The sequence below is a fragment of the Papaver somniferum genome, chromosome 8, assembly GCF_003573695.1.
Source record: "Papaver somniferum cultivar HN1 chromosome 8, ASM357369v1, whole genome shotgun sequence".
In the NCBI taxonomy this organism is placed as follows: domain Eukaryota; kingdom Viridiplantae; phylum Streptophyta; class Magnoliopsida; order Ranunculales; family Papaveraceae; genus Papaver; species Papaver somniferum.
The window spans coordinates 165,566,732-165,638,820 of record NC_039365.1 but is presented as its reverse complement, the minus strand read 5'-3'; the positions used below and the strand labels follow the sequence as shown (position 1 = coordinate 165,638,820).

The following is a 72,089-nucleotide window of genomic DNA, read 5'->3' as shown; positions in this document are numbered from 1 at the left end:
TCGTTTAACTACCTCCCGGTTAAAGTAGAACAAAAGGAATATACAGGGATTATCTATAAGACACAGATGTTTAAACACCCGGATCATAGGAGTCGTCCTAACCTGGAAACTAGATGTGCATAAAAGTAATAACCTCTGCTCATTAATCTATTAACATTTAAATAGATGTATATATATCTATCTTAGCTAACATAACAAAAAAAAATTTATGACTCTACAGAAAGCACTCGTACAATTTTTTTAGCATTTTCCTTTTTTGAATTTAATGTCTTATTTTTTTTTATGCAAAGACTATTATGATTAGAATAAATTAAAAAGCACAACAGTTATCAATTTCTTAGTTTGTAAAAGACATAAAGAATACTCTTGATTGACAAAGCATTTATTTTATTTAAATGAAGAAATACATCAATGTACATTCATAATGAAGTTTATTACCCTAATTATGAGGGAACCAATCAATTAAAATTCATAACAAAATAGCTTACAACTTTCATATCCGTCGGATGTCTTTAACTGAGATGAGATTGGGATGGTCGGATGCATTGTTTGTCTCTCAAAATGTTACCCATCCGCCCAAGCTCAAAAACCCCTTATATTTTGTATTATAGGTTACATAAAATATAAGACTTGTGGGCTTGTTGCCGAATATGTTTTCGAATGTGTTGGAGGCTTTAAATTCTCGATGTCTTTGTCATGGGTCCGCTGTTATATTGTGTTTCCTGTTTGCGATCGTGGAAGACCCCAGAATCGATGTGGTCTTGTTGATTGTGAAAACACTGGGGGTACCGAAATACACCACCAACTTTTTCGTTGGCAATCTGTATGGACAAACTCAACACAACCCCAAGAGTTAAAACTTAATCAAGGAAAGTGTCAAGAGTTTTATCTCAATATCTCTTGAAATTAGAATGTTTACAGAATTAAATCCGTGAACCTAACTACAAAGAGAGTTCTTGGACGGTACCAAAGACCAATGTCCAAGGATCAATCAAGTCGTATCAAACAAACTAGGTCAGACGTATCAACATTGATTGATCAATGCACAACCTGTGATATTTCAATTATAAAGATAGACTATATAATGCGGAAAAAGAAATAACACAAAAAAAAAATTTGTTAACGAGGAAATCGCAAATGCAGAAAAATACCGGGACCTAATCCAGATTGAATACCAAACTATATTAAGACGCTACAGACACTAGCCTGCTACCAATTAACTTCGGTCTGGAATGTAGTTGAGCCCAAACTCAGTCTCCCACTGATTCAGGTACAATCGGCGCTCCTTACGCCTCTTGAATCCTAGCAGGACTCCGCGCAATTGATTCCCTTAGATGACATCACACCAAGTAAGAGTTTCTTTAACTCAATTAAATACTTTAAACAAAATCTACCTCCCACGGATTAAGCATATATAATTGATTTACGATCGAAACGGATGATCATATCAAATGTAATATCCAGGTGATGGAAATCGATAGCAACTTGAAAAAAGTCTGGATATCCTCAAAATCCGGACTTATGCAACCCGAAGTGTACCCTAGATTATTATTCACCTCACAAGTATAAAACTTATGGAATCACAAAGTTGAGAGAAATAGAACTTTGTGATTTCTATCTATCTTGTTCAAGTGATAAATCAACAATCGAACAAGATTAGGATACTCAAGTTATCAAGATTAAAGATAACAGGACCTGGCTCACGAATCCCAATGAATCCTTTGATGGTCACCCTAAAAGGGTTTTTGGAGAGGACAACTCTCGATACAACTATGACACACCAAAAAGTAGTGTCAGGATTCAAAAATCCCAGTTTCCAAGTGTTCCTCTTATATAGACTTCAAAGCATAGGTTGCTTTAGGTTTAAGATAAGATAGCTTTGGAACCATTCAAACAATACCCACGTTAGATGAAATCTTTGAATCTTATTCACATAAACAAGATATACACTATGGTTAGGTAAACCGTAACCGAACCAAGTACAAAGACTATGTTCAAAATGGTTAGCTGAAACTAGCCGGTTTGAACTTAAAAGCTTAACACTCATTTTCATGAATACAAAGACATTGATTTTGAGTCACAATCATGTGATCAAATAAGTATAGTGTTAATTAGAGAATTGATCAAATGCAAATCATCTCGTATAAATAATTTAAACACATTTGTACACAAACGACAAATTTGTAAATGCATAAAATACAAATACATAAGTCATTCGTGAATCGGCTGAGTCATGCTACGCAGACCAGTTTGCAAACTTATGAGCAAAACCGAGTTCCGGAGTTGACAGAACTTTTTCACTTCACGTACCGGTTTGAAAACTTAGATGCAAAACTGAGTTCCGGAGTTCACATAATTTTTTCAGTTTACGAGCCGGTTTGGAAACCTTAAGACTTTACCGGTTCCGGATTTCACAAAACCTTTTCAGTTCTCGACTCGAAATTCTTGTCTATGCAAGGTAGTCTAATTGGTTATGCGACAAACGTCTCAAGGATAGGTGAAATAGGTGGTTCAGTCTTCACTTACCTTTTGTTGATGAAGTTCTCCAAAAGCTTCGGTTGATCTTCGCCTTCAAATGGTATAATGCAAATGATGACTGGTTCATTTCTCAACTACCTCAATCCTAAACCGAGACTTAACAAATTATAAACTAGAAATCAAGATACAGTTTTGACAACTAAATTTGAAAACAAGCTTGATATAGCAACACTTGTGAGTTTGACCGAGCAATGCTCTTAAAATATTCCCCTTTGTCAATTTTAATGACAAAACTATTAATACATATGGATAACAAAAATAAAGCTTCGAAAAAATCCTAGATCCATCATGCCTTTATTTTCTTGGTTTCGTTAACTCTCCTTGAACTTTTTGCTATTTCAAGTCGCAATGATTCTGAACGTGTTCAACTCAGCATTGTTGTTGTTGAAGACCCGTAGCTATAACAACTCTCGTGGTTATACAAAACATAGTATTATTATCTTCTCTCCAAAGTTCAATTGTATCTCAACTCTAAAGTAATACTACGGTGATATGTTTCTCCCCCTTAATCAATACTTACATCTTTTGTATAATAGGTGAAACCTGTTGCTTAATGATTCACACCCTCTCACATAATGATCCGTAAACCATATGTATGTAGTATGAAACTACTAAATAATTCTCCCCTTTTTTGTCAATAAAATTAAAAAAAGGTACAAAAATCGAGGATCATAATGAATACAACCAAAAGATATCTCAAGTTTCAAGGAAGATAGAGATACTAGATAATAACATAATTAAAAAGTAACTCCTCATATCAACTTATTTAGATGATATCACATATTAATAAATACTTAGCACTCATACTAGGTGATTAAAAATATACAAGCATCCCCTTTAAAATTCCAAAGCCACACTCCCCACAAAGATATATCAATTAAGCACAAGTTCATTTGAAAACTCTCCCCCATTAAATGTCATTCCCAAGAGAACAACATGAGTGACCTTGCTTTTGTGAAAATGAAGGATTTTGGTGGACATTAATAAATCACAAGGATTGGTATCTAAAGTATCGACATAAATTAATCTCAAGGCCAGTTACGAACAAAGATACAATTTTACTCGATTTTACTCAACATAAGAAAATCTTACAGAGTGTACTCAAGCAGCGCTAGCAAAAACACAAGAGTGTGATCACAAGTAGATCAATACGGCGACAAAATATCAAAGAGTTTGTTCTATTTTCCGTTTATAAAAACATAATAGATTTCACTTCTGAGCATATATATGAAATATTAGCAGATTCACGAGAACGTAAAAGCACAAATATGGCATAAGATTTTTGCAATAATTAAACTAATAATGATTACATACTGCAAGTTCATCTTCCAACAACTCTAGAATTTAAACAAATAAATCTAAAAACATGCAAGATGAAAAACGTTGGAAATAGCTATGTGTAATCACAATCTTTGCTATACCAAACCCTAGTTATCCTTCTCTAGATTAAATTCTCAAAAGAAGTTTCCTAGTATTTAAAATAGAAGGGAAATAGAAGTGAATACTTGAAAACTTAGACTTCATCTATTTTTTCATACCTTTCTGCAAATCCATCGAAGAATGACTCACCAACATCTTTTACCCGTTGAATGGTTGCCATGTTGTTCTCCTGGCTCAGTACGAAGACCTTCCGATTCACAATAAGAATGTGCTTCCTAAGTGTCGTATATTCAGAAATCAGTTTTTTCTAGGTTCCTAATCATGACTTTTTTTTTCCGATAATCTTGAACTGACTATCGAAGGGCTGACTTTTTGCTTTTTAGACTCCAGAACTTTGAATTTGTTCAAAGTTTGCAAACCGGTACATGACTTGAAAAGTTTTATAAGAGTCCATAACTCGGTAATTGCATAAGTGTACAAACCGGTTTATGAACTGAGTAGTTCTGTTGACTCCTGAACTCGGTCATTGCATGTAAGTTTGCAAACCGGTCCACGTACTATGAATCAGCTGATTCACGAACAGTTCAAGTGCTTGTACTTTGTACATTTACAAACTACATCGATTGTGATTCAATTGCGATTAAATTATTTCCTTGAAGTAATTTGCATTTGAATAATTCTCCAATTAACACTAGACTCATTTGATCTCATAACTGTGACTCAATATTAATGTCTTATGAACATGTAAATGAGTGTTAAGCTTTTAAGTTCAAATAGGCTAGTTTCAGCTAACCATATTGAACATAGTCTTTATACACGGTTCGATTACGATTTACCTAACCATAGTGTATATCTTGTATATGTGAATAATATTCAAAGCTTTCATCTAACGGTGAATACTGATTGCTTGGTTCCAAATCTATCTTAGCTTAAACCTAAAGCAACCTAGGCTTTGAAGTCTATATAAGGGGAACTCTTGGAAACTGGGATCTTTGAATCCCGAAACTACTTTTTGGTGTGTCTTAGTTGTATCTAGAGTCTTCCTCTCCAGAAACCCTTTTAGGGTTTAGTGAATACAAAGACTTCATTGGGATTCGTGAAGCCAGGTCCAGTTATCTTTTATCTTAATAACTTGAATATCCCGATATTGATTGTTTGTAGAGCCCAAGGTAGTCAATATCAGTTGTACAGGCCGATATTACAGGTTTTTATCGGGTAACGGAAAATACCTATACGATAATGAAAATATCGGCGATACAAAGATGGAACGATATTATCGGTTGTATAGGCTGGTACAAACCGATATATCAGTTTTACTTATACACCGATAATATCAGTTTTCGTAAATAAATTTTCCATCAACATGCGTCTAGTCTTCACAAACAAGTACAACGTCAATTGGAGAAGGTAAAAAGTCCTAATATATTTATGATATAAAATCAATGACTATATGGTAGCATATAAGATATAAACCATATTTCGATTGCAAGGAAGGGAAATGTAAAACATAAAAGTGAAGGATAATAAGAAAAATTTACTGGCATAATAGGATAACAATCACAATGCTGACTAATAAACCACCTCGTATTTTGGAAATTTGAGATATATGCATGATTCTTATGATTTTTTACTATGGTTTTATAAATATTTAAAATTCTAGTTCTAATAATGTATCACAGATGAAAACCGATATTATCTTTTGTATAGGTGTATCGGACCCGCGCGTTACGAAACCAATACGCGATATTAACTACCTTGGTAGAGCCTTGCTCCATCAATCAAGATAGATAGTAATCAACAAAGTCTTTTAGTCTCATACTTTGTTGATTCTGCAAGTTTTATTCTTGTGAGGTGAATAATAATCTAGGCTGCACTTCGGGTTGCATAAGTCCGAATTTTGAGGATAGCCAGACTTTTGTCTAAGTTGCTATCGATTTACATCACCTGTATCTATCATTTGGTCTGATCATCCGTTTAGATTGTAAATCGGGAAATCAATAAATAGGCTTAATCTGTGGGAGGAAGATTTGGTTCAAAGTCTTCAATTGAGTTGAAGCAACTCTTAGTTGGTGTGAGACCGTCTAAGGGAATCAATTACGCGGAGTCCTGTTGGGATTCAAGAGGCGTAAGGAGCGCGACTATACCTGAACCAGTGGGACAGTGAGCTCGGGGTCAACTACATTCCTGACCGAAGTTAATTGGTAGTAGGCTAGTGTTTGTAGCGTCTTAATACAGTTTGGTGTTCAATCTGGACTAGGTCTCGGGGGTTTTCTGCATTTGCATTTTCCTCCTTAACAATACTTCTGGTGTCTGTGTTATTTATTTTTCGGCATTATATTGTTTATCTTTATAATTGAAATATCACAGGTTGTACGTTGATCAATTACAGTAGCTAGGTCCAACCTTGTTAGTTGGAAAAGACTTGTTTGATCCTTGGACATTGGTGTTTGGTACCGTCCAACAACTCTCTTTAGGTTCACGGATTCAATTCTGCAAACGTTCTAACAACAAGTGAGAGAGAGATAACTCTAGGCACTTTCTTTGATTGAGTTTTTACTCTCGGTGTTTTGTTGAGTTTGTCCATACAAGTTGGTGGTGTATTTTGGTAACCCCGAGGTTTTCAGTTGGTATCAGAGCAGGAAAACACGTTAAGACCTAACAAGTCTATGTTTGAAGCAATCTGATTATATGGACATAGACAAAATCTCTACAGACACACACCATGTTAGAGCACTTCTCGGTCGAACTCGCAAGCATTGCTATCTCAAGCTTGTTTTTCAAGTTTAGTTGTAAAACTATAAGTCTTGATTTCTAGTCTACTTATAGCTAAGTCTCGGATTAAGATAGAAAGTTTAGTTGAGCATTAGAATTCACGGTGTTCATCGATTGAAGACGAAGAACTACTAAAGGGAGCTTGTGGAACTTCATCAAAAAAAGGTATGTGGATACTTGAACTCATCTATCAATCAAAAGTCTATCTCTATCTCCTATTTGAGACAAAAGTTGTATAGCTATATAGACTTCATTTATGCACATTTGATATTTCGAGCTGAGTTTAACTCGCTTACATATTTCTCGAAATATGTGTTGGTAAGCTTTCGCTTTAACCAAGTTCATCTTATATTCTTGATGAAAGTCAAAAGATGATCATGTGAAAATCGCCTGGTAACATCTTACATGATTTGTGTGAGACAGTCATTTGATGTAGACTAGGAATGTTTTGCATTGATCATTCGATCACTTGAAAATTGCTTTGAAGCTAATAGTTTGTGTGAGACAACTATTGTTGTCTTCCAAGAATATTCAATGGTTGAAATGAGAATTTTAAACAATTGGATATAAACATAGTATGCGTACTTGCATGCATGTATTCCAAGTCTGGGAAACATGGTATGCATACCCGTATGCGTACTGGTTGGTTTAGTGAAAGTTCGGGAACCTTATACGCATAACGGTATGCGTACTGGCGTGAGGTTCAGTTCCGGGAATGTCTGCTGAGTTTGGAATGTATCCGTTTGCATACTGGCGTACCCATACTTAGTCCGACCACTAAGGTATGAATACCCGTTTGCATACTTGAGTGGATAATGTTCTAAAATCGGTTTGTTCATGAACTAATACATTTATATAATAAGGAATGCAATCTTTTGCAAACCGCGGCTATAATGTTCATGACTTGATTCGAGTGAATCAAAACCGATTTTTATTCAATTGTGTCTTGTGTACTTCTATGAGAATATAAACAATTGAACAACTCTAGAACTAGTTTCATTTGAACTAGTTATGGTTAAGATGAATATGGTTTATATGAAAGTGTTCATATGGATAACTTCGGTTAACTATTGTTGAGCCAACAAAGGTGTATATGTTTAGGTATGGTTACTCATATCTAAATGAAGTCACTTTTCATTTGTATGTAACAATCTAAGTTCAATCTAATGTTTGAATTATATTAGATTGAGTCTAATCAGGTTTTCATCTAATGGTGAATATTGAATGCTTTGTTACCAAGGTAACATTGATTGCAAACCCTGTTTTGAATACTATATAAGGGAGAACTCTATCAACTGGGAACCCTAATCCCCACACCTCCTGTGTGATACTAGTTGCGACTAGTGTAACACCTGGAGTTCCTGACCAGAGTCGAACTCTTATGGAGATCCGAACTCGAAGCGCTACGGGACGGAAAGAGACTTATGCATATATTTCTCTTAGTTAAATTTTTATATCAAACGTGATTAAAGTTTATGAAACATGAATTGATGCATATGAATTTACTAAACATTTTTAACAACCTTTTAATTCAAATTTACATTTTAAGAAATACAATAAAATAATACAATGATCAATCTGTCTTCTTAGTTTCCACTTCCAACTTCCAAGAAATCTGCAAGGATGTCAATTGGGATAATATGACAGCTCAGTAGAATGCGTTTCCAATTCTCTAAAGATGCGCAAACATAATAATTTTTTCAAGGAAAAACATATACCAAGAAACACAGTACAACTTCAACGAATCAATAATATATTCAACAATCACAATACCAACAATGTTTTCGATAAATTATCCAATCTAGAATTCTGTTTATGGGTTCACAACATTAATTTTATTATCAACAAATCATCCATTTAGTATCCAAATCATCAATTCACAACAACAATATTTTTTTCAACAATTCATCCAATTTGAATTCACACACGTGTTCATAACACCAATTATGTTACCAACAAATCATCTTTCAACACATGATTCACAAATTAATATTGTTACCAACACATACCATGAGTTTGTAATACCGAAATAATTGTCAACAAGTCATTCATCAATGATTCAACACATCTATTTACGTATTAATATAGTCACAGAGAAACCACGAGTTCCTGGTATGAAAACCTTGGTTCGTACACCCACCTATCATTTATCGGCACGGACAACCTCCATTGATGGTCAGGAACAAAAGTTCCTATGGAGATCATACCCATCTGCTCTCGGGGATCATTACCCGTTTCATTCATGGTACGAAAACTTTGGTTCATACATCCACCTATCGTTTACCGGCACGGACAGCCCCCATCGATGGTCAGGAAACGCAAGTTCCGATGGGGATTATTACCCATTTAACTCTCGGGGATCATTACCCGCCGTTAGCATGAAACATGTTCCATATAATAGTAAAACATGAACTCATTTCCTTTTATAAATCATTTTCACAAAAAACATAAGCAACCATAGATTAACAACATGAATTTCATTCAAGCATTTAATCAAACACACTAACTGCAGACATTTTACATCGTGTGTTTCAGGTGATAACTCTGTCCGATCTTAGTGAACATTCCTAACACGTTAAACTAACGGCTCAATATAACATACCCAATAAAGTTTTAGCGAACATTCCTCGGAATTTTAGTGAACATCATGTATAACATACCCAAATTTCACGTTAAACTAACGGCTCAATCAAAAGATAATGATTTTACAAACACATCACAAAATCTAGGTAGATAACATCATTTTACCAAAATATTCACCATAAATTCATATTAGTCTCTAATTAAGCAAACCTAAAGCAAAATGAAAGATAATACTTTTATCTACAACTTTTGTTAAGACCTCAAATCATTTTGACATCATAATACTGCCTAAGAACATCAAAACCACAACAATACGAAACTCTCCAGAATTTCAGAAACTATCACCCAAATCTAAATGAACATTCAATGGTGAATTTATTGTGTATGGTTCTCAAAACGTAACAATAGGTACCTAATCACGTTATCTAACAATTGAAAAATCCTGATCATCATCAGGAGATATATATTTGTGTGATTAAATTACTAAAACCCAACAATAAAAAATCATACAAAATAGTCACCCAAAGAAAACACCACAAGAGAAAAGGGTTTCACATTCTACCTCAATTTCATTGATCCTCCACTGATTTTCCTAATTAAAATTTCTCCTCAAAAACCCTAGCTCCGATTCATCTTCTTTTTCTCCATAGCTTTTGGTTTTTTTTCTTCTCTAATACTGTTTTCTCGATTTATATTTAACTCAATTGTTTTATTTATCTTTTCATTTCCCTTATAATTTTATTTAGTTATTAAAGTTAATTAGGTAACTCTATTTCCACCTAGATTTTCTAGTTCAAGTAACCCACCTAGGTTAAGGAAAAAGAAACGACCTAAACCACATGATTAGCTAATTTGGGTATAACCCGACCCGAAACCGTAACTAAAAATACATGGTATTACAACTATAGTCTATTCTCCTTTAACCTTAGGTTTTTCCAAACCCTGTAGGTTAACAACTTGAAGACTTCATTGGGATTGTGAAGCCAGACCCTATTATTTTCTTTGTAGTTGCGTGTTCTGATCTTGCTGTTTTCTATCGTGATTGAGTACTATCTTCTCTAAGATTTTCTTGAGATTTAATCTCCGATAGGAAAGATAAAAATTAGTCACAAACATCTTCGTCTCATCGTTTGTGATCTTGTTTCGCTACCATAAGATCAAGATTATTGTGAGATGATTGATATTTCTAGGCTGTTCTTCGGGAATATAAGTCTGGTATATCAATTGGTTCATTTTCACCTTGATTTATCAAAAGACGGAAAAAAAACTCATAGGTTTATCTGTGGGAGACAGATTTATCTATTTAATAGACTTTTCTGTGTGGGACAGATTGGTTTATCAAGTCTTCGACTTTGGGTCGTAGCAAATATTAGTTGTGAGTGAGATCAGCTAAGGGAATCAAGTGCGTAGAGTCCTGCTAAGATTCATAGACGTAAGGAGCACAATTGTACCTTGATCAGTGTGAGATTGGTTAGGGCTCAATTACATTCCAGTACAAAGTTAACTTGGAGTAGGCTAGTGTCTGTAGCGGCTTAATACAGTGTGGTGTTCAAATATGTACTAGGTCCCGGTGTTTTTCTGCATTTGCGGTTTCCTTGTTAACAAAACTTCTGGTGTCTGTGTTATTTCTTTTCCACATTATATTTGTTTATATAATTGAAATATCACAGGTTGTGCGTAAGTTCAATCAATTGTGAATTCAACCTTTGGTTGTTGATTAAATTGATTGACGCTTGGATATTGGTTTTTGATACCGTCCAAGTTATTTCTTATATTCAATCGGGCTAGCAAATTCCTATTTGTTTGATTGCAGATTGAATTGAGAAATTGAGATATAACTCTTTGATATACTTTTCTTAAGGTTGAGTCTGACTGTCTAGTTGATTCTCTTGAAAGTATATTGGACTTAGTACATACAGATTTCTGCGAAATATTGGGTGTGGTTGTTAGACCCTCACTTTTTCACACCAGAATTCCTTAACGATTCTTAACCAATGCTCAACTACAGGAACATCAGGAAGTCGTGGCAGAGTCAGGAATACAACAACCCCTCTATGGGATGCCCTTAACCAACGAACAAAACATACCCTTTCCAGCCAAGCAACCGCTTCTAATAGCAGGTCAACCTCACAACAACCGTCGAGGTCCCAAGATGCACAGTTAGACCCACCAGAACCAGTAATACAGATCGTGGATGAGGAACAAACCATAGCCGCTGATGAGCAATTGCGGGCAGGAACACCAAATCAAGGGTCAAATCATTCCGCTCAGATGATGGCCGAGCTGACAGAATTAAGGAAGAACCAGAAGGCATACGCAGATGCTGTGGTGATATTAGCACAAGAGAACCAAACACTAAAGGAAAGAATCATTCATAATGCAGAGGTAGAAAACCAACGCGACGAATCCAACTCCAAAGCTGTAGCACCTAATCAAGATAGAAGAATGGTGATCGCAAACAACCCACCTCTATTGAATCGAAGAGGAGCAAGGAGCAGCCAAAGATCAGACCCTGATTACAATCCTGAGAACTCGGACTACTACGACGGTACCACCTTCCCACGAGAAAAATCTACCATTCATGAGGAACACCAAATCGCAATGGAAAGTCTGCGTGCTGAGATGCTGGCAGAAATCAAGGAGCTAAAGACTAGGTAGGGAGGCGGAAGGCTAGAGCAAGTGATGAAGAAACACACACTACCCCGCTGACACCACACTTGGCCAGGGCTTCCATACCGCAGAAGTGTTCGGTTCCTGCTTTCGATTGCTATGACGGATCAACTGATCCTGCGGCTCATCTTCGATATTATAATCGAATGATGGCCCGTTGGGATAACGAAGACTCCATACTGTGCAGATACTTCCCATCAAGTTTAAAAGGGTCCGCGTTGTCATGGTTTGATAACTTTCCATCAAACTCCATCGACTCCTACGACCAACTCACAGAAAAATTTCTAGCAACATACATGTACAACAAGGTTGTCAATACCGGCATGGACAAACTATTCTCGCTGGAGATGAAATACAAAGAGACCATCAGAGAATATACTAAGATGGCACAAGATTTTCCAAGCTATTGGCAACGTAGATCCCGTGGTTAGTATCAACTGCTACAAATGGGGGATGGACAGGATGAGTCCTTTATTTGTCGAGATCCACGGAACCATCCCTACCACCGAAGGAGATCTCCGGATAATCATAGAAAAGCATGCAAGGTTAGAAGAAATTCAGCGTGAAAATCCCAGAGCTCATACTCAACGTCCCACACGCACAAATTCCGTGGATCAAGCCAGCGGGTCCAAAAGAGGAATCACAGAAGAACGTCCCAACGAAGAAAGGAAAGAACGAAGGGATGATAGACGAAGAGGTGATCGAAAATTTGAAGATCAAATCTATACCAAGCTGAATACCAGTTATTCGCGCATCCTGAGAGAGATCAAAGGGAGGGAGAACTTCGATTGGCCATGGTCCAAGGGAAAGCAGCCTCCTAGATCAGAAAAATCCAAGGAATACTGTGAATACCACTGTTTCAACGGTCATCAAACAGAAAAGTGCAAAAATCTCAAGATAATGATTCAAAAATAATCGACGCAGGAGACCTGAAGCAATATATACAGAAGATTGATAACGAAGATAGAACCAAGAGAGGCAAGCAGGTTCAATTACCAGAAGGCAACCGCACCCTCAACACGATTTCATGTTCAGAGATTCAAGGACCATCCCTAACCGCCCAGATTGGGAAGATTGAGAAAACAATTCGAAGATTATTGTGAGCTTTATAAGATCGATGGGAAAGAGGTAAACGAGCACGAACAATGGATGGACGCCCATGACTTTCGATGCAGACGATGTGGAAGAAGACATGGAAGACCATAATGATCCTCTAGTCCTCACACTCCCAATAGCAGGGTGCAATGTCAAGAAAATTCTCATCGATGGAGGAAGCTCAGTCAACGTCCTGTTCTATGACACGTTCAAACGTATGGAACTCAACGACGAGCAACTGCTGTCATCTTACTACACCATCTACGGATTCAACGGCGCAGCTACAAAGCCCCTAGGGGACATTGTCTTACAAGTAGACGCAGGGCCCATGAAAGTGGACACTCGATTCAGCGTCGTAGATGCACCTTCACCTTACAACGCCATCATCGGAAGAAGATGGGTTCACAAGCTCAAGGGAGTAGCGGCAACCTACCATCAATATCTCAGATTCCCAACACCCCAGGGAGTCATGGAAATTAAAGGAGACCAAGTAACTGCGCGGGAATGTCAGACCTTACAGAATCAGATCAATAATGAGCGGGAAGAAAAGCACCAGTCCCGAAGAGCCAAAAATAAGGAGATAACCATAGATACATATCTGGAAGAAATCTCCGGAAAAAGCCTTCTGAACGTAAGCACCACTGGCAGCGCAGAAGCAAGCACCTCCGCGACAAAAGAACGGAGAGCCCACCAAATAGCAATCAAAGAATGTTCCTCTCTTGGGGGAACCAAAACCCACGTTTACACCTGTCGAAGCAGCTAAAGAAGTCAACATAGGTACTGAGGGAAACCCGAAGATTATCAGAATAGGCACCTTGATGGATGAAGAAAGAAAGCCGCGCTAATCAAACTTCTAAAGGAATACGCGGACATCTTTGCTTGGAAATTGGGGGACATGCCGGGAATTGACCCAAAGTTAGTTCATCACGAACTTCGAATAAAACCAGGTACCCCCCCTTTTAGGCAGAAGGTGCGCAAAGTAGCTCCAGAATACCATCGAGCAGTTGAAGTGGAACTCCGCAAACTACTGGACGCAGGATTCATCAAAGAAGTTAAGTACCCAACATGGATCTCTAACATGGTCATCGTACCGAAGAAAAATGGCGGAGTAAGGATATGCATCGACTTCACCAACCTCAATAAGGCTTTCCCTAAAGATAGCTATCCACTACCAAGCATTGACCAACTTGTCGAGGCAGTTGAAGGATACGAAGAAATGTCATTCATGGATGGATACTCTGGATATAATCAATTATTCCTAGCAGAAGAAGATCAACAACATACAACATTCTATACACCACACGACCTCTATTGCTATGTAAGAATGCCCTTTGGACTGCGAAACGCAGGGGCAAACCTACCAAATAACGGTGGATGCAATTTTCAAACCATGGATTGGAAGTACGCTGGAAGTATATGTGGATAATATGCTCGTTAAAAGCAAGCTGCGCAAAGATCATCACCAAGACCGAAAAGATACTTTCCAAGCGATGAGAGTGCACAACATGAAGGTAAACCCAGAGAAGTGCACTTTTGGTGTCACTTCCGAAAGTTCCTCGGATATTTGGTGACGAAGAGGGGCATTGAAGTCGATCCTGCTAAAATTGAAGCCATCGTAAGAATGCCATCCCCAAAGAATTTAAAAGAGGTTCAGAAACTCAATGGTTCGCTGGCTGCGCTGGGGAGGTTCATATCCAGGTCCTCGGATAGATGTAAGCACTTTTTTAACATTCTCAAAAAAGGAAGCAAATTCGAATGGACGACAGAGTGCGATGAATCTTTTCAAAATATCAAAGAATACCTGGCTGAGATCCCTATATTACAAAAACCAGACCCTGATGAAGTGTTGGCACTATACATAGCAGCAACAGAAGATGCAGTCAGCGCAGTATTGGTTAAAACCAACACGAAGATAGAGCAGCCCATCTATTACATCAGCAAGACTCTGAACGCAGCAGAAAGGAACTACACGAAGATCGAGCAGCTCATCTTGGCATTAGTATGGGCAACCCTGAAACTCAGAACTTACTTTTTGACTCACTACGTCCGCGTCCCATGCAAAGCTCCGCTAGAAGCAGTCCTTAAAAACGCAGGAAAAGTAGGCAGAATTGCAAAATGGAATACTCACCTAGATCAATTCAATATCATCCATGAGCTACAACACTCTCAGAAGTCACAAGTATTAGCAGATTTCCTAGCAGACTTACCATTGGATAACTGCGAAGAAGTCATCATCGAAGGACGAAAGGCAGCAGGACTACCAGAAATGGACGAAGGTAAAGACCCTATAGACATCTTGGAACCAAAAAATCCTAGGCAATGGGAAGTCTTCGTAGATGGGTCGAAAAATAAAGAAGGGGCGGGGATAGGCATCGTAATCACCACCCCAACAGGAGACAGATCATACATGCTTTCAGGTTAGAATTCAAGGGGCATACCAACAACATAGTTGAATATGAAGCAGTGGTGCATGCCCTTCAGTTGATAATAGAAATGGGCATAACTGACGTGCGTCTGACAAGCGATTCACAGCTGGTCATCCGACAAATAGGGTTGCAATATAATGTTTATGACAGAACATTGTCAGCATACATGGAATTGGTGCAAACACTGGCATCACAAATCCCAAACATCAAATTCCGACACCTGGCAAGGAAGGAACTCAGGCACGCGGATGCCCTGGCCTACATATCATCGATGCTCAGAAACGATCAAAGCAATCAAAGTAACCAGGATTTACGAGCCTTCAATTGATATTCAAGAACTCTGCGCTGCACAGCAAGGAACCACGCAGAAGAATATTGCAGATGATGACGTGGGAGAATTCATCGCGGATGATTTCCAAGAAGACGACATCATGGCTAAGGCAGATCAAGATGAAGACTTCAGCAAAGAAGAAGATTGGAGATCTGAGATTCATCTTTTCCTAAAAGAAAGAATACTACCCTCGGATCTAAAGCAAGCCAGAAAAATACAGTCAAAGGCAGGAAGATATGAGAGAAAAAAGATTTTGTACAAAAAATCTTTTCTCGGACCATTATTACGTTGCCTATCCAGATCCGAAGGACATTTGATTTTGAAAGACATACACCGCGGCGACGCAGGCAATCACAGCGGAATGAGATCCCTAGCAGATAAGGCGAAAACTCAAGGATATTACTGGCCAACAATGATACGAGACGCTGCAAGAATGTCACGAAGATGCGAAGAATGCCAGCGTTTCGCCAAAAAAATCCACGCACCCGCAACAATGTTGAACCCAGTAGACAGCCCTTGGCCATTCTCAAAATGGGGCATAGACATCGTGGGTCCCCTAATCGAAGGATCAGGGAAGAGAAGATTTTTGATAGTGGCCACGGACTATTTCAGCAAATGGGTAGAGGCTAAAGCCCTGGCAAGGATCCGAGACGCAGATGTCTTCACATTCATTTTCAAAACATCATTTGCAGGTTTGGCATACCAGCTGAGATTGTATCTGACAATGGCAAGCAATTCCAGGGAAAAAACATCGACTTACTCTTCGATACTTTCAAAATTCGAAAGAACAAGTCAACACCAATTTACCCTCAAAGCAATGGTCAGGCAGAAGCCACAAACAAAACCCTCGCACTCATCCTCAAAAAGCAGTTGGACGAATACAAGAAGCGTTGGTGTGAGCAACTACACAACGTTTTGTGGGCTTATAGGACAACTCGAAGATCAGCCACGGGAGAATCCCCATTCTTACTCACCTATGGAGCCGAAGCTATTATCCCAACAGAAATAATCATGCCAACTACGAAGACTGAAGCATGGGAGAAGAACCTCACAGCGGACATGATGTTGGAAAGGTTGGATGATCTAGAAGAGAGGAGGGAGGCAGCACTACAAAAAATGGAAAACTATCAAAGGAAACTAGCAAGGGAGTATAATAAGAGGGTTAAGCTTAGAAATTTCGTAGAAGGGCAGTATGTGCTGAGGACCATTCCCCAATACCAACGAGAAAAAAGTGGGGCAAATTAGCACCAACATGGGGGGGACCCTTCGTCATACATGATGTTGCAGGAAATGGGTCTTATTATCTGCGCAACCTAAAAGGGGAGATCCTCAAACCCATGGAATGCAAAATATCTCAAGCCATACTACCCGTAGAGGGCAACGCAGACCTGCATCTGCGTGAAGAGCGCCAGAAGAAAAAACGACGCTTGCGATCGACATGTTTCTATCTCTGAGAGAGGAATAGCAAACCTCAACCTATCAATCAAGCAAACTTTTGGCAAAAAATAGTCACAATACATGGAGCAACATAGTAACAAGACGACTGCGTGTAAATATAACACCTCACGAGAACCCTACACCTGTAAATACAGCCTCCGCGTCAATACTTCATCCTCCTGTTTTTTACTATTTACTACCTCAGAGGTTCCATCAATGGAATTCTTCTAAATGTAACTCAACAAACTGAATAGACACTTTAACCCTCTTTCACCCGTGGACGTAGACACTCTGCTGTCGAACCACGTAAACACTGGTGTTAATTGTTGTTCTATTTTACTTGGGGAAAGTAGTCACCTACAATCTCTCGGGACTCCCCTATCAGCGTCTATAAGTGTAGGACCATGGGGAAGGCATCCAGCAGAAAGAGATACCCAACCAATCTTATGGCAGCGGGTTGACGGAATGAACGTACATTCCAAACAACTCATATCCTAGAACGCTGCCCCGACCCCCACCGTCTGGGAATCCTCTGGCCCAGGATTAGCCAGCGGGGTGACAGGTCTCAAGACGTTCACGAAGATACACATATCTTCGGGTTCGCACTCAAACACTTCGCTATCCTGATTACATTCAGTTATATTCCAAATTAACCATAACAATATTAAAAAAATCACAAATAAAAAAATTTAAAAAGTTGATTACAGGCTTGGCAATGATACGCGGAAACAAGAAAATACAAAAGGAATCTCACGAAGCCTCATAATCAACAAAGATCAACTCTCTACAAAAATCTACTTGGATGGTTCAACCCCACCAGCAGGTTTAGCAATCTTCCCCTTCTGCGTTGAAGGTACGCTCCCACCCGAGGAAGGCCCTGAAGAACCAGATGTAGGGGGCGGGGGTTTCTCACGGCGCGGATAGCTCTTGATAAGGCCATGCTCGGTCTTAAGATCATACTCGATGCTATCCAGAATTTGTTAGTCTCTTCCACTAGTTGACACCGAGCCTTGTACGCAATAACAGTATTCATCATCTCAGCCTTTGACAACAACGAGGAAAGGCGACTCACTTCCTTCGAAGCGGCTTGGGCAGCCTCGTCCCTTGCTGTAGCTAAACCTTTGTGATAATTAATCTGGCTTTCCTGATGCACTAATTGAGATTGAGCCTCCGCAAGCTCTTCATTTGCAGTGCGAAGCTGTCCCTGGAGCTCTGCAAGGAAAAGAAAAATGCAGATGGTTAGGTCCAGGAAATTACAGAATCACACTCGATAATATAAGCATATACCTTCGACTCTCGCCGAAGCTATTTCATATTCGTTAACAACAGCATCACGGGCTTCATCAAGAAAATCATACTCATCTGACAACTTCTTATAATCCGCTTGAAGGGTTGAAAGGGCGTACTGACTCGCATCTAATTCTACCTGTTTCATTGAATCCAAGTGACGAAGATGGTTGACCTCATTGTTTAAACCCTCCAGACCCTTGTTGAGCCGATACATATTTACTTCAAGATTTCTCTCAGACTCAGCTTGGCGTACCACATCAGCCCTAGACGCAGCTAAAGCTTTGCTAAGAGCACCAGCCTCAGCCCTAGCGTCATCTCTCTCCCTAGCAAGACGCTGAATGTAATCTTTAACATCAGAAGACTGAGAAGAACGAGCTTGACGCAATTCTTCTTCCAAGAGATTGATTTTAGCTTCCAATGATGAGACCTGTTCTCGGGATTCACGAAGATTATCACGCGTCCACAACAACGTTCCATTAAACAAACGACGATCATTGTTATATTTGTTCTGCATATCAATCATTTGGACTCGTCTGACGCCACTCCTCTGCCAGAGCATTATGTTCATCGGCACGAGCATTCCACTTATCAGCCTCGCTCTTTATCTTCTCTACCAACTCTGCGATGCGAGATTTCTGACGCTGCCGCTCTTTCCGAAGCCATACTAACTCAGGAACTCCACCCACTGAAGATAGGGTGGGGGGAGACTCAGACAGAACACTAATTAAGACAGTAACAAGGACAACAGCAAGGAAGAAACAGATAATCAAACCTGTAACAGCCGAAGAATTCTTCTTGGCCTCCTCCAACTCACTACGAGCCATAGCAAGATCCAAGCGAAGCTTCTCCTCCTCCTTGCCTTGTTGCTCCTTAGCCTTGAGGAGACTCTTCAACTCACATATCTCCCTATCCCTATCAGCAATGACAGTCTCAGCCGCAGTAAGCTCCTCTTCCCGAAGACGAAGCTTAGCCTCCAACTTAAGGGATTTGGCCTTAAAAAACTGGTACAACATGTGATTGCAATGCTCACTCCTCATCATCTGCGAATCAGAAGATTAGAACACCCTGACTCTAAAATTGCTAAAAATTGATACAAGGCAAAATGATAAGAACTCACCTCTAACATCCGCTGTTGGGGAAATCCATACTGATACCCATCAGCCAACCCATCATATCAGCAACAGTCGAGGGAGCGTCGACTACTAGAGCAGCCTCCAAGGCCCGAAGATTCTTATCCCACGCTTCTGCAACCTGGTCCTCGGGAGACAATTGCATCATCTTACGGGTATAGGCATCAGATTTCTTCTCACCCTCCACCACAGGAGCTGGATTGGGTACGAACATCAAGTTCTTCTTTTTAAACCAAGCTAAGATGGCATCATCACCCTCAAGGATCAGTGACTGAGGAAAATCATCTCCAGAAGACCCAACCGAGGCCTTACCCATGTCCGTGAATTTAGCACCCGAAGAGTTCGAGGCTACTCCCGCATCCAAATCTGGAAGGTCTCTAGCACCGCTCCCCTCTGGAACATCACTAGCATCCACGACTCCCTTTCCCTTTCCATCCCTTGCTAGAGTTACCAAGCACATCCCAATCATCGTTTGGGGAAAGCAGGTTGAACTCAGAAGCCAGGCCCAGGGCAGCGTTTATGTCAAAACTATCCTCCGCAGAATAAATCCGACCAAAGGAAAACTCCTGAGACATAGCAGGAATTTCACCACCAACACCCTCATCACCAAGGCCAGTGTTATCATCACCAGCATCACTGCAACCCGCAGGATTAGCTTCGGCACCAGCATCATGACAACCTGCGGGATTAATTTCACCACCAATACCGCTGCCACCAGCGGTAGTATTCCCTTCAACAAATTCTTCATCATCATGACCTGGAGGGGATGTATCAGTACGCTCTTCCATATCAGACATATCTTCATCCTCTCCAAGCTCAGTCACAGGACTGTTAACTTCTTCATAAACCTCCGCCTCCTCGATTGTTGCGGTGGTGGACTGCTTGGGATTTATCCTCCTCTTCTTCGTCGCCTAAAAAGACAAGGCACAAGAATAAAAATCCCTGACTTTGAAAAGAATTAAAACTGCCTCAACTAAAGGACAAGGCATATGGAAATCTTACCTTGACAACCGCACATTCTTCGCCTGAAGATCAGCATCGGAACTCTCTTCGTCATCTCCATCAACAACATCGAGGGCATATTGGAAATTCATGCCCTCAAAATTCAAATGCCAAGGACGGAAATTCCCATAACGAGCAGGAGGAGCCGCACGTATCTGGCTATCTGCGGTAGGACGCCATCCTTGCGGACCTGGAACCCACCCCCAAGCCCAGGGACCAACAACCTCAATAACAGTTGCTGCCATTCATAGTCATGATCACGCTTGATCCGCTCACGAGTAGGAAACACCAGTTTGTTAGTAGAATTCTCTGTACCCGGGACGTACTTCACCTTAGCACCACTTACTTCACTCAGAAGGCGGATCTCACCACGAGGAGCGGAATATTCCGAAGACTCACACTCCACGGTTTACGATTCCTACTGTTAACATAGTCACCGAAAGACTTGTTAAAATTCTCAGGCGTATACCACTCCCTTTCCTCAGGATTGGGAACATAAAGAGTCATCATTGTCTCTCCTTTGCTCCGAAGATAACACTCCCTCAGTGCACGAAGATAATTCCCATGAAGTTGGGAAATAGAGCGACAGTGTGTGTTCTTCGAAGAACCCTCTCGACCATCCAGCACATCATAATAAAAAGAATCCCCAGACTTGTACAAAGGCAACATAAGACCTGCTTCAAAGGCCCCCACCGTGGTCAGCAGATGAAATTCATCAAACTTATATGTCGATATCATCTCATAAGTAATATCATAAGCAGTGTAAAAACGAACATCGAATAGCTGAAGACCATGCTTTTCCTTGAAAACCTCCAGATCAATATGTTTGAAGGTCACTTTCTTCTCCCCAACAACGACGCTACGTATTTCCTGAGAAATATCTTCCTCCTCCACGGGATCAAGCGCAGAACCATTCGAAGGGTTTCTCTCGGAAGCTTTCCTCTTAGGATGAACCTTAGATACATCAGTCTTCGAAACCATTTCTTTCAAAGACCTCCCCTTGGGTTGACACACTGGAGGGGGAGGTAGAGGATGTTGATGAGACGCAGAAGGAGGCGCCACTGACCGAAGAGGTAGGACATCCCGCGTTCTCTTAGGATCATCACGCGGATTAACTAAGGGACGAGAAACAACATACCGGGAGCCAGGAGCCTCTTTTGGCCGGTCCCCCTTCTGCGTATTCCCTCTATGCGACTCACCCCTCTTAGAAGATAAGTGCCTATGACCAGAAGAAGACGAAACCCTATGAACACGGGCATCACCTTGGGAAGCTTTAGACGAACCTCCACCAGGCGGAGAAACATCAGGATCCCTACGCGGACTCGGCGGTGGAGTTTGATAAGAAACCCGCGGACGGTCAGCCATGTCTGCGTAGTACACAAACAAGTTTCAGATTTCCGCGAAGACAAAACAGAAATCAAAAAACCCAATTTCATCCAGTTCTTCATAATCATGAACCCGATGGAAAATAAGAACAAACCCTAAATAAAAAGGGGAAATAACAAATAGGGGCAAGCATATATGAAGGAAGAAATCATTACTGTTTGTAATAACGAACAGGGGAAATCATACACACACTTATATATATGTTCTTCATCACAAACACATATAGCAACAGTTCATCAAAAGATAATCAAGACATAGTAAAACCACCTACCTATAAACAAAAAATTAAGCAGAAAACCTCGACGAACAGTAGCAGCAGCAGAAAACCTTGACGAACAACAGTAGCAACAACAGCAGAAAACTTTGAGGAGCAACAACAACAACAACATTAGTTAATAACAAGGATACAAAAGCAGAGAACAAAGAATGAAAATTCCGAGGAAAGAGAAGGAATGAAATTTATGATTAGAGAATTTTCACATTCCTTCTCATATATATATGCAAAGAGAAATAAAAACCGCCCCACTATCCAAGAAGAAGTTATTACAAATAGTGGGGAACGTGCCCTAAAATCTAGGAAAATAGTAAAGAGAAGATGAAGAGAGTAACACGTTTTTTCTTCCCACTTCGACTAACCGCCCAGTAGGAGGAAAAGGGGCAAATTGTAGGTACACATTTCATCTTCCGCCACGTGCCCACAAAGACACACGTGGAGGACATGCGGCTAAGGGCATCAAGATATGATATCACGCGTGGACAACCAAGAGTCACTTTATCCTATCCCTAGAAAGATCTAAGATCTACGGCTGGGGATAATCAGACTGACGCAGACAAGACAGGGGCAGAGTACAGTTGTCTACCGTGGACAGACATCTCAACTACTCGCATTAAATACCCTCAAACAGCATACGTGTCCGTCAGCCTGTATTGGAAGCGCAGATAATACTGCGTATCCAGACAGAACACACAGATGCAGTCGAGAACACGAAGACTTATGCGTGAGCGGCACAAAACACAAGAGGATAAGGTTATAAAGGGCTTCAGAAGTGGACCCCACGTAACCTCTCTATAAATACCCCTCTCTCCCAAGTGAAGAGGGAGGCCGAAAAACATTGAGAGGAGAATAGGAGAGAGACAGAGAGATAGAGAAAGTGTAAGTGAAGTTCCTCATGCTACGCAGGCTTATATTGGTCTCAAAGTCATTCGACTATTTCTGTAACCTTCATACATATAATGAAAAAACCAAACCCGTAGACAGAGATCTGAGTGATGAATCATATAAGTTAATCATTTCATCTATATTCATGCATTTATACTTTATATATTCAATTCGATACTTATGGTATATCATGTTCGTATACTTTATATTTCATCCACTATTTATCTTATTGTATGAGCCAAGAACAATGATTGTAGTTGATGAGACGAGGAAGAGTATTAGAACTCTGAGTCAAGGATTCGATATAACCTATCCATTTCCCTCAGGCGCAGCTTATTTACTGTATTGTCATGAGTCTGCGCGCATTATTTGTGAATACTCAGATGATACCAGATCTTTGTGTTCACAAATCTTCGGATCGAAAACACTCATTGCAAGCGTACATTCCATTGCTTTAAAACTAGAGCCCAACAACCTGGCAAACCGACTTCTGAAATCTTGGTAAAACGGAGAGAGGAAACCCCATTCATCATATCCACTTGCTTCGATATCATCATTAGTTAATGGATTGATGACCATGCATGTGTGTTCGCCCGTCACAGCATTCGCTGTTTGACAGATATGAAAAGGAACAAATTTCTGTTTCCTCCAAAAGCGAAATAGATCTAAGGTAAGCCCAAACGAGACACCAACATGATGGAGTTTTTCAGGTCGACGATCAGTAAGATGCACTAGTAAATGTGGAAGGTTAGATCTCGGCTTTACAGTTTCCTCCAACAACGAAACCTTTTCAGCTGCTTCCATTACACTAACAGGGCGTGTTTCCTCTACTTCCTTCTCCGCATCAATCACATCAATAGAAGTCAGTTGCCCTTCATAATACCTGTCAGAAGTTCAACTGAAATTGAACCATATCCAAGTTTCATGGCACTTGGGTGGACAGCAATGCGGACACTTCGAGCACCTGAAAGACTTGCAAACTTTGAATCCTGAAATTGCTCATAAAACCTCCACGGAATTGTTAAAAACATAATTTGTGAAAACCCAATAAGTAAAGCCCAAATAATCATCTACACTAAGTAAAGCCCAATACTAGAATCTTCTAGGACTTCTTTACATCAAGTATTATCTAGAGAATTCTTTTCTCTAGAATTTTCCTGTAATATCTAAGTTGAGAGTGTAAAGAAGAGTCTAGATAGAACTATCTAGAGAAGTAAGTAGTTGGTCATGAAGCCTATAAATAGGCATAGGATGGATTCATTTGGGATCATCCAACAACCATCAAAAACTCAAGTGAGTAAACAAGAGTTAGAGTGAGAGCTATAGTTTAGAGTAAGAGCCAAAGTGCCTCTTTGTAAACAACTAGTGTAAGACAAAGTTGCTACACAAGTCTCTTGTAATATTTCATTTTCATATTAATATAAGCCTCACCTTTCAATTAACCAGCCTCTCTTCCTAAATTCATTTCCATAAACCCATCACATTTCCGCATTGCGCCAACAAATTTGGTATCAGAGCAAACCTAACCCAGTAATCCTAAAACTCTACCCATGGAAATTAACCAAAGTATTCAAGGTTTCAATTATGCCCAAAGTCTAATTCCAATTTTTGATGGTGAGAGTTATGATTATTGGAGTTTACAAATGAAAACATTATTCATTTCACAAGATTTATGGGATTTTGTAAAAGATGGTTATAAGGTACCCGAGTCGGCAGAAGCTCCATCATCATGGACGGATGCAGAGAAAAAGGAGTACAAGGAAAACAAGAAGAAGGATGCTAAAGCACTACTATTTCTAAAACAAGGGGTAAGCAAAACTATTTTTCCTCGAATTTCGGTGGCGAAAACTTCGAAGGAGGCCTGGAATATTCTCCAAGTAGCATTCCAAGGATCAGAAAAAGTAATCTCCATTTTGATGTCGACCCTTTCTCGTGAGGTGATGTTGATGACGATCCCTCTCTGGAGCTTTCTTTCCTGGCTTCCATATTTTTCTTTTCACTGAAATTTATTTTTGCTTGAAACGCCTGCTCCAACGGTTGCTCCGCGAACCTATTTATCCTTTTCTCGTGCGCCTCGAGTGAACCCATTAATTCGTGTACCGAGAGAGTCGATAAATTTTTGGACTCTTCAATGGCAGCGAGGATGTGATCGAATTTGAACGGTAAGCTCCTTAAAATATTTTCTACAACTCTTTTATTTTCTATGGTATCTTCATAACTACTAATTTGATTTACTATACCAGTAACTCTTGAAGAGAAATTCTGGATAGTTTCATTTTCTTTCATAAGTAGATTATCAAAATCGCACCATAAGTTTTGTAGGGCCCAAAAATTTCTACCGCGGACGTGGAAGAGGAAAAGGAGGTTACAGAAACAACAATCAAAGGTACGGAAAAAATTACTCCTCAAATCTCTGTTGCAATGTTTGCAAAAAGTTTGGCCATGCAACCGAAAATTGTAAATATAAGTGCACCAAATGTGATAAGTTAAATCACATGGAAAAAGATTGTTGGCTTAACGAAGCTAACTATTCCGAGACAAATAATTCTCAAAATCAAGTATTTTATTCCTGCCTCACCTCGCAACAAGAAGCACAAGGTATATGGTACGTCGATAGCGGATGCAGCAGCCATATGACAGGAAACAAAGAATATTTCGTAAAATTGGAGGAACAAGAGATTCCACCGGTCAAGCTCGGAGATGGAAAGTTCCAGAATGTTGAAGGAAGAGGAGTTATATCCCTACGTACAAAGTCAGGAAAAACTCGATACATATCTGATGTTCTTTATGTTCCTGGCCTAGCTCAAAATTTATTAAGTTTTGGACAACTTATAAGAAAGGGGTACTCACTACATTTCGAAGACGGAGAATGATAAAATTAACAAGCAATTGGTGGCAAACGTAAAAATGTCAGGAAAATTTTGTCTTTCCTCTATCTATGCCATCAATTGAAAATTGTGCAATGAGTACCAATCATATTGATGAATGCAAGTTATGGCATTTGAGGTACGGGCATCTCAACTATAGATCCTTGAAGGTTCTAAAATCAAAGAACATGGTAATTGGTCTTCCCAATATCAGCGGTGGAGATAAAATATGTGAAGGTTGTATTCTTGGAAAGTTCCATAGATTTCCATTTACAAATAAATCGTGCAGAGAAAGAAGGCCCCTCGAACTGGTGCACGCCGATATCTGCGGTCCGACAAGAACAACTTCACTCAACAACAGAAGATATTTTCTCTTATTCGTGGATGATTATACCAGGATGATGTGGGTGTATATTCTCGAGCAAAAGTCCGAGGCATTCCCTAAATTCCTAGAGTTCAAGGCGCTGGCAGAGAAGAAAAATGGTCACCAACTAAAGGTTTTCCGTACAGACCGTGGTGGAGAATTTACCTCAAATGAGTTTATCAACTATTGCAAAGAAAACGGTATTAAGAAGGAGCTTACCGTCCGATACACTCCACAACAAAACGGCGTCCCGGAAAGAAAAAATCGTACGATCGTGGAAATAGCTCGCAACATGTTGAAAGCAAGGAAGCTACCCAACAGTTACTGGGCAGATCAGTCAACACGACGGTCTACATCCTTAATCGTTCGCCAACAAAAGCAGTTCTCAACAAAACTCCATATGAAGCTTGGCATAAGAAAAAGCCCGAGGTAACTTCTTTCAGAATTTTTGGTTGCGTAGCATACTCACATATTCCATCCCAACATATAGAAAAGTTCGATGAAAAAGGAGAAAAGCTAATATTCATCGGATACAACGAAGAGTCTAAAGCATATAGACTTCTAAAGCCAGATACAAAGGAACTGGTAATTCAAAAGATGTTATTTTTGATGAATTCAAATCATGGGATTGGAATTACGAAGCAGACAATTACGAGTTGCCACTACTCATCGAAAACGAGCCAGATCATCCACGTCAAGAAGAAAGTACTCCATCAGCAAGCCCGCGATCTCCTAGTCCAACACAACAAAGTCCAAGTTCATCGGAAGCAAGTGCCCCACCTAGAAAGGTGCGTTCCCTAAGAGATATTTATGATACATCTAATTGTGCATTTATAGCACTAGAACCTCAAAAATATGAGGAAGCGGCAAAAGAAGAAAAATGGAGACATGCCATGGACGAAGAAATGCGAGTGATCGAGAAAAATAAGACATGAGAGCTTGTCAATCAGCCAATTGATAAAGAAATAATTGGTCTGAAATGGGTCTACAAGACAAAGTATAATGAAGACGGTTCAATTCAAAAACATAAGGCAAGGCTAGTTGCAAAAGGATATTCCCAGCAACCAGGAATTGACTACTACGAGACATTCGCCCCAGTTGCTCGCATGGAAACAATCCGAATGGTGTTAGCTTTGGCAGCTCAACTAAAAATGAAGGTCTACCAATTGGATATAAAGTCGGCGTTCCTAAACGGAGAACTTGAAGAAGAGGTGTTGATAGACGCATTTATGTGTCTAATATATCTCATTTGTATATATTGTTAGTGCCCATTTTTGTACTTATCATGGTGTTTTATTTATTTGTAGGTGTTTAAACATTTTTGGAAAATTCGGCTCGAAAAGTTGATTTTAGCACACAGAGGACAAGTGTTATTCGGACTCTCGCTTTTGGATAAGGGGTAACCTAATTACTAAGGGGCACCCCCAGGTCACCCTCAAGGCATCTGCTATTCGCACCCCAGTTCAGGATAGGGGTCATATCATCTTCAACATTCAAATTCGTGTTTTGGCGGGAAAACCATTTTCACTCCTGACAGATTTTCAATCAACAAAATGAAGGTGTTCTAGTGCGATTCAATCGCTGAAAATTGGTGAGAAGTTGTGATTTAACATGGAAAAGCTGTTGTGAGTGTTCTCTTAGATCAAATTTGGCTAGAATTGGCTAGCCAATTCACGGGCTCAAAACAGGTAAAACACATGCAGAAGAGTTTCTCTACGACTTCTGGAAGATTTTGTGTGTGTTCTGCTCGTGTTTCATGCATCGAGCAACCTGTTGGAGCATGTGTAATCGAATTGGAGCGTGCTGGACCAGAGAAAACGCGTGAAAAGCTAAAACAGGAAAGAAAATATCCGAAAATATTTTCTTTCACTGCCGAGGATTTGTGGAGTTATGGAGGAGATTCGATGCATGCTTCGGGTTTAAATAGAGTCCTTGGAGGTCAGAGAAAGGGGATCAAGAGTTTGGGGTCTAGCCAGAGCCGAGAGGAGCGAGAAATCGGGATTTGCAGGATTGTTCACCTGCTGCTGCTGAAGAAGAAGGAGGAGCTCAAGAACACGAAGAACGGCCAAAGACCGTCGTTTTTCAACAGTTCCAGCAGTAGTGGAGAAGTGTCGCAGTTTAGCGGCAGTTTTCTGGTATCGTTTCTTTCTGGACGTGTTTTGTGAGTCTCAGAACCACTGTTTTATAACTTTTGACTCTTTTAATCATACTTTGAGTTTCAAATATATATTTTGAGAACATGATTATTATGATTAGCTAAACCCCAACACTGGGATGATGGAGGAAGCCGTTCTTTACGCATATGATAATTATATTAATTCTTTTTTTGACTACTTGCACTTTTTATTAATCGATTTATGATTTTTCTTAATTGGTTGTAATATCGTATGATGATGTATGCTTGGTCGTAGTGCTTTTGATGCGTCATGCTAGTGATATACAATAAATATTCTAAAAATCTACCTTGGCAAGAATGAGAGTCCCTATGATTTGAGCTATAATTGTTTCGAATAAATATATGAATTGTGTGAATGATTAATGGTGGAATCCTGTGTCCTAGTGTCTCTTGATCCTGTGACAAATATTGTGTATATATATTTTTTTTTTTAAATCTTTACAAGTCCGAGCAACGAACTTTTACTTATCACTAGAAAAAAAAACTACAACAGGTGTACGTCGAACAACCTCAAGGATATGTCTGCAAAGGAAAAGAAAAAATGGTATATCGTCTCCGAAAAGCACTATATGGTCTCAAGCAAGCACCGCATGCATTGAATAACAAAATCGACAAGTATTTCCGAGATAATGGATTTGAGAAAAGTCCAAGTGAGCCATCACTCTACATCAAAAAACAATGTACAAATTTTTTAATCGTCTGTCTCTACGTCGATGATTTAATTTATGCCAGTACAAAACAAGAGATGGCAGGAAAATTTAAGAAGGAGATGATGAAAGAATATGAGATGACAAACTTAGGACTTATGCGATATTTTCTTGGGATTCAAGTAAAACAATCTCCCGAAGAAATATTCATTTCCCAAGAAAAATATGCAGAAGACTTACTGAAAAGGTTCAACATGATGGATTGCAAACCAATTGCAACTCCAATGGGTACCAATGAGAAATTGGTAAAAAATGATGGAGCGACAAAAGTTGATCCAACCTTATTCAGAAGTCTAGTCGGCTCACTGATCTACTTAACAAATACAAGGCCAGACATCGTCAATGCTACAAGTATTGTTTCTCGGTTTATGAGCGAGCCAAGCAAGTTACACTATGCAGCCGCAAAAAGAATTCTTCGATATATCAAGGGAACAAAAGATTTTGGCATCAAATATAATAGAGAAAAAGATAATGATTTAATTGGCTTCACAGATAGCGATTGGGAAGGTTCTATTGAAGACCGAAAGAGCACATCAGGCTATGTTTTCTGTATGGGAACAAAAGTTATCTCTTGGAGTTCTAAAAAACAAAGTACGGTGGCACTATCGTCAGCCGAAGCAGAGTACATAGCATCAACAAGTGCAGCATGTGAGGCAGTATGGTTGAGAAGAATAATGACCGACCTACAACAAAGGCAAAAGCAGCCGACGACTATCTACTGTGACAATATGTCTACAATTGCAATGACAAAAAATCCAGTGTTCCACGGATGGACAAAGCATATAGAGCTACGACATCACTTCATCAGAGAGTTGGTAGAGAACAAGGAAATCGAGCTCCAATTCTGTCCGACGCAAGAACAAAATGCGGACATTTTCACAAAAGCAGTCACGGTGGATAAATTCAATCATTTTAGAGAAAAACTTAACATCACAAATTAAGAGGGGGTGTTAAAAACATAATTTGTGAAAACCCAATAAGTAAAGCCCAAATAATCATCTATACTAAGTAAAGCCCAATACTAGAATCTTCTAGGCCTTCTTTACATCAAATATTATCTAGAGAATTCTTTTCTCTACAATTTTCCTGTAATATCTAAGTTGAGAGTGTAAAGAAGAGTCTAGATAGAACTATCTAGAGAAGTAAGTAGTTGGTCATGAAGCCTATAAATAGGCATAGGATGGATTCATTTGGGATCATCCAACAACAATCAAAAACTCAAGTGAGTAAACAAGAGTTAGAGTGAGAGCTAGAGTTTAGAGTAAGAGCCAAAGTGTCTCCTTGTAAACAACTAGTGTAAGCCAAAGTTGCTACACAAGCCTCTTGTAATATTTTCATTTTCATATTAATATAAGCCTCACCTTTCAATTAACCAACCTCTCTTCCTAAATTCATTTCCATAAACCCATCACATTTCCGCATTGCGCCAACATGAATCTCATCTCCATGAGGTTGACTGCCATCCTCCAAACTCTTCAAGATAGACTCATGAGAAATCTGACCTTCTAGGCAGACCTGGATAACACACAAAATATCTGGAAGCTGATTCTTAGACTTTAACAACAGGACCAAGTAAAACAAATAAATGGTGTGATGGAGCATCAGCCAGTAGTTGCAAGTCACCTGGAGAATTTTTGTAGTGAGACGACACATAGACAGCCATCACACGCTGCAGAAATAATTCACTGTCTTTGTGATAAGAGAAAAGAGTATCGCGATTGACATAATAAAGATCGCACTCAGTTGGAAGAGGTAACTTGGTGATATTAGGCATGACACTTGTGGCATCCAAGCAAAGAAAGCCATGTAGCCATGACTCAACTGGATCACCAGGAGCATATCTTATAGCTTCACTTAATTCTACCTTCTTAAAAGTCTTCCTGAAAGAGACCCTTCCACACTTATATTATTCTGGCTGTGCTCTTCCAGCTGTAAGGGCCTAATAAAGACCTTACAATGGGCAATGGTATCGCTGCAGCTTCATCAATAACTAAGAGCTCAGACTGGGAAAGCTTTTCATGCTCATGTGGTTGTATGTACTGAATTGTCTGCCTGTGCTGCTTGTAGACATTTATCCGCACAATAGCTTTGCCAACACCTTCTACCAAATCATAATCTATATGCGGAGCATACTTAAGAGCACCAAAACCCTTAACAACATACTCAAACAGGGTTTTCACGTTTCCAGGTACAGGTGCAGTCACAAAAATATTTGAATACCCTGCAGCTATAGCCCCTGCGATTGCCAGACCAAGCGCAGCTGATTTTCCACGGCCACGAGCAGCAAGCAGAGCTATAGTCATATTTAACGTCTTATCCAGAATCGAATCGAGGAATGAAATTACAGCTTTCCCCTGGTCAAGTGTCTTGCAAGTATTTATTATTGGGCCAACAGGGAAATCACCATTAAGCTGTTCCTTTAGATTCTTCAAATCATGCTGCGATTCTGAAAGTCCCTCAGCATCCTCAGTCACCGCAACCGGTTCGATAGACCTGATGTGCGATGAAATTGGTAAAACATTCAGCTCATCATCCATAACCACACAGGCACTGCACGAAGCTAATGAGAGTAAGAACCGCTCGTTAAAACGCGGCGCAGTTGCTCCGAACTGAGATTCTGCTCGAAATCTTTCGTGAACATCCATAACCATGGAATAGAGACTAGTAAGTGAGGAAAGAGATCTAAGGAGCAGTATAATCAATCCACCACCTTCTACTGTTTCAATTGTTCTTGCAAGAAGATTGGGCGTCAGTGCCTCGAAATCCTGGAGAATGCAAATGCTGAATTCACGACCAAGAATCCTTTCTGAGTCTTTGTATTTGGAATGTTCCAGCTTTGCACTTCCGGCAAAAACTGTAAAAGGATCAGCCTTCTCAGAATCAATTGATCCAGGCTTTTTTAACTTCTTCATCTGCTTTTGCCGTTTTCTCCTGTGACTGTTAATATCAAGTTTATCCTTGTAGCACCATAATACTTCATGTCAGTAAGAGTATTCAATCAGTTACAAAAGACTCTCAACTATCTCCTCAGACTACGGAAGCCGTTTCTCAAGAGTCAAGTCATCAACAGATCACTCCGACTATTCTCTAGGATCTTACTTGTATTTCTGTATATCAGTTTCTCTGAATAATGTACTTGGAAACAATATAAATACAAGAGAATAATCTCCACATCATGTGTGGAAGATTTCCTATCCAAATATCACATTCTAGCTTGGTATCAGCCATTCGATCCAAGTCTAGCTTCCGCAACTATCAACAAAAAAACAAAAAAACCCAATTAAAAAAAAAACCCCTAAAAACATCAACAACAATGGCAGAAGCTACAAATGCTCTTCGCCAAGTACAAATGCATCACCTAGTCACCTTGAAACATATAAAAACTAATCATATATTATGGAAGACTCAATTCAAGCCTATCCTGAAAGGTTATGATTTAACAGGGTTTATCGGTGGAACAAAAGTAAAACCACCAAGAAATCTTCCAGAGAGTGAAGATATCAGTCCTGCATTCACAGCATATGAACACCAAGATTCTCTGATCGTCGATTGACTGAATTCAACCTTGACACCTGAAGTACTCAGTGTAGTTGCAGATCTTGATACTGCAAAGGCGATATGGGACACGTTGGAGTCCGAGTTTGCCCCAAAAACATTTGCTCACCAAATGAATCTCAAGAGACAGCTTCATAACTTGAACAAAGGTAATAAGACTTTGAAGGCTTATTTAAATGATGCTAAGCGTTTATTTGATCAGCTTGCAGCAACTGGATACACCGTACCATCTCACGAGATGTAGCAGTCCATTTGCAATGGATTAAATCATGCTTATGATCCCATTGTTACTGCCTTAAGCATTGCTGACACAATGGATATTGCTACTTTCAATACTCATCTTCTGACATTTGAGATGAGTCTTGAACATCAGATGAATCAGATACAACAACCAGTTGCCAATGTTGTCACTTCATCCTTCTCGTCTGCAAGCAGGAATGCACCAAAAGGGGTTCCAAATTAACCAAGAGGACCATATCAGCCGAACAACAACAATCGCCATCCCCAACAGCCCCAGAGGTCTGCTGCTCAGGGTCCAATATTCTATCAGATTTGCAAGAAGCGCAACCATACTGCAGATCAATGCTGGTTTCGCTACGACAAAGGTACCACACAACAAAACAAGGCACCTGAAGCTTATATTTCCTTACCTGGTGGACAAGATGATGGACAATGGGTTACTGATACTGGTTCTACGCATCATTTAATCGTTGATGTCAACAACTTATGCATTCCACATGAGTATGAAGGAACGGATCAAGTTCGAGTTGGTAATGGAACTGGTCTTGAAATTGCGCATATTGGTAACGCTAGATTCGCTCATAATTCACGCTGATTTGTTTTAAATCATGTGTATCATGTCCCAAAGATTAAAAGAAATCTTCTATCGGTTTCTCAGTACTACAAAGATAATTGTGTTTTCTTTGAGTTTCACACCAACTTTTTTGTTGTGAAGGAAAAATGCACAGGAGCAACGCTGCTAAAAGGGAGGAATGAGAATGGGTTATATATTTTCGATGAAATAGGTGACATCAATCACTCCAAATCTCCACAGACTTATCTCTCATCCAGTTTACCTGTCTGGCATCAGCGCCTTGGTCATCCAATGCTAGGCACTGTTTCAAAAATAATTAGAAAATTTTCACTTCCTGTTTTAAATAAGAAGTTTGAATATTGTCACTCTTGTCATGTTAGCAAGAGTAAGAAGCTTCCTTTTTCTCTCAGTACTACCAGTTTTGATAGACCTTTGAGTCTTGTTGTTTCTGATATTTGGGTGTCTCCACAAATTTCTAGAAATGGTTTCCGTTACTACATGTTGTTAATTGCTGTTTTCTCTCATTATACTTGGGTTTTTTCTATGGTTCAACGATCCGATGCATTCAATATTTTTGTTCATTTTCACTAACAAGTAGAAAACTTAGCTGGTCATAAAATTCAAATCTTTCAATCTGACAATGCTCTTGAATACAAAAAGATCACTTCTTATCTAAATGATTCTAGCATTCAACATAGATTTTCTTGTCCCTATACATCTGCTCAAAATGACCTTACAGAGCGTTGTATTAGGCATGTCACAGAGAGTGGCCTTGCACTATTGTTTCATGCTCACCTTCCAAAGAAATTATGGTATGAGGCGTTTACAACAGCCTGCTATCTTATCAATAGAGTACCAAAGTCGTTTTATGATACAAAAACACCTCTTGAATTGTTTTTTAATAAGCAACCAGATTATCAGTTTTTGTGTGTTTTCGGTTATCTTGCTTATCCTTGCCTCAGATCTTACAATGCACATAAATTATAGCCAAGATCCCTACCCTGTGTGTTTCTAGGTTATAGTGCAGCTCATAAAGGCTATGTTTGCCTTCGTCTGCCAACCAACAGGCAATACATTTCACTTCATGTGAGATTTGAAGAAACCATATTCCCATTCTCTCCTCAACAGCAGCAAGCTCCTAAGATTTTTCAACAAAATCCAACTGCAACAAGTACGGATCTTCTTGGCTCAGCTATTTTCAAGCAAACTCCGCAAGTGCAACTTCAACTTCAGCAGCCGACATCGCCTGAACCAAACTCTTCAGCACCAGCTCAGGATTCACCAATACACTCTCCTGTTGCATCAGCTGAGATCTCTTCTCCTGCAGAGTCTTCATCTGCCAATATTTCTGGTGCACAGTCATCAACAGAACCACAGTTACAAGGTCACACCATGGTGACTCGAGCTAAAGCAGGTATTACAAAACCAATCAAAAATTTATGTCTAACAACTACTAAGTATCCTTTGCTTGATGAAGACTTCATGGAACCCACTTGCTACTCTAAGCCATGCAAGATACCTGAATGGAGAGATGCAATGGACACTCAGATTAATGCACTTATCCGTAATGAAACTTACTCACTGGTGAAGTATGTAGATGGCATGAATGTTGTAGGCTCTAAATGGGTTTATCGTATTAAACGAAACCCAGATGGAACTTTACAGCGTCGCAAAGCACGTTTGGTGGCCAAAGGTTTTACTCAGCAAGAAGGGGTAGATTTTGGTGAAACATTCTCTCCGGTTACAAAACCCTGTACAATCAGGCTTGTGCTCTCCCTGGTTGTGATGAATAAATGGAAGTTGCATCAGCTAGATGTTGAAAACGCTTTTCTGCATGGTGTTTTGGAGGAGGAAGTGTACATGAAACAGCCTGCTGGCTATGTGGATCCGAACTACCCTGATCATGTGTGCAGGTTGCATAAATCATTATATGGACTCAAGCAGGAACCCCGTGCATGGTTCTCTCGTCTCAGCAGTCATCTTCTTCAGCTAGGGTTCACAGCTTCAGTTGCAGACTCCTCTCTTTTCATCCAAAAGTCAAAAGGCTCTACTACTTACGTTTTAATTTATGTCGATGACATCATTGTAACTGGATCTAACCCTAAGTTGATTGATCAATTGGTAACAGATTTGGGTGCTGCTTTTGCTGTCAAAGACATGGGTACTTTGTCTTACTTTTTTGGTGTTGAGGTGCTGACGTAGGGAAATAATCTGGTAGTTTCTCAAAGAAAATATATATCAGATTTTCTTCATCGCATAAAGCTGGATGGCATTAAGCCTGTCTGCACTCCTCTGGCAGCAAATACAAGACTTCAACGTCAAGGTACTGACAAATTTCTGGATCCTACACTATACAAAAGTGTTGTACGGGCGTTGCAGTATCTACATATTACTAAAACTGACATCGCAGTGGCCGTAAACAAGGCTTGTCAGTATATGCATGATCCATATGTGGAGCATTAGGAACTGGTGAAGCGTATCTTGCGATACATGAAGCAGACTATTGACTATGGTTTGTTTTTCAAACCTGAAAAGGATTACTCTCTTAATGCTTACTCTGATGCAGATTGGGCAGGGAGTTTAGATGATCGCAGATCAACTAGTGGGTACTGCATCTACTTTGGGGGAAATCTAATTTCTTGGAGTGCAAAGAAGCAAAAGATTGTTTCGAAGTCTAACACCGAATCAGAATATCGTGGCATAGATATTTCCACTTCAGAACTCATATGGATCCAATCTTTGTTGAAGGAATTGGGAAGTAATACATATACACCCTCATTATGGTGTGATAACCTATGAGCCACTTATCTGACGGCAAATCCAGTTTTCCATGAACGAACAAAGCATATACAGATCGACTACCACTTTGTTCGTGAGCGTGTAGCAGGAAAACTACTAAAGGTGCAGTTCATCAGCTCCCGGGATCAACTAGCTGACATCTTCACAAAGGGGTTATCTTCACCTAGATTTCAATATATCATAGGCAAGTTAAACATCCGTCAACTCCAGTTTAACTTGAGGGAAGGTGTCAGTAAGAGTATTCAATCAGTTACAGAAGACTCTCAACTATCTCCTCTGACTACAAAAGCCGTTTCTCAAGAGTCAAGTCATCAACATGTCACTCCGACTATTCTCTAGGATCTTACTTGTATTTCTGTTTGTCAGTTTCTCTGAATAATGTATTTGGAAACAATATAAATACAAGAGAATAATCTCCACATTAAGTGTGGAAGATTTCCTACCCAAATATCACATTCTAGCTCTTCAGGAGAACGCTTAATCACTGATTTAGCATACATGTAATGAAGATTAACAATCTGATCACGATATTTATCACCAACAATCACAAAAAAAAGATCTGTGATTACTCTTAACACCATTTTCTATCAGTGTTTTAATCCGATTGCCGGACTTCTTCCTCATTCCGTCTCTCTCTCTCTCTAAGCAATCACGATTCACAAATCACACTTTTTAGGGTTCGGGAAAGGGGAAAAGAGAAAGAGATGAAGAATAACTGAAAACATAAACGACGGTGAAAGAAGATAATTAGGGCTTGTTCTGTAGGTAGGCACCCATACGTGTGCTGGTAATTTTTCAGTGGGTGCCTCTGTAAATTTATTGACCTTGCAAAGCGAATAACATTCACCTCACCTACTTAACATTAACATGAATAAAATGTACAGTACATGGGTTATAAAATTCAAAATATAATCAATCAACACATGATAAACCACACCTGCGAGAATCGCAATGACCAAAACAAGATTTCTGATGTTCAAAGCCATTATTTAATCTATATGGCAAAAGAAAGTAAGTGTTATGAAGATGGGAAAAATAGACGAGAAATCAAAGGAATTTGTAGGATTAAGCTTGTAGCAATATGCTTGGTGGAGAAGGATTATGTGCGAGAAGACAAAAGCAGAGGATTCTTGTTTAGTACCTCTTCAGACTAATGACCCTATAGGAATGTGCTTTGAAATTTTGAAATCTAATGCGGATTTTATTTATTCAGCTGCAATACAGGTGAAGAGCGGTCGCAGTATTAGATTTTGGCATGACTGGTGGCTTGAAAAAAGGTCTTTGAAAGATAAGTATCCAAGATTATACAGGGTTAGTACGCAGAAATTTGATTCAGTCGATAATATGAGGAGTAATTCTTGGAGTTTTGTATTTACAAGGGACCTAGGCCCGACAGAGCGCATCGACCTATTAAAATTGAAGCATGACGTGAGGAATGTAGCTTTAGTGCCTGCTGAGGAGGACGAAATTATGGGGGATTGCACTGCTAAAGGAATTTATCAGGATCTCTCAGATCGGACGAAGATTGGGATTGTTGCAAGGTTACATCAAGTAAGCTAACTCCTCCTAAAGTTCTTTTCCTAATATGGGCAGCATTGCATGACTCGCTTCCAACTAGACATATGCTGCAGAGAAGAAAGGTTCAAATCAACTCGAATCTTTGCTTGTATTGCAATACCTGTATAGAAACACAAGATCATCTCTTTATTTTTTGTGAGCGAGTTGTGCATATGTGGAACTATTTTTTATCCTCCCTTCGGTTGAGGTGGGTTTGTGATACGAAATCGATCAAGGGTACCTAGAGTCAGTGCTGCTTAATAGGAAGTTAAGAAGAAACACAAAGTAAAATAACAGAATACAGAGAAAAGAACACGATTGATTCTTATAACTTCTTTTTCTTCTATTGCTTTAAAAGAAAAACTCTATTACAAACCAAAAACTATGGATGCACTCTTCTCTTGTTTTTCTCTACCTCTTCTAGTCTAAATATCTCCTCCTTTTATAGGAGTGTAAACTTCTTGAAAAAAAAATAAAGCTATGAGTTTAAAACTCATCTAAACTAGGAATCCTATCTAAAATAGGAAACCTCAAGACTTGTTGATCAAACAAACTTGTCGACCAACTTCTAGTATCTTCTAGATACTCTCTAGCCAAAACATGGCTTAACTATTTTGTGCATGTAATCTTCACACCTATATAGCCTTAACATGGCTCAACTATTCTGTGCATATAACCTGCACACCACTTACGATACTCCTGTATCATGGCTCCCCCATTTTAGGAAGATGGAACTCCTGTGTAAGCTATGAATTGAAGATGGGGAAACTCAGTCTCCCCCTGCTCTTTATTGAACCACCTTGCTTTACTTGGCACTTGACCTAGACGTCCCACGCGAAACATTACACGATCTCCTCTTCTGGTAGGTGTCACTTTCGTCTCAACAATGCAATCTTCTTTGAGAACTTCTTATCGTTATACCCACAAATCTTCTATAGGTGGTAACTTCAGTTCTTGATCTTCTTCTTCATTAAGTAATGGAGGTTCAAATAACTTTAGATATTCTGTGTTAATGACATAATACATATGCATATAAGGTGGTAGATCCAACTGAAAAGCATTATCTCCAAACTGCTTCAATATTCTGAATGGTCCATAACCTATAGGCTTAAGCTTCTTCCCTTCACCCTTGAGTCGCTCTTTCCCTATACATAACCATACAAAATCTCCTTTAGAAAATTACAAGGAATACGGTGCTTGTCATGTTTAGCCTTGTATTTAGCTTGTGACTTTTGTAACTGAGCTTCTACTATAGTATGTATCTTGTTTATTTTCTCCATAAAATTTTGATCTCTATTATCTTCTTCTTCTGTGGATATAACACTTTGCGTTGTAGTAAACCCCATATCAAATGGACTCTGAGGTAAATAACCTAGAAAAACTTCAAATGGGGATTTCAGAGTACTTCCATGAAATGCTCTATTAAAAAAAATTGTATGAAAGGTAAACTGTCATCCCAAGTCTTAGGGTGTTTAGAATGATACCCTCTTAAAAGATGAACCAAAGTTCTATTCATTATTTCTGTTTGTCCGTCTGTTTGAGGATAAAATGCAGTGCTATGCTTGATCCTTGTATCCATTAGACTCCATAACTTGGTCCAAAACTGACCTAGGAAGCGACTATCTCTATCAGAGATAATGGATGTGGGTAGCCCAAAATGTTTCCAAACATGATGGAAGAATAGCTGGGTTGCACCTTCTCCTGTCACTGTCTTCTTACAAGGTATCAGATTGATCATCTTGCTGAATCTATCAACAAAAAGAAAAATGTAATCATTTCCTGTTTTAGTCATTGGTAAACCTCCCAGAAAATCCATTGAAATGCTTTCCCATGGCCTGGTAGGAACTGGTAATGGCATATACAATCCTCTCTTCCTATTAGATGGTTTCAAAGTATTGCAAAGAACACACCCACCGAATATACTTGGAGACATCGAGATGCATCTTTGGACAATACGTATATTGCTTCAAATTAAGCAACGTCTTCTCCATACCAAAATGACCAGCCACGTGAGAAGCATGTGCTTCTCTAATCCAGTGCATTCTATCTTCACAGCGTGGTATGCACAGAGCAGTTCCTTTGTACATTAACCCATCCACCAGGCGACACTCACTTGTATGTCATTGGTTTAACTTCTTGTATTCTTCGCCAAAATCTTCATCTCCCTCATACCTATGAGCATAATCACTTGGAAATAATGGCTGAGTCAGCATTGCTACAACCGAAGCCTTATTAGAAGGTGGTCTGGATAGCATGTCATCTATCTTATTTGTTTCTCCTTGTTTGTATTTGATGTGAATACCAAACTTCTCCAGATAAGATGCCCATTTCATATGTCTAACCTGTAGTAACTTCGATTGAGTTTGAAGGTACTGTAAAGGTTTATGGTTAGTGTGAACCACAACTTGCTTTCCCAACAGATATGGTCTCCAATGCTTCATAGCTTGATGCATAGCATGCAACTCTTTGTCATATGTAGGATAATTCTGAACTGGTCATGTGAACATTTCTGAATGATATGCCACTGGTTTTCCATCTTGTAATAACACTGCCCCAAAGCATAATTAGATGCATCTGTCTCCACTTCGAAAGGTCTCTGTAAATTAGGCAATGTCAGAACTGGTGCCTCTGAAATCTTCTTCTTCAATAATTGAAAAGTAGCTTCATGTTTAGGCTCCCATTTAAACACGGTATTAACCTTAGTTAAACCATGTAAAGGAGCGGCAATTTGAGAGAAATGTCTTATAAATTTACGTAGGTATTGACAAGCTCCTAAAAAACTCCGAACTTCAGTAATATTTGTAGGTGCTGGCCATGCAGAAATAACAACAACCTTCCCTGGGTCGACCTTAATCTTTCCTCTCCCAATCACAAATCCAAGAAAAATCAATTCTTGTCTTTGGTACCAACCTTTGGTTGTTGATTATCATTGATTGATCCTTGGATATTGGTCTTTGGTACCATCCAAGTTATTCCTTGTGTTTGATTAAAGACTCGCTGATTTATACTAGCTTGAGTAAATCAAAACAAGAGAGAGATATTAACTCCTTGAGATACTTTTACCTAGATTGAGTCTGACTGTCTAATTGATTCTCTAGAAAGTATTTTGGAGTTAGTCCATACATATTACTAAGTGAAATATTGGGTAGTGTTGTTAGACCCCCGCTTTTTCACATGTAGCTTGCGGGGTGGAGTAAGGAGTGAAAGAAAGAAAAAGAAAACAAATAGAAGAAAATAATTTTATTTTGTTTTTCTTTTCTTAGTGTAAATTTGTGTTTGTTTTAGAAAACTGTTTTGAAAAACAGTTCCATACCTAACTCTACCAAATGTGTTTTCAACCATTTTATATTTTCAGTGTTTTCAAAAACAACAAACTGTTTTCAGAAACACTACCAAACAAGCTCTTAAGTTTTGTCAAACAGAGTTTTATTCTACTGCCGATATCAGAATAACTTTTTCTAACGGTGATCATGGTGATGGAGAACCGTTTGACTGAACTTTAGACACTTTTAGCTCATGCGTTTTCAATTGTTAAAATTTAAGATCATGTTTTCTTTTAGGTCCGTCACTTCCATGTTTATCAACGCTAATTTAGGATGGTTATGATAACTAACGAGATTTCGTTTGATCAGGAAAGGTTAAATTTGGAGATATAAAAACATAATATTAGTTTGGATAAAACGGTTTTTAAGGAGTTACAAATGGCATTTTTTCATTTGTCCCTCATCGCCCCATCCAAATTTGTCGTCCATCAAAAAATTTCACCCTGATTGGATCCAATTCCTCTTGTCTTGCACTAAGAGTTTGTTCGTCATTCGTAACCGTGTTCTACGTCGATTGTTTATGTCGAGTGATGTGTTATAAAAGTGGTAATAAGGAGGATTGTTATGTTGGGGTATGCTAGGAAGCAGACCCTAAAATATATTTATGATATTTCCATGGATTCTCCCTATCCTGATGAAGGGCCGTTGCTGAGTATGGGAGAGTTAGGCAACGGCTTAGGACTCCCAAATTTGTGGCTTTTGCGTATTTATATGCAAGTTTTGGTATAAAAAAAGAATATGAAACATCTATTTTAAACAGAAATCGCTCGACGGAGAAACTCTTTCTTACAAACGTAGTATTGGGGCTCAATACTTGTAAGAGTTTTTTTGTATTCGGTATGTATATAAACATATTTTATACTTATGTAAATTCGACTATGCCCCAAAATTGTTTGCTAGGACCCTGTCCTGGTGATGGTTTTTTCTTTGTGAATGATTCTCAAGTGCAAAGATTATTATCATAAATATCTTGAAATTGATAATCACTTTTACTGAAACAAAAGTAGTACTACAGTATTATCTTTCGATTATAACAAAAATTGACTTAAACCCCTTCCATGAAAGAGGTGAAACCCGATTTTTTCCAAAAGGGAAAGCCATGGAAATCTACTATACTCATACCACTACCTGGTTCTAGCACAAGTTTTTTCACTGAGGCAAAACTAGAAACTATTCAAATCATTTTCCTCACAAACTAAAATTAAGACCTAACTTCATCAAACTATTTTAATTATATAATCGTTTTAAAGGAAATTTCTTCATCTACTTTCATTTTAAAAAAATTCAAACTACACATCGTCGATTGCAACCCATTACTCTTAATTATACTTGTGGTTGATTTATCCATTCAAAATTGAAAATTACGAACAATCTTGGGTTTATGTGTTTGACCATAATTGGTCGATGTCCATGTCCATATTGACCGATTCCTATGATAATTGGTCTATGTATATGACCACGTCAACCGATTATTCTGTATGTGTTTTCTGGTTGAAGAACATTTAAACAAAATTAGTTGATGTTCATGCCCGATTTTGGTAAGAGTATCGTTGTATGTTTTTTTGTTGTTTCTAGGATTGGATTATTTGAATGTTCACATAAACCGATTGTATAGCCTTTGATTTTTTATAAAGACCGATTTTGGTTAAACCCATTTTTTTAGTTAATACTCTATCATAGAATGAGTATGAAATCATATTCATTCTAAAGCATAATGATGTGCACTCGATTTCAATTCGAGTATGAGTATAAATTTTGCAACTCTAAATGAATTTTTTTTTGAGGAGTATGATGTTATACCCAATTTGAAAAAATAGTGAATTTATCCTCGAACTGAAAATGAGTATGAGTATGCATACAGAATGTGAATCATACTCGATTTGATAAAATGAATATGAAATAATATTCGATTTGGAAGTAAGCATGCTTAATTATGTTTGATCACCGTCAAATAATCGGTCAATGTGAAGATTTATATCGACCGATTCTGGTTAAATTTTTTTTTTCTTTTACTGTTTTTTTTTTTTGAAGCTACAATCGATTTATGTAGTAATTAATATCAACCGATTCTGAGTTTTCAACTAGAATCAGCATACGAGGGCATGGACATCGATCGATTCTTAGTCGACGATTTTACAAGAAAAATTTCATGTTTGGTGATCATTAACATTAACTTGATTTCTGTAATAACAAGAGCATACACTTATTAATCAATCAAACTAACACTAATTAATCAAAAACAAATTAACCGTCAACAAAAAAAGTTGGATAAAGCGTTTTTGATTTACTCCAAAATTTTCATTTTATCTTTTATTATTGATAGGCCTCAAATAATAATTGCTATGGGCACTCGGAAGATTTGTTTTGTTTTGTTTCAGCTTTTTTGTAGGGTCTGTTTACCGCGAAGGCCGGTGATTTATAGTTGGGTACACGTGTCAAACAATGAATGGGTTAAAACCCCAATAATTCTTAAATTAGCTGTAAGAGCCGCCTTCTAAGTCCAATTAAAATCCACAAAATATCTGTATCCTTTCTCTCTACTGTCCCGTCCATGTTTGCCTTTCCGACGTTTCCGTTTGAAGTTGCTCCCCTGTCAACTATTCTTTCTGCTGAAGCCTCCTCTATCAAGTCCTCTCTCTATCTTCTTATTCTTCAAGAAACCGCCCCCTTCTCTCTCCACTGAAACAGCCTAAAAGCATAAATTACCAAATTCTGGAGCTCTGCAGATTTAATGTCTCTTTAATTAAACCAACTTTTCTGTGAGATTGTACTTACTAATTAGCTGTTGTGATGTTGAAGGCTTGGAAATTGTATCAGAATTGTTTAACTGTTCATCCAGTTAAGACCCAAATTATCAGTTCTGGTATTCTATGGGGAATTGGAGATATTGCTGCTCAGAGAATCACTCATTCTAGAAGGATTAAAGTAGAAGTAGAACCACATCAAAAAACCCATGTGAGTATTTCCACTGATTTTGTTCTTTTGGTCAATTGGGGTTTTTATTTTTATTTCATTGTGTTTGAATTTGATGGTTGATCGATTTTGTGACAGGATGGTGATAATGAGGATGAACAATTCAAGGTCAATTGGAAAAGAGCAGCTATTACCAGTGGGTTTGGTTTTGGATTTGTTGGTCCAATTGGACATTACTGGTATGTACACTGTTCTTCCCCAATTTCATATGCTTAGGTTAACAAGTGTTATTCAGCTTGCTATAATTTGGGGGATGAATTGAGCTCATATCTGCTTTTGAATTGGTCTTAATTGATACCTTATTTTGGAAATATGATAGTGCTTTTGTTTTTCGCAAATTTCGCCTACTTGTTTTTGTCCTAATTGGTCTATTTCATCAAACACATACTAAATGTTAGAGATTCTATGGATATTCTGAACTGGGGTTACATATGGAGATGAAAATAGCTTAGTTAGAGCTATTTATGAATTGCTCTTCATTGTTACTCATCGTGGAAAGAATTAAGAATGATAAGGATGTTGTTTTTCCTTGGGGCAAGTTGTACAAGGAGTCCCTAAATGGTAAATCCGTAGAGATAGAGTTTCTCTGGTTTCACAACCTTATCCTTGATGTTCGCGTCCTATAAGTATTGCCATAGAAGAACAAACACTTGGCTGTCGACTTGTCGTAGTAACTGAATTTGGATCATATATATTAAAGGTGAACATATATCTTACTGCTAGTTATGAATTCTTCTTAATTGATGCTTATTATGAAAAACATGATAATGTGTTTGTTTTATCTCGGGGAAAACCGTACGAGGAGGTCCTAAATCCAAGCAGTTTCTGCGGTTTATCAACCGGTAGAAAACAGTCTTAGTAACTTCAATTTATGAACAAACACTTACTTGTCTTAGTAACTTGAATTTAGGTGAACATATCTTACTGTTATAATTGAATTGTTCTTAATTGATGCTTATTATGAAAACATGATATTGTATTTGTTTTATCTCGGGAAAAGTTGTAAATGAGGAGACCTTAAATCCAAGCAGTTTCTGCGGTTTGTCAACCGGCAAAAAGCAATCTTTGGAAAGACGTTCCTGGATGTTAATGTAGAACTTTCCCTTGAACAACGAACAAACAGTTGTTTCGTTGAATTGTTGCAGAAAAATCAGACTCTTCATAGCCCGTAAATATTGAAATAGAAAATGACTTGTGCTTAATTTTTTCTTGTAGGTATGAAGGTCTAGATCGACTGATAAGATCACGACTTAGATTCCCACCAAATTCATTACGATTTGTTGCCAGTAAAATAGCTCTTGATGGGGGTGTTTTCGGGCCAATATACGGAATCTCATTCTTCAGTTACATTGGGTTTGCTTCTGGCAAGAATTTACCTGAAGTGAAAGAAGGAATTAAGAGGGATTTGATACCGTCAATGGCAGTAGGAGCAGCATTTGGACCAATAATCCAATTCATAAATTTCCGATACGTGCCGCTTATGTATCAACTCCTCTATGTTAACATGTTCTGTTTGTTAGATAGTGCTTTCATGTCTTGGCTTGAACAACAAGAAGATGCTCCTTGGAAAAAACGGTTCACATCTTTTCTTACTTTTGAAGACCAACAACTAGAGAAGAAGCCAATCAAGGAATGCTGATGTGTGATGTTCGGCACGGTCAAAACTTGGAAAGAAACTTGATAATAGGTTCTTGACTTTTGGTTCATAAATTTTGATTGTTATCGACTGAAACTTCATTTGGGTACTATTGCAACTGAATCAAAATTCAATAGCAGTTGAATGAAATTTGATTTGTGTATTTGTTTTTGAATTTAGCGAGGAAAATTGAATTTGAACAAAATGAGAACAGGATTCATTCTAGATCCTGCCCAATTTTGCAGAAAGCTTGTAATGCACTATCTTTTACACTTGACCTGGTGGTCTGATTGAGCTAAGTAGAATTTCCTCTTGTTAATAGCTCATATAGTGCTAACTGCTAACTTGAACTCAAAGGTGCTAATGGAGATTTTAATGGAGGTAAATGCAACATTTCCATCAATGTAAGCCCATCCTTTGCCTGGCTCTCACTTGTTGGTGCTGCATCCAAACTCGGAGCTTAAAAATCGCTCTGAATATGTGTGACTAACCAAATGCGCTATGTTTGGGTAGCTACTCACTAGGTCGATTCTCGGGGTTAACCTTGAAAAATACAAAGAAGCAAATGTATATACTACTACTATATTTCATTTCTTCTTTGGTTCGATTAAAATTCCTTACCAAACAACACTCTCATCTCATCTAATCTTCCTCAGGGAATCCAAATTAGAGATGGAGGAATTCAACGAGTTTGATTATTCACTTATCATAAAAATGTTTCTGTATTCTCATCTTGTGTGAAGCATTTGTTTGTTGTGGTTGCTAATATTGTATACTCTTTGAAGTCTGCAACCCAATTATCCATTACTGACTGGGTTATGAAGGGGTTTTATATACAGAAGATTGTGGTAAGAAGACTGTGTGATAGATTATTTGAGGTGATTTCTATTCTTTAATTTTCATTTTAATCAAGTTTGGAACAGATTCAGTTAGTATCCTAAATGTTTGATAAAATGCAATTCCATCTGTACAGGTTATTTTGTTGTGTTGGGTTGATATAAAAATTGAATTTCTATAAAAGATAGATAATGAACTTGAATTTATGATATTTTATAATGAGGTGTATGTAGTGCTGTCTCAATGGCTATTTGGGTATCAATTTTGTTCCTAATTGAAGCTGAATGACTCTAATGATGAGGATGAGCAAATGGAGATAACCTGGAAATGAGCAGCTATCACTAACGAGTTCGATTTCGGATTCGTTGGTCCAAATGGCCTTAACTGGTACGTTGTTCTTGCACAACTTCACATATTTGCTCAAAGTTTAATACATCAAGTACACACTGAATCCTACAATTTCTATACGCATTCTAAGTATATACAATTTTGGGTCATTGGTGGGAGACATGACTCGCACCAGTAGAACCCATATTCCACGGGGAATTGGAGATATTACCTTCGATTGAATTTATCTTTGATTGAGAATTGAGAATAGAAGATCCTGGATCATGCTACTTCTGGTGTGAGTAATTGCTTCAATACTGTGTGTATTTTCCCTTCTGTAGGTTTTGTGGCTGTGGGAGCAGTAAAGAGTATCTGCACATGTGGTATGAATTTTAGATTCACCCCAGGTGGATGTTGGGTCGTTTCCAGTGAAGGCACAACACTGTCAAGGTTGGTTAAATATTCCTCAATTATTGCACTCTGAAGTTTAATTCTTTTGCTTCTCTAAGTGGATAATATGTTGGTTAAATTTCTGAATTTTCAGTCCTATGAGGTGAACTTGTTCCCTCAAGAGAAATATGCTAGTAGAACTGTAAATAATTTGTTCTTCTGGATCTAGTTATTTGTCTATTCGGTCTTCGATATGAATCTTCTTCTGAAAATGTGCTGTCAATATTTCTTGCAATCACTGTTTCATTAGTTTTCAATTGCGTCTTATTGTGTTTCCTTTCTATGGATATACCATCTTATTCTAAGCCATCACTCGCACACATGTTCTAGGGGATAAATGTTAATGTCAAGAGTAATATCTCTCTGTTCTTTTTTGTTGGAAACAAAGACTTGTATATGTAGCGTGTACGTGGATCGTCCAATTTCTCTTGATTGTTTAGCAAAGGGAATTCAGGGGTTCCCAATAAAGAGATGACTACTTAGAGATAACTATTTCATGGTATTAGATCTCAATCAAGCTCTACAGTGTTTCATATTTAAGGGTAGCAAAATGTATGAACACCTTAGAGTAAGATGTCTAAATTATCATGGCATGAACTATCTGACGAAAATGCTCAAATTAAAATGGTACCGACATTGCCTCCTTAAATGGCGAGCTGTTTTTAGCGTCAAGGAGTTCAACATGGAACAAACTTGTCTAGCAGTTTCTTAAATGAAATTCATAATCCAACAAAAGACAACCCACTAATAAAAGAAACACAAAATACTGAAAGAAGCTGTAACACAGCAGTATGGACCAGTAGAGAATGAGGTCACTAACACTGCAGCAATGATCCAACCGAAGTAAACAATTCTGCTTCCCATCTTGAAGAGACCTGGTGGATATGTTGTTGCTCCTTCATGAACACTCAAAGCTTCAGCAAACCAGGTATGTAATTCTTTAAATGTTTCAAGAGACATGAACTACACAGTCAACTGAGCCTCTTGGAAACAATGCTACCTCATTCAAAACTTTCTTTTTGTAGTTTGACTTCTTTGAGAAATAGGATGACTGAGCGGAAATTGTAATTCTTACCGTCTGTAAAGCTTTTGCATTTTTCAGAAACAATCTTACCAAATCCTTCTCGGCTTGGTTCCAGAAACACCCGCGAAACTCAACGGATTTGAGATGCAGCAACAAACAGTCAGGAATCGAATCTAGCCACCGACCGTAAGATGGGTATGCTTCATAGTCGCAAAATCCATCAACAAAGATAAGTGACTCCAGATTTGGTGAGACATGGAGAAACTTGAGTAGTGTTTCAACTTTCAACAGTCCGACACGGTAGAATAACCTCATCATGAAATCCATATCCAATATGTGAAGCTGCAGTCATTACTTCCAAATGAATCAAGTTATAAAATTGAGACAAACTCTTCAGGAAGTGATCTTGGTAGGTAAGAAACTTTAGAACATACTCGGATATTGTTAGATATTTCACATGAGAAACACAATTGAACAGTTTGGTTACGAGATAACGAAGTTGATCACCTAATTCCCCATAACCCGCGGAGCGTTTAAGGATAATTTGTGCATCAAGCAATGTTGAGAAATTTTGCGAAACAAAATCCCTTGCAAGCATTGAAGAGTATTTGAATGACTGTAAATTTGGTGCATTGATCTGGATATCGAAATACTTACGCGTTGCACTTTTAATGAACAACCGCTTCATATTAGAACCAAAAATACTTAGATGCTGTATTCTCCAACGACACACTCCCAAACTCAACTCTTCAAGAATGGGGGAGCTAGAAAGCAACATATGAATGAAGTGCTCATTCTCCAACAAGACATCGAGTCGAAGGATCTTATGTTTTGGAAAACTTACTGATTCCGGAAGGCTGAGATCGCTGTCCATACCTAACTCCAACAATGTGAGTGACTGGCATGTGAATATATGAATGGATGAAACCTGATAGGAATCGGAGCTGCAAGAACAAGCTCTTCGACCTTATGTCTCAACGCAGTGGAAATCCATTCTTGAACCGGAGATGTATCAAAACGACCATTGTAATCAAGAGAGAATTTCTTTATACTGTTGTCCCGATGGAAAGACAGCCCTCGATCCACAAAATCCATGTATCTGATGATCCTTTTGGGACGACGAGCTTCAGAAACATAACAAGACCCCAAACTGTGGAAATCAATAACAGGAACGGATGTCCATCGGTACCTCCACTTTTTAGCCAGAACACTTGTAGAAACCATAAGTTCATCAGGCAAATCACTGATCCTATCCGGATTATCATTTTCCCATTCTATTTGCCTTTCTCTTTTAGTTTGGCTTCTCAACCTCACCATCTTGACGTTTGTTTTTGTTACAACTTACGATCACAACAACCTCCTAAAATAAACATAAAAACATGAACATAAGATATATGCTTGTGACTGCAAAAGATAAATCATGGAATTTCTAGAGTTTGATTTGAACTAATAAAACAAGACAAAGTTGAGATTTGAGAACCCTAAAACACATTCGTACCGTACTGGAAACTTTTAACTGTCATTTCCTAGGTGTGCACATATCCTACCCATACCCGCCAACCCTACCCTACCCGTCAGTTTTTTAACCGTATCTTACCCTATCTACTATTTGGCGGGTAAGGTGGCGGGTGAAGATTTTCTTAACCGCCAATAAACGGGTAGGGTGGCGGATAAAGCTCGAAATTATCCTACCCTACTGGTCTTCGAGCAATTCCTATTAGGGGTGCACATACCCTACCCATACCCGCCAACCCTACCCTACCCGCCAGTTTTTTAACCGTATCCTACCTTATCCACTATTTGACGGGCAGGGTGACGGGTAAAAATTTTCTTAACCGCCAATAAACGGGTAGGGTGGCGGGTATAGGCCATATCCTACCCACCCTACCCGTTGTGCAGCCCTATCATTTCCTCCCTGCGCTGCTTAGGTTAAAATACTAATCTGTGTTATCACCATTTCTTCCCGCTACTTGCCGTTAGAAAAATTGCCGTAATTTTCTCTCCATGACGTTAAAATATTTTTGACTCACAAGAGGATTTGAATTCATCCTCCTAATTCAAGCCGCAATAATAATGTGCATGTATTCCATATCGCGTATAATATCTTAGCAAAAAAGAAAAGAAAGTATAATATCTTCCACAAACTTATTTTTGAACGTTATTCTTTTAATCTATAAAAATAAAAGAAATCCAAAAAATTACCATCTTGTTACAGGGCCTATGGTCCATGGATGTGCGGTCCAACTGATTCTTAGGGTTGTATATAAGGGAAATTATGTGATGATTCTATATGATTCTCCTAATAATATTGTTCTTCTCCTTCCTCTTATCTTTCCCTGTTTCATCCATAATTCTCCTAAAACACGTTATCATGCAATATGCTATATCGTGGAGCTAAATTGGATTGGCAGTTTTTTCTTCATGGACGATTTACATCAACGCAGCTATGTAATTAACGTCAAGCTAATATTGAATTCACTGAAGTCAAATCAGATAAGTGGATCTATTTTGTCCCATATAATTTTTTTTTTTAATCTTTCCCTGGGATTTGATTTTGCAATATTCATTGATCTATGTGTGAATCTGAATTGATCTATATGTAATTAGATTTTATTATAATATTATATATTAATTAATTGATATTAGATTTTGTAATATATAATATTTGTCCGCATGTTGCTTATGTTCAATAGATGAACCAAAACTCTATGTGAACGAAAACTGTATGGGAAGACGAACAGAAAGTAAATGTTGGAAAATCCTCCTGCAACCCGGTTTGGCCCACCCAGACCAAACCGGTTCGGCCAACCCATACCAACCCCGTTTGGTCCACCCAAACCAACCTGGTTCAGCCCACCTGACCAACCCGGTTCGGCTGGTCTGTCCCTTTGTTCCTCCAGCAGTTCTGGGCGGTGCGTGATCAAGGCGGTCCTGGTTCTGTCTCTGTGCAGCGGGAACCAAAGTATGAGGTATGTAACTAATGTTAATGTTGGCTTTAACATTGAATATTTGTTGAGCTTATTTGCCTGTTTATAGAACATGCTTAGTTATGGTTTTTTTATTTCATTAAGATAAGTCCATAAACGGTCAACTTAAATTATGAGTGCTGATCTCGATCATTAAGAATGATTGATCTTAATGTTATTTTGTTTTTTTGAATATGATATCGGCTATAGTTGAATGATTTTTTTTGTACAATTGGTTGTACCAACTTGATTCAAATGTATGTATTTGGGGTTTAGAAGTACTTGAACACCATTATTGCATATTTGATATTTTCTCCCCAAATTTGAAATGTTCTGTGGGATGCAATCCACTGGCTCGACTACTAAGAGTCGGTGTTTTTTAAAAGATACATTGCAAATAAAATCACATGTATTCCAATTTGTAGAAGAACTCACACAAGGTGATACGAGTCAGAAAATTTCCATTTTTCTACTTCATCAATGATATTAACGAAACTGTATATGTTGAAGTATGACAACAAGAGAAGTACCTTTTCTACTCGACCTAAAGTAAGTGGTTGACATGTGTAGTGAGATTCTCTTGGCCTATTGAGACAAAGAAATTTCTCAAATTAAGCTAAATGTAGCAAAATTGAAAATGGAAAGTACCCCAAAGTAATGAGAATTAGACGTACCGACTCATATAAAGCATGTGAAAAGGGACATATATATCATGAGACAAAAATATTTTTATTTTTTTCCCCAGCATTAATGACACCAAAGTATAGGTATCAATCGAACATGGGATCAGCTAAAATGTAATTCTAGCTCCCATCATAAATAAAAGAGTTGGAAATGCACATTGTCATAGGTGTTGGTATATACAATGTAATGTGTACGTGTATCATAGTAACAACCAATTTTCACATCAACTTGAATGGCAACAAGAACTTGCCTGGCCAATTGACTATCTTATCTAGCGCACCACTGCTCAATTTTTTTTCTTCAAGATAGAACAAATATGTCGCGAAATCTCTAGATGTACTAGGAGATAATTAAACCTTGTTAAATTCCCAAGTAACCCGTCCAAATGGATATCATGTGGAACATCAAAATTATGAGAATGTAATTGATTGCATCTTTTATAGTCTCTAATATATTTGGAAGGAAATATATTTTAGAGAAATTAATGGGCCAATCTAGTGCAACGTAATTCACTATAATATTTGGATTATTGAATCCATATTGACTCCGACGATGAAATTGTTGGAAACTGACTCATACAGGCTTTGGGCATAACCATAAAGAAGCTTTGGTTGTGACATGATGATTGTTTTGAAAGAACTCATACAAATATCACTTTATTTGAGTGAACGAAAATGGGAAAAAGATTGACAGAATGCGAAGTAACGGTATATCTCTCAATAAGTGTTCTTTAAAGTACTAGATGCACAACCCCCCTTCTCATGATGCTTTTAGGTAAGAAAGCATATCACTCATTTTTACAAAGTCTTCAGTAAAACAAGATTGAGACCATCCTAAGATGCAAATGGTAAAAATTCCATATTACAAAGAAAACAAGGTGAAATTTAGAAAAATATTCATGCAGAATGCGGACCATTAAAGTGACTGATGGATCTGGTGAATGTTTTGACATTTTGGACTAGTTATAGTTCCCAAGAAATTTGCGTTTGAAAATTTCTAGCACATATTACATAATGCAAAGTGCAAAGGCTAACCACCTTGTTAATGCTAGAGAATTTACATTAAAAGGACTTGATGAATATTGCATGTTTAATAGGATCAATATAGAACATCTTACACCCAATGGTCTCCCAGAGGCTACCATCAAAGGTTACAGATGGTGTCTAAGGAATAGGTTATGCGTATAACCTATCTTTTATTGCTTTGGGGATATGCAATAATACACGCATCTTACTTAATTTGTTTTTAGAACCCAATATTAGTCAACCTTTTCTGTGTACCAGTTGGTAATTGGATTTAAGCCTGACATTCGTGTTTTTACGCATTTTTGGTTGCACTATCTATGTGCCATTACGACTCCACATCGTACTATGATGGGTCTTCAAAACTGTTAAGTAGTTATGTTGGAAATGAGTTCCCAACAATTATCCGCATTTTAAAACTTTTAGCAGGACATCTCTTTCCTCTATATTTGCGGGTTCACTTTAATGAGACAGTCTTCCCGTCGCTAGGGGGAGATAAGAAAAAGTATTTTCGAAGAGAACGACAAGAATTGTCATGGTGTGTTCCCACTGTGTCTCATATTGATTCTTGTACTCCACAAATGTAAATGTGAAGTGATAAAGAATATTCGATTTTCATAATGTACATTGATATCTCTAAAGTGATGAGATCACACATACCAGCTGCAAACCTACCTGCAAGGTTACAAATCCTCAATAAGGGATATACACCATAGACTAAGGTGTTGCAACTACACTTAGTGGAAGTGTGTTGAGGCTGTGGCTCCATAAAGGAAGTTGGAGAGGCCACTTGGTTCGATCAATCCTCACCTAGAAAGGAAGTAGGTGAGGAAGACACAACTTACTTATATCATTAGAAATCATCTCATAAGATTGTCTCTGAATATGTCCATGAATCAAACTGGAGGACGCTCCAAAGTTTTAAATGATTCTAGAGAACAATGAAATCCTGATGGATTATGAGAATGCACATGAGTCAACGGAAGGATCATGCGTGCACAGTGATGATATAATCCATAAATAGTTGCTCCAGAAGTAGAGCACAATGAGATCGAACCATGCTTTATTTTGATTAATTTCAAATAAATAACATATTTGTCATACACAATCCAGGTAGAACTTAGTTCTTTGGAAAATATACGGGTATTTGGTATGGTAGTGCTAACCAACCAAGTGTAAAGCCTATTGGACATACATAATTAATTTGTCATAAAGCATAATGAGAAGAAAGTAGTCTTAAAGTACAAAGACTCTCCTTGTGGCGCGAGGTTTCTCACAAAGCCCTAGAATTGTTCTCTTGTAATGAACGTTATAGAGTTCCGCTACTTAGTTAGCTTGGTAATTTCAAAAGTACTTGAAATGCAGCATATGTATGTGGTTGTTACGTATCTCTTAAAGAATGAAGAGATAGAAGATATTTACAAAAGTACTTGATAGACTTTTGTTTCCCAAATCAAATGACTCTAAACCACAGAGTGCGTTTACAGTTAGATAGAACGCTTACTTATAGATTCAAGCAATCAGGAGGATGTGGTATACCCGTATAAGTGGCTATTTGATTTGGAGGGGATAGACAAGTAAGTTATTTTTCCTTGCGTGTTCATAAGAAAGTTCCTGATTTGGAATTGTAGATATTTATGTTGATGTTACAGACATGATGTGTACTCTTGATGTAATAAGGGACCTTAAAAGCTATTTAAAATCCGAATTTGAGATGAAAATCTAGGGAAAGATCGATCGAATACTGAGCTTGTGGTATATTATTCCATCAGTTTGCATATGTCTAAAGTTGTCATGCAATTTAATAAAAACATGCATCCTGATAGCACTCCCATGATTGGTCGAGGTTCAAATGTAAGTAAGTGACCATTTCGTATAAAAGAAGATGACGAAGATGCGTTGGGGATGAAATTCCCATATCTAAGTACAATATACGCATTGTCTTACTTAGTATAGTACTATACTCGATTAAATTTTACATCCTCATGGAACTTGTTAGCTAGATATAGCTCAGCGCCAACGCAACGTCATTGTAATGGTACAATGAATGTAATCATATACTTAAAATTAACCGTTGACATGAATTTGTTTTATCCCAGCAAAGACATAAAAATGAATGCTAAAGGAACTGCAATCCAAAGGTTGTTGATTATGAAGGAACAATAATCTCTTCTCCAATGAAAGTAATCAGGGGGAGATATGGTAGACTATTTTCTAAGTCATTATCGATATTCAGTTTCGAAAAGTACATGACTAAAGAAACTGTATGGAACAACTCTGAAAGTAATCAGGGGGAGATGCCGACATCATAGGGAGGATCCAAGGATATGATGTCGACATATTTTACTTCGAAATTGAAGCTGTGTTGTACTCTTTTTATCTTCGATCGGGAATTATTTTCCCTTAAGGGATTTGTTACTCGACAAGGTTTTTAGCGAGACAACACTAAAAACATCAAGTTATGTTGAACGTTGAAGACATAGAGATGGCGTTGATATTACTGAACGTATCTGAATCAAAGAAATGAAACACGATATTCTCTTAAGCAACGTAACTTCTAGAATCAACAACATGGTCTTATAAACATTCAAGTCACCAAAGTAAAGTGTGATAAACTCCTTTTGAATCCATTAGACTAATGAAAATTATCTGACATTAGGGGGAGCATCTAATGGTATGTTGAACTATTTTCCTTCACCGAGGTTGCTTTTTCCCACATGGTTTTGTTACTCGGCAAGGTTTTTAACGAGACAACAACAAACACCGGGAATATAATTTCCCAGCTAAGGCTATTGTCTTTCCCACGAGGATTTTCTGCCTTAAGAGTTGTGAAGCAACTAGTTAACATCAACAGAGCAAAGTGATTATCTGCAACACACCACCTTTACTTGCATCTATCACGTTGTACTCTTTTCCCTTCGTCAAGGTTTTATCCCGCTGGGTTTTCCTTGTCAAGGTTTTAATGAGGCAACATATTTGAGTCTATATATGTTCTAAGTTTGCTTAATATTGTACTCTTTTTCTTTAGTTCAAGTTTTGTCCCTCTGGGTTTGCTTGACAAAGTTTTAACGAGGAAATTAACTTAGACTCGTCGATCTTTGAAAATCGTATTGCATGTGATGAACTACATGTAAAGTACGTGACAACATGTGAAGAATTTTACCAAGGTTTTATCCCACTGGGTTTTTCCTTATCAAAGTTTTAATGAGGCAATGGACTCCGACACAAGTCATCAAGGAAAACGACATTTGAAGAACTATATGTAAAGCATTATGTATAAAGTTTTGTTATTAAACCGCACAAAGGGGGTGTTACAGGGCCTACGGCCCATGGATGTGCGGTCCAACTAGATTCCTAGGGTTGTATATAAGAGAAACTATGTAATGATTCTATATGATTCTCCTAATAATATTTTTCTTCTCCTTCCACTTATCTTTGCTTGTTTCATCCATAATTCTCCAAAAACACATCTATATATAATATACCTTTAAAATCTTAAAAATGATCAAATACTCGTCAGCTACAAGTGGATGCAAAGTGCTAAAGTTAGCCGTAAAATGATCAATGCTCTTCAGCTAAAGTTAGCAGCCGTGGTCTTATAGTCTTGTTGAGAAAATATGATCTTCCACAACAGCTCAAGTCAAAGAAAGTCGAACCAAATACTATGTTTCATTGTTTTTCTTCTTGCGGGTCACTGCTCACTGGTTGTGTTCACCTAGAAAACACACAAGAAATAATGTACTTCTTCTTTTCCTCAGAAACCCAAATTAAAATTAGAGATGGAGGAATTCAATGAGTTTGATTATTCACTTAGATGATTTGCATTAAGCATTCGTTTGCTGTGGCTGCTCATCCATATTGTATTCTCTTTTACTCCCATCACTGACTGGGTAAGATGGAGTTTTATATTACCTGAAGATTGTGATAAGAAGACTGTTGGATAGATTATTTGAGCCAGGTGATTTCCAGTCATTTCCAGTCACTTTATTTTCATTTTAATCAAGTTTAGAACCGTAAATGTTTGATTAAATGCCTGACAGAGACCAAAGCCAACGTCACTCTGAAGGCTGCTGCTGCTGCTGACAGCTTCAAGAGGTAAGCTTTCATTTATATATACAAACCCATCTTTAGAGGGTTCTTATCAGTTATTTCGTTGTGTTGGGTTAATGTAAAATTTGAATTTGTTAGAAAGGATAGAACTTGAATTATTATGTGTTGTTATAACTCTAGGAAATGAGTCATACAACCTTTAATTAAGCTGAACTATTCAGATAATCATTTACATGTAAGCGTGTTTGTCATTCTGCAGTCAAGTGTTCCCTACACTACTCCAAAATCCAGTGACAAGCCTTTGTAGCAAGCTTTTTCTGGCCTGCACATTTTTGATACAGGTATACTCCTACTAATTGGATAGCTGACTTGGTTTCTATGTATCAAACTCACTGGTGATTCTACTTTGCATACTACTTTTTCTGATTTCCAACTTAGGATGTCTTATTTGTTCCTAAGATATCACATTATTTATTATCATTTGGTAAGGTCACTAAAAATATTCTGTGTTACTTTGTGTTATCTCCTTAGGGTCATGAAATCAAGGATCTCAAGACTGACAGGCTTCTTGCTAGAGGTTCCTAGCTCCGTGATACCGAATACTTCTCATACTTCATTTCACCGGCACAAAAGATCAGGGCATCTTTCTCATGCTATTCTTCCCAAGCTTCAGTTCAAAGGATTAATTAAGTTATCATCTTCTTCTTCTCAGGATGGATTGTGCCACTCATGTCATGAGTTAGGTAAGCACAGAGCGTTACCTTTCTCAACTTCTAATAGAACTACTTCTGCACCTCTGCAATTGGTTCATTGTGATGCATGGGGGGACCAACTTCTACATTCTTTTTATTGATGATTTTGGAAGGTATAATTGGTTATATCTAGGAAGCTTAAAGCAGATGCATTAGATTGTTTCAAACATTTAAAGCAACAACTGAAAATTTGTTTAGCTGCACAATTGAGATGTTTCAGTCAGATGGTGCTTTTGAACTAGTTTAAGTGACATTTAGAGAGTTCATAGATGAATGTGGCATAGTCATTTCATGCTGTTGCCCAAATACTCAGCAACAAAATGGCCTAGCTGAGAAGATTCTTAGGCATGTCACTGAAGTAGGTAATACAATTTTTTCTTTTCTTTTCAAGCATCTCTACCTAAATCCTTCTGGATATAATCATTTCCTCACTGCAGCATATCTCATCAATTGAATTCCTTCTAAATTACTTTTTCACTTTGCTTCTAGATTTCCTATTCCACTGCCTTCACTTATACTTTGCCGACCCCTGTTGAGCTAAAAACGGATAAAACTGTTTCTAAGGATCCTAGATGGGTAAAGTCTATGTCAAAGGAATTTCAGGATCTACAGACTAATCAGAAATGGATGTTGGTTCCATATTCTTCTTCTATAAATGTACTTGGATGTAAGTGGGTGTATAAGAAGAAGAACTTAAAGCTGATGGGATAGTTGATAGGTTTAAGGCCAGGTTAGTGGCTAAAGGATTCAATCAGGAGGAAGGTGTAGATTGTAGCAAAACTTTCTCTTGTTGGTAAAACTTTGTATTTTTCTGGTGTCAGTTGAATTTATGCATGCTCCTAGGACAAGTAGTATGTTTTTCGTTTACAAAAGCCTGAGGTTTCTTTACGGTTGAATTGGTTGTGGAATCAAACTGGCTGCTGGTGATTTTGCTTTATCTGGATTTTCTAGTCTAGTCTGAGCTGGATGCCCTGACACCAGAAAATCCACTGCTGGGTATTGTGTATTTTTGGGTCATTCCTTAGTTGCTTGGAGCTCTAAAAGGTTGCCTACTGTTGCTAAATCTTCTTCAGAAGCGGAGTATAAGGCCTTAGCTTTGCTTGCTTCAGAAGTTCTATCGATGTCCTACTTATTAGATGAGTTGAACATCAGTTATTCATCCAGTTTTTCATGCAAGTTCCAAACATACTGAGTTGGATTATCACTATGTAGGAAATTTTAGTGACTGCTGGTTATGTTGATATGTTTACTAAAGGACTTACTTCACCAGTTTTGTGTGGTCGTCAGTCCAAGCTTATGCATCCTATTTCTGCTTAGCTTGAGAACGAGTATTATTAACTGAAGAAATCTCTTCTTTTGTGTTGTTTTATATCTGTCCATTCAATTGTGTGTTTGCTCAGTTTGTTAAGAGTCTGATTCAACCAGGTGATGTAATGACAAGTCTGTTGAAGTTTGTTATAATGATCATCTGTTCTCTTGTCCTCTGTTTGTGACTTCTGTCTCCGTCTCCTGTATTTTCTTATCCAATTTCAATTTAATAGAAATCTCTGAACAACTTTTCTCACAATCCCCTGTAACCAAAAAGCTTGTGCAGGACTTAGTAGTGTGTCATGCTTTTTCTTATGGGTTATATAGTGGAATGCAACTGCCTACTCTGAACCTATCAGACTGATGGATGTGGGGAACAGTTTAATTGCCGGATAATCTCAATATTGCATTATCTTTCTGAACAGTTAAACCAAGGAATTGGTAGATATCAAAGGAGTGATCAGACTGAAAAGGCTAACATATTCATATGAATGAACTACACTAAGAGATGCCAGAATCAAAAACATTATACTGCACACATCTGAAATTATGAACGCAAAAGACTGCACTACAAATTCAACATTTAGTGCATCTACATTACATTACATCATTAAACAAAATCAAAAACATTGCAGTCAGCACTAGTCTTTTTCAGCACTTCATCATATCAGTAAATCAAACATGCGTAGTAATAGGAAGATTAAGCCACTCCTCTTGATCAAACTCGTTATAATTGAATGAATCTATAGATGATAAAAGTGGAAGAGCGGGGAATTCAGTCATCATAACCATATCATCTTCATTACAGCCCTTTGCCATAGATTTATTCTCCTCAATCAACTGATTTGATTTTTCTGAAATCATACCAAACTTGGGCTCCAAATTCCTTTCAATCTTTTCAACAGATAGATCACTTAACTCCTGATCAATAGTAGTAGGTAGCCCAGGAAGATTAAGCCACTCATCTTGGTTAAAACTATAATCAAACTCGTTATAATTGAAAAAATCCACAGATGATGAAAGTGGAAGAGGCATCTTAACCCTGTCATCTTCATCACAACCCTTTGCCATTGATTTATTCTCCTCCATCGATTGATTCTCTTCTTTAACATCAACACTGCAGAATCTCCTCATCTTGTTATCATTCACACATTGATCAGAAACAACAACTTCTTCATCACTATCCCTCTTTCTGTTCCCTGCTGTTTTCGGATCAGATGATTCTACCTTTTCCTGATTCAAAAAATCCATATTATTTTTCGTCAATCTTCAATTTCTACTTCTGAAAAAAGAAAAAAAAAGATACTTCCACAGAGTGTTGAAGAAAAACAGGAAAGACAAGCAAGGGCGTCGGCTTTAACTGGGACTTAGCAAGTAGTAACGCTTAGATGACTATTTATAGACATAGAAACTTGATTCGCAAGTTTTTACAGCTTCTAAAAATTGATCCAGTTGTAGCGCATTTTCTGGCCTCTGTAATTTGTCCGATGATTTTGTTTCCAAACACAGGCAAAGCTCTTAACAGGTCGGAGACCACGGTCAAATACGCGTTGACTTTTTTTCGGGATTACCGTGTCTTGATTAAGGGTCATCTGTTTACGATAAAGGGTCCTTCTACTCCAACGAAGTAAAAAGAGACTTTAACATCCGGGAAAAAACGTGAAATAGCATTTGCCTACTCTTGGTTCTCTCGAGACGATTCCGGCGGAAGTTGGAACTGTGTACACATATATCTCACTATCGGACACGTGGATACAGAAAGGTACGTGGAAAGCATGCAAGCCAAGACATCAAAACACGATGCGTCGCGAAGCACCAAATAAACCCCTAGGAGTTGCTTTATCTCATCCCCAGAAGAGGAGCTAAGATCAACGGTGGGGAGAAAGTCAGCTGACACGGACTGACAGGGGCAGAAGACACTTGTCTGACACGAGCAGACCCCTCAACCACCCGCATTAAACACTCTGAGCAGTGCACGTGTCGACCGACCTGTGGAACGAGCGAAGATGCCTCCGCGGGATCTAGGGGGAAACGCAGACCTCTGCATGATGGACACAAGACACTAGAAGATAAGGTTCCAACGGTCTTCAGAGATGGGTCCCACATTCCTACCTTATAAATACCCAATCTCCACAAAGGGGGAAGGGGATCGAAAAAACATCAGAGGAGAGAGAGAGAGAGAGAGAATAGCAAAGGTAAGGAATCCCATAGTGGAGAGAAATATGTAAACCCCAAGTCATTCAAACTATTCGTGTAACCGTGAATAATATAGCAGAACAACAAAACCCGTGGACGTAGGCCTTAGTGCTGAACCACGTAAACCTTGGTCTTATTTACATTTCAGCACTTTGCATTTATTTAGTTCCGCATGCATTTGCTTATATATGTTGTTTTCCTTTTATATTTGTACCCCATGCATAATCGCTACGCATGGGGAAGTTGGAGGAGGCCATGATAAACCCGTGGGTTTTGAGCCAATGAACCCACATCCGGGTATCATCATCGTAATCTCTTTAGACTTTAACAATTGATTGCGGGCATTCGGACCCCGCGTAGTTCGTGTGTCCACAATTTGGCGCTAGAAACAGGGACTTCGTCCCGGTAAAAGATTTATCTTGTCCTGTGATTTCATTCTAATTTGGCATACGGTTGCTCCGATTTTATCAGCTCTGACTGTATAGATCATTCGTCAACAGTATTATATTCAAAAACCCACCTTTTGCCTTCGATAAGAGTTAGTGTTCCAAGCATGGGTTATTGTCCTAATCCGTCGGATTTACAGTTTTCATAGTTTTTTTTTATATACTAAAGATCGCCTTTAATAAACCCGCTTTTGAAAAATTGTATTTCGACAACTAACCCGCTTCACGCGGATATTCCCGTTTCTGTTTGAATAAATTTATACAGAGAGAACGTGTTGTGAGTAAAGAAGGCGAGTTTATGCTAGATTTCGTCAACAAAAAGGCACGTGATGGAGAAGACGCAGGAAGCAGGAAAATCCAAAGCTTTGTCAAAAGAAACACCCCGGACAACCCCGATCATCACCCGAAGCAAGCAGAAAGGAGATAAAACTAAAATGACCAATCGAAGGCAGGATACAACTGAAATCACTTCACCCATGAACGCTAATTCAGTTGCAATGGCGGCTCTCAGAGCAGCAACGATAAAATACGGGGAAGCCGCGGTAGTCCCGAAGGCCGCGGAGGCTAGCAATACCTTCGCCATGAGTCAACTTAACCAACCAAGGGAAAGGGTGGATGAATCCAGAACATTCCAACCCGCGCATCTGCTAACCTTTGGAATGCCGCTAACAAATAACCAGAACCAAACCATACCGACGGCTCGGGCACCGCAAAGGGGCGCTCACTCCAATTTGGAAACACCAGCAACAGAAGTTGAACCCCTGCCACCTTTGGTACAGACCATGGAGGAGGGTGGCGCCACGGCTGTAGCGGCACGTGCGGGGACTCCCAATCAGGGGTCCAACCAATCACACCAGCTAATGGCTGAGCTCGAGGAACTGAGAAGGAACCAACAGGTTTACGCAGAAGCTGTAGCACTTTTGTCCAGAGAAAATCAAGATTTAAAGGAGCGGATTGCTCTAAGCACAAAGACCAACCAACAACTTGATGAAGCAAGCTCCAAAGCACCAGAGCCAAACCAAGACTGCAGAGTCGTCCTAGCGACTGATGAAGACGCAACAAGGAGACATAGCGTATCCGACCCGGACTATGACGATGGAGAATCAAACGGAAATGATCTGAAGAACTTAGAACACCAACGCGCAATGGAGGAACTGCGAGATGAGATGATGGCAGAGATCAGGCAATTGAAAAATAAACAAGGAGGGGGAAGGTTAGAAGAGGTTATGAGAGAAGCTAACTCCACGCCCCTGACGCATCGCTTGGCCAACACCCCTATTCCCCTGAAATGCCCTGTCCCGACGTTCGAATGCTATGATGGGTCCAGCGACCCTGCTGCACATGTTCGGTACTACAACCGCGTCCTAGCAAGATGGGGACAGAACGACGCCGTACTCTGTAGATACTTCCCGTCAAGTTTGAAGGGATCGGCGCTATCATGGTTTGATAATCTGCCACCAAACTCCATACACTCATACGACCAACTGGCAGAGAAATTCTTAAGAACATACATGTACAACAAGACTGTAAACACTGGGATGGATAAGCTTTTCTCACTAGCAATCGGCTACAAGGAAACCACGAGAGAATACACAAACAGATGGCATAGGATCTGCCAAGCCATAGGAAGCGTGGACCCAGTGGTGAGCATCAATTGCTATAAGTGGGGCTTGGACCGAATGAGTCCCCTATTTGTTGAAATTCACGGGAGCGTGCCCAAGACAGAAGGCGATCTCCGAATAATTATCGAGAAGCACGCTCGACTTGAAGAAATTCAACGGGAAAACCCGAGGGCATATCCGCAGAGGTCTCACCGCACCAATTCAGCAGAACAAACCAATGGGGCCAAAAGGGGTTCCTCAGATGAGAGACCTCACGAAGATAGAAAGGAACGGAGGGATGAACGAAGAACAGGCGACCGAAAATTCGAAGACCAAGTTTACACGAAACTCAACGCTAGCTATGCTCGTATCCTGCGGGAGATCAAAGGGAGGGAAAACTTAGAATGGCCATGGTCTAAGGGAAAGCAGCCCCCAAGATCCGAAAAGTCTAAAGATTACTGTGAGTATCACTGTTTCAACGGACATCAGACCGAAAAATGCAAGAACCTTAAAATAGTGATTCAAAAATTAATTGATGCGGGAGAGCTCGAACATTACATACGGAAGGAGGTTACCGAGGACAGATCCAAACGAACCAAGCCAGTCCAACTTCCGGAAGAAAACCGAACAATCAACACCATCTCGTGTTCCGCAGCCATAGGACCCTCGCTCACAGCACAGATTGGAAAAAGGTTACGGAAGCAATTCGAAGATCGCTGCGAGTTATATAAGGTTGATGGGATAACAGTGGACGAACATGAAAAATGGATGGAATTACCCGTCATCTTCGATGCCGAGGATATCGAAGAAGATAAGGAAGACCATAACGATCCCTTGGTCCTGACATTACCAATAGCGGGGTGTAACCTCAAAAAAATCCTCATAGACGGGGGAAGCTCTGTGAATGTCCTATTCTATGACGCATTCAAACGGATGAAGCTCCATGATGAACAGTTGATGACCTCTTATCACACCATCTACGGATTCAATGGAGCGGCCACGAAGCCCTTGGGAGACATTGTGTTACAGGTTAACGCAGGGCCCATGAAACTGGATACCCGATTCAGTGTGGTGGATACCCCTTCCCCCTACAACGCCATTATTGGACGACAGTGGGTACACAAGCTCAAAGGAGTGGCGGCAACATACCACCAGTACCTAAGATTTCCAACACCTGAGGGAATTATGGAGATCAAGGGAGATCGAATCGCTACACGAGAATGCCAGGCCACTCAGGATCATATCAACAACGAGCAAGAAGAACAGCGAAAAATCCGAAGAGTAAGAAATCAAGAAACCACGCAAGAGAAAGCCGTAGAACTATTCCTTAAGGAAACCACAGGAAAAGGCTTGATGATACAGGGTAATGTCCGAGGCTCGGAAACAAGCACCTCAACAATCAACAAAGAGCAGAAACACGCCAAATAGCAATTAAAGAGCGCCCCAGTCCTCGGAAACCCAAGGCCTATGTTCACACCCGTGGAACCCACTAAGGAAATCAACATAGGAACGGAAGAAGACCCAAAGAGGGTCAAAATCGGGACCATCATGGGCGAAGGGAGAGAATACTCCTTAACCAAATTACTCAAGGAATATGCGGATGTGTTCGCCTGGAAGTTAGGAGATATGCCAGGGATCGACCCAAAAGTAATCCAACATGAACTACGCATCAAACAGGGCACACTCCCGTTCAGGCAGAAAATACGAAAAGTGGCTCCAGAATATCATGAGGCGGTAGAAACAGAACTTCGGAAGCTACTAGACGCAGGATTTATCAAGGAAGTCAAGTATCCTACCTGGATATCCAACATGGTCATTGTTCCTAAGAAAAATGGAGGGGTTAGAATATGCATCGACTTTACTAACCTCAACAAGGCGTGTCCAAAGGACAGCTATCCCCTGCCGAGCATAGATCAACTGGTTGAAGCAGTTGAAGGGTACGAGGAGCTGTCGTTTATGGACAGATACTCTGGCTACAACCAAGTAGCCCTGGCAGAAGAAGATCAGCAACACACAACATTCTATACACCACATGGCCTTTATTGCTATACCAGAATGCCTTTCGGGCTCCGAAACGCGGGGGCAACATACCAAAGGATGGTCGATGCTATCTTCAAACCATGGATTGGAGGAACCCTAGAAGTCTACGTGGACGACATGCTCGTCAAAAGCAAGCTGCGTGAAAATCACCACCAGGACCTGAGGAATATTTTCAATGCAATGAGACAACATCACATGAAAATAAATCCGGAGAAATGTACTTTCGGTGTCACCTCAGGGAAGTTCCTCGGTTATCTGGTGACGAAAAGGGGCATCGAGGTAGACCCAACTAAGATTCAAGCCATAGTAGAGATGCCGTCACCAAAGAATCTAAAGGAAGTGCAGAAGCTCAATGGGTCCATAGCAGCGTTGGGCAGATTTATTGCACGATCTTCGGACAAGTGCAAACATTTCTTCAATATTCTTAAGAAAGGAAGCAGGTTCGAATGGACCGCCGATTGCGAGGAAGCATTCCAAAAGATCAAAGAACATCTAGCTTCGATCCCTATCCTGCAGAAACCTGACCCTGATGAAGTTTTGGCACTGTACATAGCAGCAACGGAGGACGCAGTCAGCGCGGTATTAGTCAAAACCAATACAAAGATAGAACAGCCCATCTATTACGTCAGCAAGACACTCAATCCCGCGGAAAGAAATTATACTAAGATTGAACAACTCATCCTCGCACTGGTATGGGCTACCCAAAAACTAAGAACCTACTTCCTAACTCACTTCGTCAGGGTACCATGCAGAGCACCATTGGAAGCAATCCTCAAAAGCACAGGAAAAGTGGGCCGAATAGCCAAATGGAACACCCATCTGGACCAATTCAACATCATTCATGAAATTCAGCATTCTCAGAAGTCCCAAGTTCTGGCAGATTTCTTAGCAGACCTCCCTCTAGACAACGACGAAGAGATCAAGGGAATACCAGAAGCCGAAGAAGCAATCAAGGATCCAATGGATATCCTCGAACCTGCGAGTCATAGACAATGGGAAGTCTTCGTCGACGGATCTAAAAATAAGGAAGGGACAGGAATAGGTATTGTCATCATCACCCCAACTGGAGAAAGAATCATACAGGCACTTAGATTGGAATTCAAAGAGCATACCAATAACATTGTTGAATACGAAGCTGTCATACATGCCCTACGTATAATAATAGAGATGGGGATAACCGATGTAAGGCTGACAAGTGATTCGCAGCTGGTCATACGGCAAATCGCGCTCGAATATAATGTGTACGACGACACCCTTTCAGCTTACATGGCATTGGTCCAAACATTGGCTTCACAAATCCCGAACATTAAGTTCCGGCACTTATGCAGAAGGGACCTCAGGCATGCGGATGCCCTAGCATACATATCATCCATGTTGAGGGATAAAAATGCCGAAGGTATTAAAATAGCAAGGGTATACGAGCCTTCGATTGCATCTCAATTCTCCTTCGCTACCAATCAAGATACGATGGAAGAAGATATTGAAGACCAAGTAGGAGAAGACATCCATAACGACTTTGATGAAGAAGACATCTTGTCAAAAGCAAATCAAGACGAAGATTTCAGCAATGAAGATGACTGGAGGGTGACAATACATGCTTTCCTCGACAAAGGAAGCCTACCTGCGGATCGGAAGCAAGCTAGAAAGACGCTCTCCAAAGTGGGAAGATACGATCTTCGGGACGGGGTCCTATATAGAAAATATTTCCTCGGACCATTACTACGCTGCTTATCCCGAAAAGAAGGGCATCGAATTCTAAAGGATATCCATTATGGTGACGCAGGGAATCATAGCGGTATGAGATCACTAGCTGACAAGGCAAAAACGCAAGGATATTACTGGCCGACCATGATACAAGATGCTGCGAGGATGTCCCGACGATGCGAAGAATGCCAGCGCTTCGCGAAAAAAATCCACGCGCCGGCAACATTGCTAAACTCTGTCGATAGCCCGTGGCCATTTGCAAAATGGGGAGTAGACATCGTCGGGCCTTTCATCGAAGGATCCAGGAAGAGACGATTTTTGATAGTAGCCACGGACTACTTCAGTAAATGGGTGGAGGCTAAGGCCTTGGCCAGGATCAGAGACGCGGATGTGTTCACTTTCATATTCCAGAACATCATTTGCAGATTTGGTATACCTGCTGAAATTGTGTCTGATAACGGCAAGCAATTACAGGGAAAAAATATAGACATGCTCTTCGACACCTTTAAAATAAGAAAGAACAAGTCCACCACCTTATACCCTCAAAGCAACGGACAAGCGGAAGCTACCAACAAGACCCTCGCCCTTATACTCAAAAAACAATTAGACGAGCATAAGGGAAGATGGTGCGAACAACTGCACAATGTCTTGTGGGCATACAGGACAACACGAAGGTCCGCTACCGGAGAATCCCCGTTTCTTCTTACTTATGGAGCTGAAGCAGTCATACCTACAGAAATCCTCATGCCAACCACGAAGACTGAAGCCTGGGAGAAAAACCTAACAACAGATATGATGTTAGAAAGGTTGGACGATTTGGAGGGAAGGAGGGAAGTAGCATTGCAAAAGATGGAAAATTATCAACGAAGACTAGCAAGGGAGTACAACAAAAAGGTAAAGCTACGAAATTTTGTAGAGGGAAAGTATGTGTTGAGAACAATCCCACGATATCAGCAAGAAAAGAAATGGGGAAAGTTAGCACCTACATGGGGAGGACCGTTTATGATCCACGACATTGCGGGTAATGGTTCTTACTACCTCCGTAATCTAAAAGGTGAGGTTCTCCGGCATCCTTGGAATGCTAAATGGCTCAAACCATACTTCCCATAGAAGCAACGCAGATTTGAATCTGCTGGGAATATACCAGAAGAAGAAAGGAGCCTCCCCGCCCAACATGTTTCTATCTCTGGAAGAGGAATTGCAAACCTCAACTTATCAATTAAACAAGCTTTCAAATTATCAAGTCTGAGGAATCTACCTACAATATTGGGGAAAGTAGTTAATCTACAATCTCTCAGGGCTCCCCCATCAGTGTCCATAAGTGTAGGACCAGGGGGAAGGCACCCAGCAGAAAGAGATACCCAACCAATCTTAAGGCAACGGGTCGACGGAATGGGTGCGTACATATTTTACGCCCCATATCCTAGAACGTTGCCCAGGCCCCCACCGTCTGGGAATCCTCTGGCCCAGGATTTGCCAGCGGGGTGACAGGTCTCAAGACGATCACGGAGGTACCTTCCTTTCGTATCGCACTCAAAAACACTTAACTTTTGTTTTGATTTTTCACAAACTTAAAACACAAAAACATTGTAGGTCTATCAAGAAGAGAATTCATTTCATAAAGGGTGATTACAAGAAGTGAACGGCCAAAGCCAAGGATACACAATCAAAAAACATTCCTTTTACATCGTTACAAAAAGCACAATTATGCCGCGGACCCTACAGAACGCTGCCAGCTCTACCTAGGTGGCGGTCCCGTCATCCGGATTCTTCCGCAGACTTGATGGGACGCTCCCACCAGAAGAGGGGCCCGAGGAGCTGGGCAATGCAGCAGGAACGGGACGACGAGGGTAGTTCTTCACGAGACCATGTTCATTCCTTAGGCCAAGCTCAATCCTCTCCAGCATCCTGTTCGTCTCCTCAGCCAATTGACAACGAGCCTTATGTTTAATAACTGTTGTCCGCTGTTGGGCTTGGGATAATAACGAGGATAGCCGGTTCACTTCTCTGGAAGCAACACCAACGGCCTCCTCGCGGGTGGCTGCTAAATTCTTGAAGTGATTGGTTTGTTCCTTTTGCTGTGCTAAGGAAGATTGAGCCTTTTCAAGTTCTTCATTTGTGACGCGAAGCCGTTCCTCGAGCCCTGAAAAAGACAACACCACGGAGTTAGAGTAGAAAACAAACAAGATCACACTCGATGAATTGGGATTATACCTTCGACACAACCCGAAGCCTCTTCATATTCATTAACAACAGCATCTCGCGCTTCATCAAGATGATCATATTCCGCGGATAATTTCTTATAGTCTAGTTGAAGGTTGGTGAGAGTAAATTGACAGGCATCTAACTCTACCTGCTTCATCGAGTCCATATGACGAATGTGGTCGACCTCTTTATTTATCTCTGAGACCCCTTTGCTGAGTCTATACATGCACACTTCAAGATTCCTCTCAGACTCAGCAAGACGGGCTACATCGGCACGAGACGCGGAAAGAGCATTGCTGAGAGCATAGACTTCAGCACGAGCATCATCTCGTTCCCTGGCAAGACCAAGCATATTATCTTGGACCCCCGAAAGAGGAATGGACCGCGCCGTCTGTAATTCTTCTTCCAATAGCTGAATCCTAGATTCCAACAAGGAAGTACGCTCGCGGGATTCCCGCAGATTATCACTGGTCCACAGCAGTGTGCCATCAAATAAAGCACGATCATGGTTGTACAGATTTTGCATATCGACCATCTGAACATGCCGCGCGCGCCATACTTCAGCCCGAGCATCCCATTTCCTAGCCTCACTCTTAATCTTCTCAACCAAATCTCTAATACGAGATTTTTGCCGAGCTCTTTCGTTTCGAAGCCATACCAGCTCGGGGATGCCACCCACTGGACATAGGGTGGGGAGACTCAGACAGAACAACTAAGAGAAAATAATGACGATAAACGGCGAAGGAAAAGAACCAAACCTGTGAAAGTGGAAACTTGGCTACGAGTTTGCTCTAACTCAGCGCGCACCGCAATAAGTTCTGAACGAAGATCAGCCTCTGCTTCACCCAGTCTTTCTTTTTCCTTAAGGCTTTTCTTCAGCTCTTCTATTTCCACCTCCGCCGCAGATAATTCCTTTTCCCGATGACGAAGCTTAGCCTCGAGCTTCAGAGATTTTGCTTTAAAGAACTGATATAGCACGTGGTTGCAATGCTCGCTCCTCATGATCTACACCAAAATGACAAAACATTATTCAACCAAAGCGTCCTATTCTCACGAACAAGAATGTACGAAAATTTACCTCCAGCACGCGCTGTTGCGGGAAGCCATATTGATACCCGTCGGCAACAACCATCATATCGGCAACAGAAGTAGGAGGCTCCGGCACGAGGGTAGCTTCGGGAACGGTCAACCTTGTTCCCCAGGCTTCAGACACCTGCGCCTTCGAAGACATCTCCATCATACGACGGGTATACGCGGTTGATTCCTTTTCCCCAACAACCACAGGAGCAGGATGAGAGACAAACAGAAGATTCTTCTCCTTGAACCAACTCATAATGGCATCCTCACCCTCAGACATTGGCGACTGGGGAAGACTATCGGCGGGCGCGTCCACAACAGATTTTCCTTTGACCGAATCGACCCCCTCAGCACGAACGTTGGCATGTTCTCCCGCGCCTACATGCACAGCAGGCTCCTCCGCACCAACACCTTCTACAGCAGCATCACCATTACCATCACCACCAAGAACATCCCAATTGTCATTAGGGGAAAGTAAAGAGAAGTCCTCGGGAAAATCGAGGGCTTCGTCAAAGAACTCTCCCGTGGAATACATCCGATCGAAAGAAAATTCTTGAGAAGGGAGGGTATCCATAACATCACCCGCAGGGACGGAAACATCCTCGATGACAACATCATCCGCCACTACACCCTTGTTCCTTCCTCCATCACCGGTGGGACCAGCAAAGACCTCTTCTTCGGCATTGATAGGGGAGGTACCAGTACGTTCCTCCCCATCTGTAATCTCGTCCTCGGCAAACTCTTCGTTCACAGGACTAGTAACTTCTTCTTGGACCTCAACCTCACCCACCACCATAGTAGAAGACTGCTTCGGCCTAATCTTTGTCTTCTTCAATACCTGAAACCGACACCACAAAGGAATTATTCTTCCCGTCCGAAGGAAGTTATAAAAACGAAACACAACTAGAATCTGCGTACCTGAGCAGCTGAGACATTCTTCGAGGGGAGTATAGCACCGGAACCATCCTCCTCGTCTCCCTCTACGACATCCAGGGCATAAGGAAAATTCATGCCCGCAAAGTTCAGACGCCAGGGGCAGAAATCTCCATAGCGAGCGGGAGGAGATTCGCGCGGCTTACTATTCTCGGTTGGCCGCCATCCGCGGGAACCGGGAATCCAACCATAAGCCCACGGACCTACTATCTCAATGACAGTGGCGTGCCACTCGTAGTCATGATCACGCTTGATCCTTTCTCGCGCGGGGAAGAGTTTCCGACGATTGGACGCCTCCGTACCAGGAACATACTTCAGCTTGGCATCGCTGACCTCATTTAACAGACGAATCTCGCCTCGAGGAGCAGGAAGATTCCGAAGGCTGACACTCCACGGCTTGCGATTCCTGCTATTGACGTAATCACCGAAGGAGTTATTAAAATTCTCAGGAGTGTACCATTCCTTCTCCAAGGGATTGGGGACGTAGCAAGTCATCG

General features: G+C 39.6%; 2 protein-coding genes, 2 long non-coding RNA genes and 1 pseudogene across 5 annotated transcripts; 3 read left to right on the top strand and 2 right to left on the bottom strand.

The window, feature by feature from the left end:
- Window positions 1-23,490: 23,490 nt before the first annotated feature.
- LOC113306380 lies at window positions 23,491-37,105 on the bottom strand (annotated as a pseudogene).
- Window positions 37,106-43,864: 6,759 nt separating this feature from the next.
- On the top strand, window positions 43,865-46,145 carry LOC113303851 (protein Mpv17-like). Its single transcript, XM_026552936.1, has 3 exons — window positions 43,865-44,316; window positions 44,413-44,513; window positions 45,550-46,145. The coding sequence occupies exons 1-3, from the start codon at window positions 44,152-44,154 to the stop codon at window positions 45,971-45,973; spliced, it is 690 nt and encodes a 229-aa protein (XP_026408721.1). The 5' UTR covers window positions 43,865-44,151; the 3' UTR covers window positions 45,974-46,145.
- Window positions 46,146-46,509: 364 nt separating this feature from the next.
- LOC113301520 lies at window positions 46,510-49,018 on the top strand. 2 transcript variants are annotated; one of them, XR_003336357.1, is made up of 4 exons: window positions 46,510-46,848; window positions 47,041-47,194; window positions 47,476-48,512; window positions 48,724-49,018. It is a non-coding gene; the product is annotated as an uncharacterized LOC113301520 (long non-coding RNA). The 2 variants fall into 2 exon arrangements; XR_003336356.1 differs by having other exon boundaries at window positions 46,510-47,194.
- A 7,701-nt stretch (window positions 49,019-56,719) lies between these two features.
- LOC113306956 lies at window positions 56,720-59,545 on the top strand. The gene is made up of 4 exons (XR_003338935.1): window positions 56,720-57,238; window positions 57,321-57,375; window positions 57,590-57,671; window positions 57,862-59,545. It is a non-coding gene; the product is annotated as an uncharacterized LOC113306956 (long non-coding RNA).
- Window positions 59,546-59,863: 318 nt separating this feature from the next.
- LOC113301702 lies at window positions 59,864-60,862 on the bottom strand. The gene is made up of 2 exons (XM_026550490.1): window positions 60,752-60,862; window positions 59,864-60,623 (listed from the first exon to the last, which is right to left on the bottom strand). The coding sequence occupies exon 2, from the start codon at window positions 60,522-60,524 to the stop codon at window positions 60,066-60,068; it is 459 nt and encodes a 152-aa protein (XP_026406275.1). The 5' UTR covers window positions 60,525-60,623; window positions 60,752-60,862; the 3' UTR covers window positions 59,864-60,065.
- Between the last annotated feature and the right edge of the window lie 11,227 nt (window positions 60,863-72,089).

Excerpts from the sequence above, each read along its gene's own strand:
- LOC113301702 (XM_026550490.1), bottom strand. The coding sequence starts at position 60,524 with ATGAGGAGATTCTGCAGTGTTGATGTTAAAGAAGAGAATCAATCGATG.
- LOC113303851 (XM_026552936.1), top strand. The coding sequence starts at position 44,152 with ATGTTGAAGGCTTGGAAATTGTATCAGAATTGTTTAACTGTTCATCCA. Across the intron at positions 44,317-44,412 it reads AACCACATCAAAAAACCCAT|GATGGTGATAATGAGGATGA; the intron begins GTGAGTATTTCC and ends ATTTTGTGACAG. Across the intron at positions 44,514-45,549 it reads GGTCCAATTGGACATTACTG|GTATGAAGGTCTAGATCGAC; the intron begins GTATGTACACTG and ends TTTTTCTTGTAG.